Source organism: Pungitius pungitius, chromosome 18, assembly GCF_949316345.1.
Source record: "Pungitius pungitius chromosome 18, fPunPun2.1, whole genome shotgun sequence".
In the NCBI taxonomy this organism is placed as follows: domain Eukaryota; kingdom Metazoa; phylum Chordata; class Actinopteri; order Perciformes; family Gasterosteidae; genus Pungitius; species Pungitius pungitius.
In genome coordinates, this window is record NC_084917.1 from 4,902,285 (window position 1) to 4,972,555 (window position 70,271).

Sequence of the window (70,271 nt, forward strand, 5' to 3'; positions counted from 1 at the left end):
ATTGTTGCAATACTCAATTCTATTGTTTAGGTTAAAGTCAAAATATAAAATTGCAGAGATACTTCAATAGAAGTAAAAGTTCTACCTCAGTAACCATATTCAGCAGAGAAAAATACCACTGTGACGGATGTTCTTTTTTTATGTTAATAGCTTGTAACTACTGCAGCATTTCAATGTTTTAGCTAGTTGAAAATAGTTTTACTTTATTTACAGTTAGGTAATTAAATCCACAGTCCTCAAGCTGCAGGATTGGCCCCTTTAGGATTACCAGATAAATCATAGGTGATAATGGAAAAGGACCATTTTGATACACAACTGTATTCATTTTCAGTTTTTCCTACTTCAATTTCAGATTTTTTTTGCAAAAAAAAGCAATTTGCAATTGATCATGAATTAATGTAACATAACGGCATTTTTTCTTTTTAATAAACTGAATAATAATTATTCTGTGACATCACTACCGGGTAAAATGATTTCATTCACCGCCCATGCTTTTTGGCTTCGTGACTTTATCACTAGCAGGAAACTAAAAACATGGAAGCACACTTTTCTCCTGAGGGGGCGGGCCAACATCTGACGCTCCAATCACAGCCCCCGCGTTGCTGTCACGTGGCGGCCAGGTGTCCAATAGCGAGGCGCAGATTAAAGCCGTTTTGCCGCACCCAAAGCGGAGTGCTGGGCGGAGCGAGAGAGCGCAGAGAGATAAACCCACTCTGAGCTCACCGGGGAAGGGGATAAAGCCAGCGAAACCCACCGTCCCTCCTTCACCGAGCACTCGTTTCATATCCCACCACTCCATCGCTCAAAGGGTAAGAGTTTAAAACCGTCCACCATGTTGGCTTTCTACAGCGGTTTCTGTCCGATAAAACGAGCCATGTGTGTGTTTCGTCGCGTGCGCTTTCGCTTGTTTCTGTGCGAAATGTGTCGCGAGCGGCGGGCTGCACAGACGCAGATGTGCGCGTTTTCCTCCCAGTAAAAAGCACTTCTGCGTTTCAGTGTGATTTGCTTCAAAAGACTTCGCTTGAACTCGAGGTGGTTTCCCGTGTTGAACACTTAACAACAGCGTAGGGCAACACACTTTGTGTGTTTGTGCGCGCGCGCGCGTGTGTGTGTGTGTGTTTGGGTTCGGTTAGCTTGCTGCCCGAGCAGGCCTGTTGTTGCTGTATTCTTTTTGCATTTCTCATGCGCTCCAGTACCCGAAATAATTTGATGCATCTCTGGTTCGTTTCTTCATGCGGTGTGTTTGTGTGCATGTTTTTGTTTGTGTGTGTGTGTGTGTGTGTGTGTTTTTTAAAGCAGGATAGAGGTCTTTATTCAGCGATGATGGCGGAGCTTCCTGTTATTAAGATGGCACCGCGTTCCTGCAGAATAACACTCAAAAATGCACACTCACTTTGACAATCCTATGCACAGTGTGAGGTGAAGCACACACATTAAGGACTTGGTTAGTCGTGATATTTTTACAGGAGGAGATCATGCCACGTATTATTGAAATGCATCGAGCAAAACGTGATAGTTTAATGTCATAGCTAGAGATGTGGGTAAAAGCACAACCATAGTGCTGTGGTAATATGTTCTATATCAAGAAGTTGGTGTATTTTAATGCATCAAGCTATAGCCCTTCATAACATTAATGGAGACTTCATTGCCATTTTTATAACTAGAATAAAAAGTTCCCCTCTAACTTATCTGATTATTTGCTGCTTTTCTTCTGATTTGTTTGCAGTAGCAAACCGGATAATCTTCGAGTGTCTGACTGTTTCTCTGCCAAACGGTGTCACCCCAGGGCTTTAGTAACTTGTGATTTTTTTTTTTTTTAACCAGGTGACATCCCAAAAACATTCAAAAACCATTTGCACCACCAATTGTCCATCTGTCGTAGGATTGTCTGGGCTCATTGAAAGGTGATGATAACCTTGAGAACATAACCAACAACCCTCTGCTGTTGTCTTTCTAAAGTCAACGGAGCAGTCCCACCCCCCACCCCCTCCCCCCCTCGTACTGTATGAGGATTAGCAAACGGCCCACTTAAAGGGTCCGTGGGTGTGTGTTGAGGGACGGTATCTCCCTGGATTTGGTCATTCCGTTAAAATGAGTGAATCTCCCCAAAGAGGGATGTTGGCTCCGTCCGTCTGGCTCCATGTCGTCATAAACTACACTAATACACACATGCATACACACCCTCTGGAGATAGGGTGTTTGTTTTACTCCCACTCCCCACGCCCTCGACTGCAGTGCAGCTGAAAAATGTGTTCCTCATTTCAAGTCCACCGACTCTTATTTCACTCTTTCCTTCCTTCCTTCCTTCCTCCCCATATGTGATCACTTAGCCTTTTATTTCAAGGTAGCGATGAGCACACAGTCCCGCTTCATGCACGCCGCCGCGTCGGCCCGCAATCGCAGCGTACCGTGTGCTGTGCATGCGTTTGGTTTCGAATTTTACTCCAGGCTGGACTGGGCACTATGGAAACTGTACAGGGAGGGGTCTGTTGTTTCAGAGCGCAATCTTTCACCACGCTGTCCGACGTGTCATGTGACGGCCAGATAAAAGTCCCTGTAAACGTTTGGCCTTACCGTGGTAGTGTGCAGTGGATCATATCCCCCCCCCCCCGCAGTCAGTTCCCCCCTGAAATTTCATTTCAAGGGGGGAACTGACTGCTTCGCTAAGTTCACCAGCTGGTCGCTGACTGTGCCCTTTACTGCTATTTTGAACTTGTTACTGTGCTCTGGAGGAGAAACCTGCAGCAAAGATACAACCATGTAATTTGTTGCATACACTGAATGCATTGCTACAAGGCATAGTGGTCAGCCTGCAACACACACACACACACACACGATGTACAGCAGTTGCTAGTGAATTCTTGGTCCTCAGTAATGACAGGCATCCAACGCAGAGATATAAAGAGCCATAACGATGTGTTTTATTCACATGTCTCAACTGCTTCCATGAAACACCACACACACACACACACGCACACACTTGTCAAAAAAAGACCAGCAACATTTCTATTTTTTTTTATTTTAGCATAATTATTCACTGGCGAGGCCTCGAGTGGCATATATTTGGAATAAACTAAATGGATTCTTTTTTTTTATTTTTTCATGGAGCTTGTCCATACTGAAAAGATGTCTCTCTTTGGAAAAATATTATAATCAAATAAATCTGTATAGTTAAAGCATAACCCCCTCCACACACACACACACACACACACACACACACTTGGAGAGCAGCTAGCCTGGTGCTAATCCTCACATGTCATTCCAAGAAAAGAAATCCTATGGTCTCAGATCATGTGGAGCTTCTTGGATTACAAAGTATTTATGCTATTGTTTTGTTTATATTATGACATGCTGTTTCCTTACATTACATTTGTTGCAGTAGCAACTTAATACAGTTAATTGTTCCAATGACTAATCAAAACATCACCCTAGTTTTTCACACAAATGCAGATTGAGCCTATAGTGTACTGTGTGAATGTGATGCCTGATTCGTCATTCCGTTTTCCTGTTGCTTGGAGACGAGAAAAGACCTTGGATGAATCCTGTCCTACGATTTTTACACCTCCACGGTGAAAATGGAGCAGGAGACTCTTTCAATGTGCCACTGTTACATGTTCTGTGTATCAGATGCCATCTGCACACATGCACTTGATACAAGAGCTCAAACGCTGTCATTTTGCTCCAACCTTTGTCAAAGATGGAAGAAGGAACTCGCTGTATCAATAATTAGGCTTCTATTGTTTTTATTAGCAGTTTGTTTAACAATATTAATATATTTCCCTACTTCTGTATAAGCTTGCATTTTTTTTTTACTGATCCTGGCATGCAGCCATAGAGGTAATCAGGGGTCTCTCTCATTTCCTGTCACATGGTCTTCTTGCACATTGCTAAGAAATGGTCTCCCTGAACAGACTCCACTTTGAAACTTCCAAACAGGAACAATTTCTGTAAAGTCTTATTTCTGTCCTTTTTTCTCATTACACAAGTGTAGCTGGTTTATTTGGTTCCTATGAGCTGGTAACCTTGAGAGCGCTGCTTTTTATTAATGTATGTCCCATATGTGGATGTGTCATTATTCTAAAACAAAACGCATGTGGCTTTCACTTGAATACATACGTACTGTGAAGTGAGTAACAGTTTGAAGATGTGCGCCTCTTGACACCGACAGTCTGTGCAGCCTACAGCTCTTTTACATAACCGCGATCTTTAAAGGCTGTCCCTTGTTACCATGGTAATGTATTTTGGTTTCCATAGTGTTCTGCACTCTTAACGGCAGCGGAGGCTTGCCGTTCCCCGGCACCTACATAGCCCGATCCGAGGGGAGCGGGGGCGTCTGGTTGTGAGTTGAACATTGTGCGTGGATCGAGAGCGTCCTGCATCGACAGCCATCGTTATTGCTGCACTGTCCACCAGGAATAAACGGTGGTTTGTGTTTGTTTACACCACAGAGAGGTTGATGCTGGAATGGTGCCTAGTATTTCTTAACCCGGAGTCATTTAGCTGATTTGAAATGCTCCTGGAACAATGAGACCTCGGAACCCTCTTTGACCTTTTTTGTGCTTTGATTAATGTGACAGAGCAGCTATAGAGGTGATTTGTGCATAGCATTCGTGTGTGTCACTGTATTTCCCCCCCCCCCCCGCCGCTGCGCTTAACTGCATCATGCAGCAACGAGACTGTAGAGTCCTTTTAATTTGATCACTTCATCGAGGCGCCCCCCCCCCAGACCGATAGGTTTTTTGTTTCCTATAGATTCCGCTTGCAGCAAAGGCCAACATGAACAACAGACAGCGAACGCAGCACAATTGAGTCACGGCGAGGTTGATGGGATCGGACGAGCAGCCGAGGAGCATTAAGACCCATCTGGGTGTAAACCAGGCTGACGCGGGTCCGTCTTGGAAGGGCTGCAGAGGCTGAAGCATTGTAGCTTTGATTTGCAATACTGACCAACTCCGCCTGTATCTCATCAGTACAAACGGATCTTCTCTTTTTAAAATATATATATTTTTTAATCATTTATATAAGGCTATCATCTTTTTGCCGTTTTTACCTTTATGTGTACTGTGTTGATGCATTAACATCCTGGCCTAACTTGCCAAATTAGCAACAGCTACCATCCAACTGTTTTGAATGCAACAGAGCATCAATGTCTTTTTATGTGAAATGCATCACACTCCTTTGACGGTATTAGTAACTGGTAGCTGTAAAGAAACACCATTTCATTTAATGAGCAGATGAGGTGAGAATGGACAAAACAATAATTGGCCTACCATTAGCCTAACAACACAAAGGCCTTCATTGCAGCAGGTGACCCGAGATGTGAAAAGAAAAAAAAACAAGCGATGAAAGTGTGAGGGAACCGTGCCAGCTGTCAGCGTGATGCTGGAAGCTTCCTCTTCCGTCTGCAGTTGTCATGGTACTTTTTGGCTGAACATTTTCTATTGATGCCGTCTAATGGGCCCCACAGTCACCCATGCACACAGGCCCGTCTGTGTCCTTCACGGGCGGGGTTCGGGTAGCTGTGCCATGACTGACAGGCTGAGGCTGTTTATCCACACGGACGGACAGAAGAGCCGCCCCCTCCATCCTCTCCACGTCGCTTAATCCCTTCCTGTCGTCAGTGGAACTGTCGCGTGATAACGCCGATCTGACGACGGATTATTGGCAAACAGTAACCCGTCCATTGTAGCAATCTCTGATTCTTTTTGTCCCTAATATTCGTCACTCTTGCGGGCTTTGACTCCCCGTCGCCTCGGCGGTGGAGTGGTGCTGGGATTCCAGGAAGCATGTTATGGAAATCAATGAAAGCCCATCTCTGCTGGAGAAGTGGTCACATGGTTGTGACCGGAAGTGGGTAAAGAGTGTGGTCTTTGTGATCATCGTTGTTTTTGGTTCAACGACTGCAATGCTTGCTTCGCCGTTGAAACTGGTTCTCTTACTGTGAAATTTAATAAAATATCATAAATAAAATGTCTAATGCAGGCAGGGTGGTTTGTAGTATTTATCTGTTACAAAGGCTTTCAACTATTGCTATTTTACGCTGCATGACATTTGTGGTGTCGTTCTGCAAAGAAAAATGAGTTTAAGGACAATCCTCCCGCGTACGGAAAAACCCGTATCCAGTCGCTCATCCCTAGTTTCTTTTTTAAATTTGTATTTTATTTACAGGAGGCCAGCCCAGGATGAACGGCGACTCAGGTGCCGGCGTGGTGACCGCCCCCCCGCCCACCACGGCCCCCCACAAGGAGCGGTACTTTGACCGGGTGGATGAGAGCAGCCCGGAGTACCAGAGGGAGAGAAACATGGCGCCCGACCTGCGGCAGGACTTCAACATGATGGAGCAGAGGAAGAGGGTCTCCATGATACTGCAGAGCCCGGTCAGTGGCAACGGGCTCCTCCCTTTTCCTTCTTTTCTTGTGTAACGGCAGCAGCTTTCTCAGCATCACATGATGGATCCAGTATATTCTACTGTGAGCTCCACACAGAACAGCACTGTTTAAAGGCCCATTGTATGTGTGAGTAATGCAGTCTAATAAACAGTCTTGTATTAGCAGAGAGCTGGCCCTGTTATTTAGCTCAAAACTGCATCCTGCGCAATGGATTAAACTGATGAGTCAACCACTCCCTCTGACATTTAGAACAAAAAATGAAGGTGGGATGTATTTTTGGGTCTCCGGTGTAGCCAGTGGACATCCAGCTAAAGACTTCCAATTTAGGATCACAACACCTCTGATATAACAATCTGGTCCCGTAGCCTAAACGGTCTCAACAATAATAGTGTTATTTGTTATGTTACGCAGTGACTAAGAGCTCAGTTTTACTTGCAATTTTTTTCTTTCTCTTCCGTCCTTGTGTCTTCGTCATTGACCGGCAGGCTTTCTGCGACGAGCTGGAGACGATGATCCAGGATCAGCTGAAGAAGGGGAAGACGCCCACCAGCCTGCTGGCTCTGCAGCAGATCGCAGACTTCATGAGCAACAGCATGCCTTCCATGTATCCTGCTGCCCCACAGGGCGGCATGGCCTCGCTCAACATGAGTAAGTCGAGGAGAGAACCAGTGTGTGTGTGTGTGTCTGTGACTTTTTGACCTCGGGCTCGCTATGTCTGTGCTCACAATGAGTAATGCAGCGCATGCCAAAGGTAATTTCTGGACAAATAGTCCTATAATTGAATTAATCGGCTTGTTTGTTTTTTTTGCCGCTAGCGAGGAATCAGGGATGATTATTTAGTATAGAGCTCTTTATTTGAACCGCTTTGTTCCCTCTGTTACGCTGGAGCCTTTTCCCTTTGTGCCGTCCTGTCTGACCGCGTCTCCTCCCCTCAGGTTTGGGTATGGTGACTCCAGTGAACGATCTGCGCGGCTCGGACTCCATTTCCTATGACAAGGGCGAGAAGCAGCATCGCTGCAAGCTGGCCGCCTTTTATCGCCTCGCCGACCTGTTCGGCTGGTCCGAGCTCATATTCAACCACCTCACGGCAAGTTCTTTCTTTGTCCTGCAACCCGAAAGTTCTGATCCGGCTCTTGTGCGTCCAGTGAAGATGTGTCCACATCGGGTCTGACTAACACAAATTGCACAAAACGCATGATTTTAATATGGCTGACTTCTGGTCCTTTTTAGGTAAAGGTGAATTCTGACGAGGACCGCTTCCTTATCATCCCTTTTGGCCTCCTGTACAGCGAAGTCACTGCTTCCAGTCTGGTGAGGATGTTTCCTGATCTCTATTAGTTCTTCTGCTTTTCTGATGTGATGTATCACATATCTGGTACTTCTCCACTTGGATCACTACGCGTTGAAACGAGTGCTGATTCGTAGCTAAAGTCTTTATTGATATTACCGCTGTCCAGGTGAAGGTCAACCTTCAGGGTGAGATCGTGGACCGGGGAAGCACCAACCTCGGGGTCAACCTGGCCGGCTTCAACCTCCACAGCGCCATCTACGCCGCGCGGCCCGACGTCAAGTGCGTCGTGCACATACACACAGCTGCGGGTGCTGCGGTAAGGACCCAGCCCCCCTTCTCGTTTACTCACCCAGACGGGGACACTGATGTCTCATGCGTTGTTCGGTTGCAGGTGTCGGCCATGAAATGCGGCCTGTTGCCCATCTCACCCGAGGCCCTGTCCCTGGGTGAGGTGACCTACCACGACTACCACGGCATATTGGTGGATGAGGACGAAAACGTCATCATCAAGAGGGACATCGGACCTACTAGCAAGGTAACAACGGCGCAGCGTGGAAAGCGGAATAAAGATAAACGTTGCATCTGCACCGCTGTTCGTTGGAGCCGATGGTCATATGGAAACTACCAAATCCTTTATGTATGTTTAATAACTTTTGTCCCTGTCTTTTAAGGTGCTCATCCTCAGAAACCATGGCCTGGTGTCTGTAGGTGCCACCGTGGAGGAAGCTTTCTATTACATGCACAATCTGGTGACCGCCTGTGAGATCCAGGTAGGACGCACACACAGATTTCCTCTTCTGAAAAGTATCATTGACTTACTCTCATTGTGGTGTGATGCATAGAACGGTTTATTTTGTATACATATGGTGGTAAATATATGTCTGTCTGCATTTTTCATATTGCCTCCCCACATTTGTGTATGTGTTCATCTTTTCCTTGTTTGTCCACATTTTCTTTTCTTTCTGTGTTTTCTTTTCTTTCTTTTTGTTATTCCCTCTCGACCCCCTAATTCTTTCAGGTGAGAACACTGGCCAGCGCTGGAGGGCCAGACAATCTGGTGTTGTTGGACCCAAAGAAATACAAGGCCCGCTCGCGGGTCCCAGAGCCCCCGAGCGACGGGTCGTCCACACACCCCAAGTGGCAAGTCGGGGAGCAGGAGTTTGAGGCCTTCATGAGAATGCTCGACAACTTGGTAACCACAGAGAAGAATGGCGTGTGTTATCTCTTTCTTTAAATGGAGCCCAGTTTCATTAACAACTCCTCCCCTCCCCTCCCCTCTTCCTGTATCCCAGGGCTACAGGACTGGCTACCCGTACCGCTGCCCGGCACTGCGCGACAAAGCTAAAAAGTACAGTGACGCAGAGAGCGCTGCCCCCGGCGGCCACTCGTACGGGGAGGACAGCGACTCAGGCGCTCGCTCCCCGCTGAAACAGAGCTTCCAGCGCGGCCAGCGTGACAAGACCCGCTGGGTCAATGCCGGCAGCCGGCCCGACGAGCCCTGCGAGGACGGGCCGGACGGCGCCGGCAGCCCCAAGTCGAAGCCTAAGGTGTGGACGAACATAACACACGATCACGTGAAACCCTTGCTGCAGTCTCTCTCGTCTGGTGTCTGCGTGCCAAGCTGTATAACCAACTGCTTGGTCTGTGCCTACCTTATTGTTCATAGTAAAGATTTGACCGCTACCGTGTTGGTGGAAAGGGGGGCGGGGGGGGTGGTGGTCGGCATCTTGATGTTCAGGGGAGAGAGAGAGAGAGAGAGGAGTCAAAAGCGTAGTGCAGAGCTAAAACTGTTGTTTCTATGTAACTGCTATACGAGGTCCGGTGATGTCACCGTGCGGCCTTTTCGGGGCCTCGCTTTAGGCGTCACGATTTCAAGTGTCCTGTCAACCCAACTATTCTAACCCGCTCTGCTAATTAGCTCGTTGAGTATTTGTCTCCTCCTGCGTCATGATGCCGGGCCTGCCCCCCTCCCCCGTCTCCCCGCCCCATGCATGCCCCACTGCATGTGTATTAGTGAAATGCGTTGTTGGGTGTTGATGTTTTTCCCCAGAGGAGCGAGCGGCAGGCGTGTGGCCCGAGTCAAGTGGGCGGTGCAACGTGCGGTGACCTCGCCGCCGACCACGCTTTAGCTAAACGCCCCCACGGCAGCCCTCTTTGTTTTGTCTTTGCATCTTGAAGTTAGCTTTTGTCTTTTTAGCCACGTTGCTTGAATACAAGCAATTGGAAAGAATGTGCCAAAGTACGGCGAGATTTGATTATAAATTTGTATTTATACATTTTCAGCATATAAAGGAGGGAGGTGGCATGTCTCAAAAAAAATCTTTAATCTTAATATTAATGTCCTAAAAAATATGAAGATTTGATGAGAAAAAGAAATTCCCGCGCAAAAGAGTTAAGCGGCCTGCTTTTTGTTTTGATATTTTCCTCACATGTTCAACTGCACCCAGTTGTGCTTCTGTTGCCGCTACGTTAATTTTCTGGTTTCAGTTTTGTTCTGGAACTCGAGTCCTGCATGAGTGGAATTGTTTTGGAGAAAAAAGAACCAAGATTTAAGGCAATTTGACCTGACTTTTAAATCGATTATCTCCTGTTGGGAAAGTAGGAAATGTTGTGTTGTGAGACTCTCTCTCAGTGAGTATATCACATTTACATGTTCATCCCATACTCAAACAACCCAACCCAGCTACTTCCATCCAGAGCCACCACACCCCCCACCCCCACCTCTCATTGAGTGCCTGGTTTGGCGGCTTACCAGCCAACCTCAAAACTACGCCTGCGCTTTCCCTCTGCGAATTACATGCCTACTTTTAACAAAATGTTAGACTAAAATATTTTGCATGAACGCTGAAGATTTTTTTTGAATGTTTCCACGCTGCTCATTCAGTTTGGTGCAAAAAAGAAAATTAATAGACCTTTTTTTATTTATTTATTTTGCCCACCAATCAAGCTGAGCATTACCAGGTTAAGGGAAACCAGTAGAAAAGTCAATGGGGTATTTCTTTCTATTCATCTGGACAATTAAGAAGGTCCCATCCCCTGCAGGAAAGATCCCCCCCCCCCCCCCCCCCCCCTTCGGGTGTGTTTCTCTGTTGTCGCTCTTGTCCTCGTTGTTGTGTATCGGCCTGGGAAAAGACTTTGGTGATGCCAGCTCACCTCTCACTGCCACTCTCGCTTCGTAAGCCAGCCTCATTCATCCGTCACCCCCCCCACCACACCCCACACTTCTCCCTCCCTCAACCCCCTTTACCCATTTTTTATTTCTGTGGTGTTCTCGCTTGATTCTTCAGTGTGCTCCTTCTGTTTTGGGGTTTCTAATGGTACATCAATGATGATGAAAAAAGGTTTGCACTAGAATAAATCCGCCCTCATCCCCCTCAAAAACGCTGTAGAAACCATTTTAGGGATGTCTCCTATATGCAAACTTGACTGTTCTTTAAGTAGGCTCGACTCCTAATGGATGAACATTTTATTTAACAGAATACCGCAAACAATGACAACACTGTGACAGTATAAATCTATTGCGTATCTACACACGTCTCTGTCATGCTTACGGGGGCATACCTTTAGTTTTCTAGAAAAGTCCTCGCTAAAGATCACACAGAAAGAATTGTATTAATCCTGAATGAGGATGTGGTGCATTGAGACGTTTAGTCCCCATTTGAGCCCCACAGTGACGAGTCAACATGATATCTCTGGTTGATGAGTAGGCCTCAGAGAGGCAGTGACGTAGAACAGTCCCTCACTGAATTTAGTGAAAACTATCATCATTGGTTCACTTCAAACCTTTTTTTTTATTTTTTTTTACAGCCATCCAACTTTGTTGATTTCAGTTCAGCATGATTCTTGTTTTGTGAAGCCTCTCAATTTTTTTCTAAATAAATTTAAGTTCTTGGGTTTTCAATTGATTTCCGTATGTGCCGCTTTAGTAATGTTTTAACACTTAACCTGGTGTTTACAGTGGACAAACGAAGACGGACTGCGCCAGGCTGCCGTAGCCAATCAGTTCATCCCGATGAACACAAACCCAAAAGATGTCCTGGAAATGAGGAATAAGGTATCACATTTCATTTTTTTTTTTTACTGCCTTTATAAGAAAAAAGACTATTTGATGTTTTTGCACCACTGTATTTTTACGTTGTTTTTTTAAATTAGATCCGAGAGCAGAACCTGCAGGACATAAAGACAGCCGGGCCTCAGTCCCAGGTTCTGTGCACCGGCTCCGTAGTGGAACGTAACTTCAACCAGGTCAGTTTGTAAATTCTGCACTTGAAAACCTTGCCGCTGACCTGGAGTTAAACACCAGCCTCTTGTATTTGATTTTAAAATACATTACATTTTAAATCCACCGCACTGCTGGAATGTGTAAAGTTCAGGTCAGGAGTCAGCCCTTAAACCAAAACCCGGAAAGTAACTCTTGTGCTCAAAGTTGTCCGCTCAGCCTCTTGAGGGAGCGATTTTTCCCTGCTAATAATGGAGAGCGAAACATGTTTTCCGAGCACGGAGTGGCTTTGTAACGTCTCATTATCCTTTGACCACAGAGATCAATCTGGCAGGTGAGTAGTGTTTGAGAGAGCTAACCTCGGTCAGCTCTCCAAACCTCCCAACTCGGGTTGTGTCCCATGATCACGCGCGCTTTGTTTTCTCTCCATCTTTCCTTTGGAGTTGGGTGTTTTTTTTGCCTTTTTAGTTTATGGTTGATGACGATATCCGGCTGAGCATTTGCAGACTGGTCCCTCGCAACTATTTAAGATGATCCCCACTCCAGACTTACTTTTATTTCTATGCATGCAGAGGAGAGCGACAGAAAAAATGGCTTGTAATTTTCCTCTTGAGTTCAGTTTGCACGGTGCGCTCTCCGTTTGCTGAGCGGCAGCGTTAGCGCACGACATGGGCAACGCCAAACACAGCTGTTGTATGCTTTCAAGGGCCCGAGCAGTCCTTGACGCGCTTTTATTCTGTTGAGACTGAGAACACCCCCTCCCCCCCCCCCCCCCCCCCCACCCCTGTGTGGACCGTTTGTCTTCACAATGCATGGCCTTGGCTGTTTGTTCCATCACCGCTGCGCTCGCCGCGGCCCCACATCACGCATCCGCCGCTCTCTGCGTGCACGTCCAAAACTTGTGTGCATGTCCCATCTGGTATGTGTGTATGCAGAGGTGGGAAGTAACTAATCAAAACAAAGAGAACTTAATTATTGACACTTCTTTCATCAAGATGTGTCCCAGCTGCTGGTTGCAACTACCTCTTTGAAAGGAGCACACTTGCATATATTTTTATACGTATAACCGAGACAGATGATGCTATGCATTCACTTTCCTAAAAAGGGATCGCTCTCTACTGGGAAATTTCAAAGTGAGGTGTCTCTGTACCGTTTCCTGAAGGTCTGCCTACATTCATGCCTGTCTGACCGACTGCTGATTTGAGCGTGCTGGTGTTTTAAGAGCTTTAAGAGCTGGGTTGTGCCCCCCCCTCCCCCCCTCTTCCTCCTTCCCCCCCCCCCCACTCACTGGGTTTACCATTGCAGGACGCCCCTCTGTCTGACTGTACAGACACTATTGAAGGCCTCGATGTGTCCGAGGGGTCCTATAGTCCTGCTAGATCAATTAGAAAGGTACTGCTCCAGTCACCTTTACTTCACATCTTCCCCCCCCCCCCCCCCCCAATGACATCTCTCTGAGCCTCAGACAGACACCCGATATCCGGGCCTGTGCCGATGGCGTCGATAATCGTGCTAGAACGGTGCCATTTGTGTATTGTGTTGCTTGTGTATCTTTTTGGTCATGGAGCGAACCGTTTCCTGCGTGCCCGGTGATCTGGATCGAGTCGGCTGGAGCTCTTCTGTGCTTTGCTTTTTATGTCTAAGCCGTCTGTTGTATGAAACAAAACCACAAACAATTTCCACCTAATAATAAGGAGAAGTAACGTGTTTTTACTTTTGAAATTGCCCCATTGGCGCTAACTTGTGCTCTGAAGACAACCGTTTACTCGCCTATGGCTGAAACTCTCGCTCATGCTGCTCGACAGTTATGAGTCTCTAATCTGATAATGCCGCTCAAGCAACATCTTTTGCCACCGCTTGACTCTACGGCTCTTATTTCACTTATGGGATCCTTGTGTATTCTCTCTCTCTGCCCTGTGTGTCCTGAAGGGGGAGCTAGTGACCGCGTCCAAAGCCATCATCGAAAAGGAGTACCAGCCGAAGGTCATCGTCAGCAAGCAGGGTCCCAACCCCTTCAACAAACTCACCGACCAGGAGCTGGACGAGTACCGAAAGGAGGTGGAGCAGAAGCAGAAAGGGCCCGAAGGTGAATCTAAATCTAGTGTAGAGAACGATGAATGGGGGAGAAAAAAGAGAAACCTTTTTTCTATCCTGTTGACTTGTTGAAGTGGTGCAGACCCTCCTTCTGTAGTCAGCCCCCCCCCCCCCCCCCCCCCCCCCCCCCAATTAACTCTTGTTAGTCCTCACAGGAAGTAAGGATTGAGTAGAGGTCACCTGAGCTGTAATGTGTTTTCAAGTTATTTGCAGCTATTGTGAACCAATCAAAGGATGCTTTCCATGAAAGAATATTTAAGTTTCCTGCAAAAGCTTGAATGCTCGAACGTCCGGTTGGTGACGTTGCGCACATGCGCGTGACTTCACAGTAGCAGACCGCAGTGAGGCGGGGGCGGCCTCCAGCGTACCCAGTGCCGCGCTGCTGCGGGGGGGCGGGGCCTCCGTCGGCCCGCTTCCACGGCCCGCGACTGACTCGCCCGGTTTAGAGAGGGCCCCGTCCATGACCGCCACGGGCCCCTCGCCCCTCGTCCTCGCCGGCGGGGGGGCGGGGCCGAGCGCAGGCGGCGCAGACTCTGCCGATGATGTTTTTTCCCCGCACAAGGAGTTCCACTGCGCCGTGCTGAGAGCCCTCAGCAAGGAGCCCTCGGCGGCGGGTCAGGCTCCAGGTACGCCCCATGAAGCGGCGCCGCGCCCCTAAAAAGAAATCTGGCCCCGCCGCTTCCCCCCCACCTCTCCCTCCCCGATGCTCAGCCCTGGTCAGTCTCAATCCGCACCCCGCTGCACTGGGAGAGGTTTTGGGATCCCAGCCTGCAGTCATTGTGGTTTTTTTTTTTTTTTTTTTTTTTTGCATCCTCTCAACTTCACAGTTCAGTCCTTGGAAGCCTTTCGCTTGACTACTTCCCTCATCCCCTTCTCTCGGATGCTTTGTGCCAAGGCATCAGAAAACCTTCTGCAATTTGATTGGACGCGGAGCTGAGTAGAGATGATATGTGAGGTGTTTATTTTTCATTTTTATTTGAAGCCATCCCCTCTTTAAGGGCGTTCTCGACTCAAGTCTAAAAAGTGCTTTTAGTGTTCCGCTTACCTTTTTATTGTCTGAGCTCAGCCATCCAATCAGAGCATCCCACGACTCTTCCCGCTCACCTGTCCTGGATACATCTCTGTGGTTGTGTCCCCCCCCCCCTCCCCCCCGTGCCTCTGAATGATCAAACTAATGGTTCTCTTATCGTTGACTTTGCAGTGGGTTTTCTTCCCCTTGTGCTGTCCTGTTGTCTTTCTCTTTGTGATCTGCAAATACTTCTCTTTGGTGACTTGAATGACCTCGAGTACGTCACTAAATGAGCATTTGTTTCTTGCTGTTTTTTTTTCATTTCCGCGGATTTTCATCCAGACGTGGAGCCGCTCGTAGGGGCCGAGGAGGAAGAAGAGCCCCAAAGCCAGAAACCCACCACCACGCCACCCAGCACCCCCGTCAGAGCAGAGGAAGGTAGGCTGGCCTGACGCACTCCACACAACCGGTCCTGCCTGCTTCGGCATGGGTTTTCTCCAGTCCTCCTGCTGGGTTTTGGGGTTTCTCCAGGGTCTCCGGAGGCTCCTGCCCGTCCACCCGCCTCTGTCTTGGGGTGTGTTCATGTTGTGGTCTTTAATAATAATAATAATAATAATAATACTACTACTACTACAGCTGCTATGCTGTGGTTTCTGTAATAACAGGCCAAGAGGTTGTGATTATTTAACCAGGTTGGTCTTATGAGGAAATTGACTGTTATTCAGTCCCCACATAACGTAAAGGCAGGAAGGAAAAGGTTTGGAAAGACAATGACTGGCTTGTCTTTTTTTTTTTTTTTTTTTTCTCCCTCTTGGTCCTTATTACTATTGGATTACACCTATAGCCGAACTGGCTGTGACACTTTGAAGATTACAACTTAAATTTACAAACAATAATTGGCCTTATTCCAGTCAAATGTATTTTATGAGCTACTTTGAGTGAGGGAGGAGGATGAGTAGCTTTAGGAACAGGTGTAATCTAATACCTGAATTGTTGTATAACATATTTCTCGATGTTCAGTATCTCCTCTACCCCTTCACTTCCATTCTCCATCGTTTTGGGGTCTACTAAGAATGGTTTCCCAACCATTCTTTTTAGGATTGGTGTTTTATTTTCTCCTCCTATTTCACATTTTTTAATTTTTTTTTTTTTTAATTTAACACTGTGCCTGTGGTTTGATCTGCATAGACATGTGTTTCTACTTGTGCTTTTTCTTCTTTGTGGCTGCGATTACAATCAGGAGATGGAAATACAAAAGAGTACCTGTTGCCCTAGTAAGTACGTACTGTTCCACCTCCTAATTACCCATCACACACCCATACCAGTGTTTGATCATCTCCCCTCAATCTCCTAGTTTTTTTTTCCTCTGCATGGCTTCACTAGTCGAGCTGTGATCTGAACTGAACTAACCCGTTTGAACTCCTCTGACTCTCTTTCTTGGTGTTGATGGGTGTTATTTCGGAGCGCCTCCTTCTCTTGGAATTAAACTCAATTCACACTTTCACGGTTCTGTCGCAAAGTAAAACCTTGCACAAATTATAGAAAGAAATGTTTCTTTACAACCTCATTACAGGTTGGTAATATTCTAATATCTGTTAAAAGCCTTTTGCCCAAATGATAACGTCCAAAAACAAAGTGGAGGATGTTCTGGAAGTAAACCTCACCAAATCTTTTTTATGTTTGATAACCTCTTTTTGTTCCTGCCAGTTACTCACTGTCCGAATAACCAACCTCTCTTGCACATCTACACATGTTATCAATGTTATATGCACTGTTGTTTTTGTTTTTTTTGTCTTCACGGAGAAAGGAAAAACCAGGTAACGTGTTGAATGTGTTTGTGTTGCAGACGACGAGTGCTTTACCAGGTACATCCGTGCTTTATTTGGGTGTGGCTGACCAACCAGACTTGCTGCTGCGTCTCCCTCTTTAGCTTCAAGGGAGGGTGTGGCCCGGTGCTGTGTGTGTGTGTGTGTGTGTGTGTGTGTGTGTGTGTGTGTGTGTGTGTGTGTGTGTGCGCGTGTGTGTGCGCCCCCGTCTCTGTTCTGACGGGCACAAGAGAAGTGACGTGAAGAGATTTTGGATTTCTTGGCTTGATGGCTTTTCTATCTGAACTCTCTGGTGACGGTTTCAGACAGAACAGAGCTTTGTTTTTGCCTGCAAATTCTTTTGTATTTTAAGTTTTGGCTCCATGAATTGGTTCAGTCTACTTCTGAAAGTCTACAAAACGGTGAATTTTCAGTCCTTAGATACTGCTGTGAAAACAAGACCAGAGGGAACGTCTCTACAGAGGTTTTGTACTCCCATCAACTGATTAACCAAGTCCTAATTTATGTTCTAATTAATACACATTTCTCTGTTTAAATGAAGCGCCCCCCCCCCCCCCCCCCCAGTTGCTTATCCTTAAAGAGGATGATACTGTGGTGTCATGTAAGCGGGAGCGCCCTGGTTTGGTGGCGGTCAGTTTAAATGCCTGGTGGGGTTTATTTTATCCGTGTGGTTGTGGATCTTGTGGGAATGTTGCCTTTTTAAAATTCTACATGCACCTTAAAGACAGTCAGTGCTTTAAATGCGTCAATCGATCCGCTGTTGTTTACTAACGAGGCCGAGTTGTGTGACCAGTGAAAGCGGAGAAAGCCCGTGGATTTAACCGCTCAGCGTGCTCTGAAGTTTGTCAGCGCTGCTCCCATCAGTCTGCCAGCAGAGACCAATAACCCCCCCCACCTCCCCCGTCTCCCCTCTCACCTCCTCCAAACAGAGTCCCTGCCAGAGCAGACCTATAAGGACGAGAGCGACCCCGCCACCCTGAGGCAGACCCTTCCCGACTTGACACCCGACGACCCCTCCGACGCCCCGGCCCTTCCCGCCGAGGAATCCGCCCCCGCCGGCGCCGACGCGGCCGAGGGGGGGGAGGAGCCCGCCGGCGACCAGGAGGGCGAGGAGTCTCCCAGCAAATCCCCCTCCAAAAAGAAAAAGAAGTTCCGCACCCCTTCCTTCCTGAAGAAAAACAAGAAAAAGACTGGCGAGTCGTAGACGGCGGGCGGTCGGATGGGTCCTCGCGGCGGCCTCGGCCTCCTTTTTTCAGTTTTGCTTTTTGTCCCTTCGAGCAAAGCCACCGCACAGTTATGCTTTTATTTCTATTTTTTTTGTTGTTTTTGATATAATTTGTCGTTGGCTTATTAACCCGTTTCCTCGTTAGTGCGTGCCAATTTTGTATACAGTGTAAAAATAATGGATTGCATAAAGGTTTTTAATTATTAGCTTCTTTTTTTTAAGTTGTGAGTGAGCGATGCATTCTGTCTTCTTCACTCTATTTGGCCTTTGATGCATGTCCACACACTAATGTGAGGTTTTAGGCTTTTATGAAAAACTGTTGTAACCACTAGAATGTAATGGATTGTATCAAAAATGTGTCTTTTAAAAAACATTGAATGCTGAAAGATTAAGCTTGTACTCATTTTACAAATTGAATAGAGCTCATTTTACCACTGAAGCTGTGCAGCCATGTAAGACATAACATGAGCTGAGGAGAACTACATTTGGGAAACTTTCAGTTGATGATTTATGGAAATTGCACTCGTACAAACCCATATTAATATTGACTTAATCAAATATTTTGATTAAACCATCATCAATCAAATATTTTGATTAAACCATCATCAATCTAAATCTTTTCAATTCACCTTTTTACGTTAACTCAAAAGCATTTAACAGCCTTAAAGCACTCCACAATATACCTGGAAGTTAAGTCATTCATGTGATGTAGAAGTTGGGTTTAATATCTCACAAACCCAGATGAACTGCTCCGAACCTGATGATGTTTAAACGGATTTTGAGCTCTGATCCCAGCAAAGGGAGATTTATCCCAGGAGACTGGACAAAGCATTGTGCTTTTTTTTAAAATGAGTATTCCAAGGGTTAATAGGACATTTTGTACTGGCGTGGTTCAAAGGAAGTAATGTGAGGAAAAACATTTTTTTTAATTATATATCTTTTTGCCTGGCTTTGTTTGCCACATGCTATCTCACCATCTCCTTGAAAGATGGAAATACTACAAATTATGAAATACTTTTTCTTTTCTTTTTTTTTAAACTTATTTCTCACAAAGTAGCTGAAGCCATGATAGTTTTACTTTGAGAGAGCACTGTAAGCCTCCTTTTTTCTGTTCAATGAGAACTCGTAACACACATGATCTTAAACACAGATGCTGCAGTTACAGAACATGTAAAGTACGTCTGGTCCAAAAGCTGCAACTAACAACGTGTGAAACTGCCCTCTGAGCGAGTAGTCCTTTGAATACCTGTTTGTTGCAGTAAAGACTCAAAGTACACTGGAGAAACTTTATTTAGAAATCATTTTGTCGATAAAGGAGCTGTGCTTAATCCTGCGGGTAATTCCACGAAGGCCGACTCCATGCGACGCTAACTTGTGTTGGTTCATTTTGTTTTAGTAAGCGCTCAGTCATCAGACCATCCAACATGCGGTGACCCAAAAGACGCTTCATCTAATCCGAGACGCTCGATAAGCCTTCGTTCACAGCAGATGGCAAATCTTCATCGATCCGTGCAAGCTGGAGAGATCTAACTCTGAAGGACTGCATGTAGAGTGCTTAGAGCGTGCACTGTCCATTAAACGACTAACTACCCTCTTTATTTGAATTTTTTTTTTTAGCTTCAGTGTGCTTATAATATTTTAGTCCCTTTTATAGTTTTTTCGCAGCTATTATGGAATTGTATTCTGTCTAATCTTCCAATTAATGTGTCTCAGAATTATATCGACTACAGATTTACCACTTCCACCTGTTTTCTCATGGTCCTGCCTCTTTTACAACCATGAATAAAAGGAAAACACTTACCTTGGTGTGTGATTGTAGTTATTTAAGTAATATCTGCAGTGTAAATAGTATAGGAAGAAACTTTAAACACTTGATCAGAGCTGCCTGAGGCACTTTGGTTAATAACAATCATGTTTTGTAAAATATTAACAGACTTTGAGAAGATGAGAACTGCTTAAACCACATTTTTGTATAAATTATCAAACCACATAGACAAGCCGAATCGTTTGTTAGCGTAAATATTGTATGATCATTTTAGTCCAGCTCAGTAACTGTTCAAAGATCTCTTAACATTTGCAATACTAACAATCAGGATTATGATTTTGGCATATGTTCTCTTTTAGGACTTTTGAAATGTCAGGTCAATCAATCTAATCGTGCGATATTTCGTTTGAACCTAAAGTGTGTTCACCAAAGTCAGTGGGACTAATTCTCCGTGCGTGACAGATTAAAATCCAATCCATCGCGACAGGACACCTACAGATACTATTCCAAAAAGTTTGATAAGACATTCAAATTAATAATTCTCAGTGTTTTGTGTGTAAACTACTCTACACACGCGCTCTTATTTTGAAGGAGGAACTTCTTTAGACGATAGGGGCGCTGCAGCGTAAACTCATACCGGAAGTAGCTCCTCTTTTCTTCCTTGTTTTGAACTTTCACCCCAGACTGGTGCACGCTGGAAAACCTAACCAAGTGAAGCAACGTGGATAGTAAAGCAATACTAGTGTTGTTTATTACATTCGGAGTTGGCAAAGCCGCTTTGCCGCATGTTTTCTTGTGCCGCGGTTTAATAAGTCGAGGCCTCCACTCGGCTGAAAGGTAAACTCCGTCTCCGTGGGATAATGTCAGTTTGTTTACGAACTCCAGTGAAGCTAATTTAGCTAACTTGGGCTGTAACGTTTTTGCCACACATTGCTCCTTTTCGTCCCATTTGACGCCTTTGCTCTCATTAGCACATGCGAGGTCAAACACGTAATGATCACGTTACGTCAGTCCGTCCAAAAAATAGAATAAGCGAGCTAACAGTTAGCTAAGTGTTAGCTCCCGTAACTGATGCGTGTTTGACGTCACCGTGATAGCAGCACGTATCCCAAACGCCGTGCTACCCAGTGTTCGTTTAATTGGTGAAGTGTTTGAAATAAATAACTGTATGAATTAAGCTATGTGAGCTCAATCAATCAATCCGTCCTCGCACATCTGTTCCAGATGGGGAAGGTTCCCAAGAAGAGGAGCGTCGCCGACAAGGTCCGCAAAGCCAAGACCTCCGTGGAAATCAAAAACAATCCCTTCGAGGTGAAAGTCAACAGGAAGAAATTCGATATTTTGGGGAGGAAAAGCAAGCACGATGTGGGTCTGCCCGGGGTGTCTCGATCCAAAGCAAACAACAAGGTAAGTGAGAGGAAATCTGATGGCGTTGCTTTTTGCCTCATCCCAATAACTTCTCTCATCACACAGCCAGAACAAATATTCACACGAGCTGCTGTTGAATACATTATCAATGTCTATTAAAGTATTCAATGTAGTTAGTGAATATTGAAACTGTAGCGGCAAATCAAAGTTACAAAAGGTCAAAAGTGTGGGCGATGTCAGCAGAATCAAGAAAAGTAAACCAGACCCTGCTTTAAACATGAAAGATTCTTTCATCTGAGAAATGAATGTACTGTACAGTGACACTGTATTGTACAACCGTGGGTCACAGCTCATCATCTCTAGCACAATCTGTGCTGTGAAGCCTGGTGATCTCAGTATCACGTTGAGAGAGGGATTCTCTGCAGGAGGCCGAGCGCTTTGTGAGGACATCGAGTACAGATGAACAGAACTTAGTGCAACTTCAAATGAGGATGAAATAAGTTTTGGTACACTTACTGCATTAAATATATGATGTTGTTAATTTAATATGTGTTTGTACCTAAATTGATCAGTGCCACGCTGACATAACTCTTGTTCTCAACAAATGAAATTCCCCTTCTTTCTTTTTTTTATCCGTAGAGAAAAGAAACCCTCCTGAAGGAATACAAACAAAAGGGCAGGTCCAGCAAATTCATCGACAAGCGCTTCGGGGAGTACGACACCCAGATGGCACCCGAAGACAAAATCCTGAAGAGGTTCGCGATGGAGAGACAGGTCAGTGCTGCTGTTATGGTTTAGACCAGACACCTTTCAATAGACTCAGTGACTGCCCAAGGACTCAAGACGTCTGGCCTTCTGGACGATGTCGTCTAAACTCCCGGCCAAACTTTGCTTTATTATTCAGCGCGTCCACGATAAGAAGGATCTTTACAACTTGAACGAGGACGAGGAGCTGACTCATTACGGCCAGTCGCTGGCGGAGATGGAGAAATTCAACGACGCTGTGAACAGCGATGATGAGTCTGAAGAGAAAGGTCTTTTATCAGGTGAGTTTTGCTGATGACCGATACACCAAACAGACAAAGTTGAATCGTGAACATATTTATAGATTTAAACATAAATCATAACTGGCTGACAGTTTTTCCCTCCCTGCATTGTCCTTGGTTGATATTGGGATATTTACGATCACTGTCCTTCAGTTAAAGGTTCTCAATTTAATATTCAGACCATGATAATGAGCAAAAATCGTATACGTTTATATTTGTAAACGTATAGTGGAGTGAGTTTAGCTGAGTAGAGAAGGAAGCAAGCTGCGTTACTTATTTATGCTTTTAATGATGATAAAACGCCAAAACGGCTTTAAAAAAAAGGGTTAATTTCCAGCCCATACTAAGATTTTTGACATATAAATGTGATACATAATAGTGACTAAATGTCTTTTTCTATCATCCAGCTGAGCTGACGGCCTCCCACTTTGGAGGAGGAGGGGGTCTCCTGAGAAAGAAAACAGGGGAGCAGCATGACGGGGAAGAAACTTACAGAGCCAAGTCCAGACAGGAGCTCATTGAAGAGCTCATCCAGAAGTCCAAGCAGGAGAAGGTGAGGCAGAAGCACTATGCGAAGATTTGTTTGAGGTCCAGATGAGTTTAACTTAAATATTCTTTCACTTTTTTAGCGGGAGCGACAAGTGCGTAAAGAGGAGTCTCATGAGCTGACTGAGAAGCTGGACCAGGAGTGGAAGAGCATCCAGGCTCTGATGGTGAAAAAGACGCCCAAGGGCGACCGTGCCGAGGAGGAGAAGCCCAAGGTAGGGTCACAACCATCTCCAGAAAATGCTTTTCCTCCACCATTTGCTTTCATTGACCCGTTTCTCTGTTCTCTCTCTCTCCGTGCGTTGCAGCTGGAACAGTATGACATGATGGTCAGAGAGTTGGTCTTTGAGATGAAGGCTCAGCCCTCGGAGAAGTTGAAAACCCCGGAGGAGCTCGCCCGGGAGGAGAGGGAGAAGCTGCAGAAACTAGAGGTTTGTTTGATCGCGACGCCAACAGCTTTTCGTCGCATACTTGGCAGACCCTTTTGATGCTCTGTTTTCCTCCTAGTCCGACCGCCTGAGGAGGATGATGGGGGACGAGGTCGGGGAGAGCTCACAGAGTCAAAGCCACATCTCTGCTGATGACCTCCACGACGGCTTCATCCTGGATAAGGACGACGAGAAGACCCTGTCTTATCAGGTGGGAGACAAGCGGTCCGTGTGTGAAAGAACTGAAGGGTTCTTTGTTAGTGCCGAAGGTGTTTAATTCCCATTTCTTTTGTGAGTCCAGGATGGCAAATGGAACATCGGAGAGGAGGCTGACAAAGATAAGGCTGAAGAGGACGATGAAGAAGAGGGACACAGTGGAGAGGAGGAGGGGGTGGAGGAGGAGGAGGGGGATGGAGATGGGGAGGAGGAGGAGGAGGAGGAAGAAGAAGATGGGGAGGAGGAGGAAGGGGAGCAGGAGGGCAGCGATGATGAAGAAGATGGTCACTCGGACCTGGAGTCCGAGCAGGAAAGCGACGATGAGGAGAGAACAGAGACCAGTGCCCAACCGAGCCTGAGCAAAGAGGAGATGAAGGCCCAGCAGGAAGCCGCCAAAGCAGAGCTCCCGTACACATTTACTGGTGACTACGCTGTACACATGTACCAAAAACTATGCTCAGAACACACAAAGTAGCGTTAGCGTCGTAGCTTTCTTTTGAAGGTTGATCTTTGTTCATCTGAATTTGAGACATTGCTCAGATGAGTATCGTCACCAGTCTCCCGTTTTCTTCTTCTTCTTCTCTTAGCTCCAGAGAGCTACAGTGATCTGAAGGCTCTGCTGCAGGGCCACACCCCTGACAACCAGCGCCTCATTGTGGCCAGGACTCAGAAGAGCAACCACGCCAGTTTGGCTGTGGGCAATAAGCTCAAACTGCAGGTAGTGCCCCTCCCGCCAGGTTTTAGGCCCAGTCCGTCGCCCTCGGGCACTGACAATGTTTTTTTGTCTTTTCTCAGAAAATGTTTGGCTTTTTGTTGGAGTACATCGGAGAACTGGCCACCAGGAGTCCACCTGAACTCGCCACCGTAGATAAGCTCATACCGTGAGTTCAGACAATTTAAGCTCCTCAAAGATTCAAATATTTAGTCCTCTAAACAAACGGCTCTGATCATTCCAGCGTTTTCTCTCTCTCTCTCTCTCTCCTGTAGAGAGTTGTACACTATGTGTCAGATGTTTCCAGAAGCTGCCTGTAAGGCCATGCAGAGCATCTTTGCAGACGCTGGTCATAGCGTGGAGGAGGTGCTTGAGGTCAAAGGGCATGTTCCTTTCCCAGCGCTGGACATGGTATGGATTATTTGCTCGGATGGTCTAAACATCCGTTGTGTCCTCGGCCGAAGGGGCTGTGTCCCCTTGATGAAGGGGTTCTTCTCTCCTCTGTCTACGACCAACTTGCTCCAGTGGGTTTTTGTTCTTGTGTCTTTTAGCTCATCTACCTGAAGGTGACGGGGCTGCTGTTTCCCACCTCAGATTTCAGACACCCCGTCACGACTCCGGCGCTGCTTTACATCAGCCAGGCGCTCACCAAGGTGCGCCAGTTGGTTTCAGCCCTTCTCTTCCCATCTGTCATTTTCATTTTATTGTGAATTTTCTTTGTGTAGGAAAATTCTTTCTATCTACTTCAATTACTCATTGGAAGGCCATCGTCGTACCCGTTTAAATTTTTGAATCCATGCTTTGTACGTCCTTTAGTGTCCGGTGAGATCTTTGCAGGACGTGACGTCGGGTTTGGTGCTGTGCTGTCTCGCGGTGGAGTACGTCACCTTCTCAAAGCGCTTCCTGCCAGAGCTCGTCAACTTCCTGGCTGGGACGCTGCATCTGGCCGTGAAGGACAAGACGTCCCTCGGTAGCCCGCCCCTCACCCTTAACGACGCTTATTTTTTTCCCATGCGTTTCTTCTGTGCGGATGGCGTTTTTTTTTCAACGAGCCGCTGACCTCGTGTTGCAGGCTACACGGTGGTGCCGCCCTTCAGGCCAACGGGGAGGTGCAGCGATCTGCTCGTGTTGGCGGACTCCGAGTCCCGCAAGAGCTGGACGAAGAAGAGCCTTCCGCTGTCTGCGACCCGACACCTGGAACCCCGAAGCGAGCTGGACAGAGACCACCACAGGTAGGAGGGGAGGGGAGGGGAGGGGGGGGGGGGGTGAGGCAACCTTTGCTTATGAGTTGACATTGCGCCTCTCTGAACGCATCAGACGCACTGGAGCTGTATTGTGAACTTGTTCGACATTTTGTTAATTCTGCTTGTTCACTTTCTTAGAGTAGAATGAGATGAACCAGTACCACTAATGTCTGTAAGTTGAGTATGAAGCTAAAGCAAGGAGGTCCATGACTGAGCTTAGTATAGCGTGACTGGAAAAAGGGACACAGCTGGCAAAATAAATCATTAATTGACATGTTTACACGTTTACCTATAAAGCCACAACATTCATTCAGTTATTTTACTGAATAATCTAGGTAGGCACACTCAACATTGAATCAATAATAAATGTATAATAATGTGATGACCATCTGCATATTTCTCTAGAGCCACGATTACTATTAATCAACACTAAGAAAATTCAAGATAGGCCAAAGTGCACAGAGAAGTTTGGGAACACTCCCACTTGATGTGCCACAAGCAACCCAAGTGTCACATTACCCCCGTGTTACAAATGAGAGATTCTGTACCCTGTCTGCGCACAAGAGGAGCGCATCTTTCAATGTAACACGGCGGACAAATCGCCCCATCCAGGCTTATCTGAGATATAAATATTCCTCCATGTGTTCACTTTTCCAAAAACGGATTTCTAAATTATTGTCAAAGCCCTCCCCCGACGTTGCTTTGTTACCCCGTGTGTATAATGCCGCCCCCCCCCCCCGCCCATCCGGGACACAGCATTCCGAGGCAACGGATCTCAGAGTGCCTTAATTGGCCATTCAGATCTTACTGTGTAATAACCGGAGAGCGCAGTGGCCTAGAGACAATTACATGCCCAGCTGAGAGGCAGGGAGCCATTGTAGTGTGAGAAAACGTCTTCTCGCTGCTCCTCGTGTTCCGTTTGCACCGGAAACCAAAGCGCAAACACAACTTTAAACGGTTGTTTTGACGACATGTCATAAATGAAGGCTGGTGTGTGTTGGAGTGCGCGGCGTTCACCTGCACAGGCCGCGCGGCTCGGAGACGATTATTCAGCCGCCCGTGTGTTTCACACAGCAGCTGGTGTGTGGGCACAAAGCAAAGCCGGTAAACAGGCTTTAGCGGCCCATAGCCGAGGAGGAGGAGGGTGTGTGAGAGAATAATCTTTTATTTGTTCTCGACTGAAATGAATACTTGAAACAATCAGTCGACCAAAACTCTTTGTGTAGACGATAAATTCATTTAATTTATATTTGATTGACTATTTGTCAAAGCAATGGAATCTATTGAGGAGATCAATCTAATATTTTATCTAACCTAAAACCATTTTCAAGGATTATAAAATTACGTAAACGATGAAGCATAATTTATCCAATGCTTCCGATTACAAACAGCCGTTGTTCTGAATGAGATTGCTGTGTGTGACTCCTGCTCCTCACACTTCTCACACAGGGCCCAGTCGTATTCTAATTCCTGCCTTCCTTCAGGCCTCCTAGTGACACACACACACACACATACACACACGCAGCAGCTGTGGCGGGGGGGGGGGGGGGGGGTGGTGATGGCCAGATGCTAAAGTGTGGTTAGATAACTAGATGTTAGTGACAGCGTGACCGGCCCCCCACATATGTGCAGATGTGACCCTCTGTCTCCCTGCAGGTTGATGTGTCTGTCCACCTGCCTGGACCTGGTGAAGCGCTGCTGTGTGCTCTACAAAGACCTCGCGTCCTTCACCTGCGTCTTTCGGCCAATCAGGACGCTGCTTTCCGAGCACCTCTCGGCCCAGACGTTACCGGAGCTTTTGCAGGTTGGTGGCAGAGAGAGTTTGGCTTCCCCCTCGCTCTTCCAAAGTGTCGGATCGTCGGGTTTCTCCCAAGAAACGTGAAAATGTTTGTTTCCGCGGCAGGAGCTTCGCGCAGAGATTCTGGAGAGCATCGGCGGCGCCGCTGTGACGCGCTGTCGGCTGGTCTTGGAGAAGAAGAAGCCGATTCCCATGAAGCTGCTCACACCCAAGATTGTTGAAGTGTAAGACACAAAAGTCGTCCGAAAAGGAACTTTCCCCGCGTGGGAACGAAGCGATAAAGAATACACATTTTCCTCCTTTTTTTTTTTTATCTGCCAGGTTGGACTACGGAAAGAAACGTGGCTGCACCAGAGAGGAGCGGGAGAAGGAGCGACTGAAGCACAAGTACAAGAAGGAGTTCAAGGGCGCCCTGAGGGAGATCCGGAAGGACACGCGCTTCCTGGCCAGAGAGAAGCTCACCGAGGTCATGGACAGGTACGGATAAACGACCCGACTGGTCTCTGAATGGAAGGAGGAGCCTCTTAACGTGTCCCCCCCCCCCCCCCCCGTGCCGTGTGTTTGTTGCAGAGATTCGGAGAGGAAGAGGAAAGTGAGGGAGCTGTTTGGCAGCTTGGCCACTCAGGAGGGGGAGTGGAAGGCCCTGAAGAGGATGAAGAGGAAGTGAGGCACGGGCTCTTCGTCGTGTCACTCTCAGTCAGCCGTTCCCTCGTCGCGTCCAGATGTGGAAAACGGGCCCGTTTGAGGTCGACGTCGGTGGAATTAGGAGCCGTTTTGTACTTTGTGTTTTTTAATGGCAGGTTGGGACAAATCCGACTTCTTTGTCACGACACGCCTTTTATGTTTGACAAATACCTGTCAAATATCATGAAGTAGGCGTTTGATGCAAAATGGGATGCTGTTGTTGGAGGTGTCAGTCAATGCAGCAGTTTAATACTCATTTTCAGAACCCGTCACTATAATGTTCTGGAAGAGAAATAAATGAAGCATCTTTCTGTTCTCTGCTTTCCCTCCATGTTTTTACTGTCGAGCTCGGTAAAGTGCACGGCTGTTCCCACTGTAAGAGTAATGTGAACATGTCATGAGAGGATTGGCAATGCAATACATAAAACCTATGGATTGGTCACTGTGGGTATTTTTAATTTTTTTTAATATATCCTATATTTTTCTAGTTTAAAGCAGCAAACACGTAGCTGTAATGCTGATGAGTGTATGTAAGCAATCAAAAGAAGCAACGCAAGGGCACCGAAATATGCAAAAAATACCAAACTGATTTAAAGTCCTTAAAACTGCAAACTGTTGTTGGCTCCTCCGTTGTTTCCACGAATGAACAAAACAAGTGACCCCTTTTTCCTCACTGACTTTATTTCAACACCTTTACATGCTCTTGGTTTCCAAAAGTCCATTCAGAATGCAATATATTTATCACACCGGTGACAAATTAAAAAATACCATATGAATGCACGAATAGCTCAGCACTTTGTAGTTCACCGCAAAATACAGTGACAGCACACACAAAAATAGAGAATATCATTAAGCTTTCATATCAAACATCACGTTAATTCATTAATATCGAGACACTTAGGTGCTTCAAGTTTGACATTTAAATGTTTGAGCAGTTGATAAAGCCACACAGGTGACGACAACATACATAAACACACACACACACACACACACACGTACACACACACTAAAGACACTGAGACGTGTGCTCGCGGTTATTACAGCCGGTCACTTTAAGCACCGATGTGTAAAAGGCAAACACACACACACACATGCACGGCATCTCTTTCTCTATAACATTTACCCACAGACATACGAAACAACACACACACGCGCGCGCACACACAGATGTTGGGCACAGACTCCATAAAGGGCCAAAGGAGGCACAGCGGGACTTGGGCGGAGCCACGTGGAACGTTTCCCGTCTCCGATCAGTTGTCGTCGGTGTCGTCCTGAGGGACGAGACGGACAGGAGTGGTTACGGCCCCCGTGGTGACGAGGTTTACATTTAGTACGCCATTAAATCCTGCGCATCGCACAACATTTCTATATCATTTCATGGTCCCATGGTGTCAGTGGCTTTGTTTTAGCTACGCAGATCACGTGACAAACGGGGCGTCGTGTGGACACGTCCCTCGTGCTGCAGTAGTCTTCCATCCGTTAACGTGTTCAAATGCAGATTTGTACTAGACTGTAGACGTTTGCGTGGACGAGCCTCACCTCCATAGCATCAGCAGGGTCCGTGTCAACCGGTGACTCTGCCATGTCCTGTACAGCTGAGGCCTCGTCACCCTGGGAAAGTACAATCAAGAATGGTTTTAGCGATGCATCACCAGACCACGAGAACAACATCTGTACGCACCTACTACCGTAACGTAACAATTCAAGCGGAATCAGAAAGTTGGATGGTAAACGAATTCCCTTTTGTCCCTTTATTCATAATTTTCACGATGAGCACTTTGGGCCCTTTGGAGTGAGAGGGCGGCTAATGAAGGAGAGAAGCTGAGGGTGTGTGTGTGTGTGACGTCTCTCCTGCCCAGCCGAAGGGACGCCATGACACCGTGGCATTGAACCGACCTTCCTTAACGGGGAGCGGGCACGGGGGCGTCTGACGCGCACGCGCCCCGTGCACGTGTGTGCGGGACGCGCTCGCATGACCTTAAACCGCTCACTGCACCTTCGACCCCTGCCGTCGCATCTAACACCACCCATCACGCCTCCATCTGTTCCCGTATTTACACACACACACACACACACACACACACAGCTACACAGCTGGACTGCCAGTAGACAACAACTTCTGCTTTTTTCCAGGCCAAAAATCCAACTTTTAATATCTTTTAAATCAAGCTAACACCCGCCCCTGCGTTGTGCTTCGTGTCGACGCACAAAGGGCCTCCGAGGGCCTCCGGTTATTGCATGTCGCTGAAAAGATGCAAGCAATACCAGACGTGCTTTCTCTTTTCTCTTTTAACCATTTTTCTTGCCCTCAATCACGCCACCTATAGCGTCTCGTCGTCTCTCTCCTCCCCCCCCCCCTCCCCCGTACCTCTCTGTCTCCTGATATGAGTCACCGGCAGCTGATGAGCTGGAGAAAGGACTCGAGGACGAGATTAATCGGACTGAGCATCCCACCTTCCTCTGTTTGGGGCGTCTAGGTGTGTGTGTGTGTGTGTGCGTGTGTGCGTGTGCGTGTCAGACCCGCAGGGGACCCACGGGGTGCTCTCTCAACCTGGCATACATTTTTTACTCAATATCAATATTAATGACGTTTAATGGCTGTCGATCCGCTGCTGTCTGCATGTCAATCCGTCGGCGGCGTCTCCTTTCTTCACCCTTTTATTAATCCGTGTGTTTTGCTCGTTCGCTCCCGCCACATCTGCACCACATCTGCACCACATCTGCACCACATCTGCACCCGTCACGCACACCGCCAGTGTGTCTGTCCGACCACCTGATCGCCTGCGTCGTCTTTGTCATCCTCTCGCTGCAGCGTTTTACCCCTCGGGGGTTGAATGTTGGCCACGGAGCTGCTTTAATGACCCGAAACCCCGCCCCCCCCCCCCCCGGGGATGAAGGGATTCGACGGGATGTTTGTGCAACAAACCCACGCGCGTCTTTTGATAACAACATCAAAATGCTGCAAAGGTCTGCGATGAAGGGTGGCACCGGTAGAGGGGGGAAAATAATTGGATCGCTTCATTAAAACATCCCCATGTCGGCTATTGCATTGGGAAGGGGGGGAAAAAACATTCTTTGGTATCTTATCTTTATCGTCTGGTACTTTTCACAGATCCCAGACGTGTGTGTGTGTGTGTGTGTGTGTGTGTGTGTGTGTGTCTGTGCTAATTAAGGGGACGTGGCATCACAACAAACATCCCAACACAGGGTCGGCGTGGCCCGGGGACTCGTTTGATTGGTTTATCATTTCCTGCCACTCACAACCGTGTTATAAATGAGACACAAACGTCCTCTCATAATATCGTCCAATTTTAACACCTTAATAATGGCGATACACACCACGGGGTACCGCGGTGGCTCGGAGGAGAACAGCGTTTGGTTGGAGTGTAGGAAAAAAAAAGAAAGAAAGATGCAGAGCATGAGCACGAAGGCCATCTGCTCCTTCGGGGGAGTCGGTTTGTCTGCGATGGTGTCGAGGAAAAGGGAACATGTGGTGAAGACGGGGGTATTGGATCAAAGATGTTTGACGAGCCTCCAAGAATATCTTAGAAATACTAACTTCCCTCTGCGAAGGATCAGAAAAAAAAGTTGCCGATGGGGAAGAGAAGAGGGGCCGAGGATGAGAAAGGACCAAAGGGAAACCACTTTTGACCTGTGAGAACCGCGTGTGGCGTGTGGTGTGGTCAGGTGAGCCCAATTCAGACTGGACATTTTCATTTTTCTTATTCGTTCAGGAAAATAAGATGAAAAAAATGTTTTATTTCTGCCTCCGTGGCTCTTAGATTAGATTAAAGATATATTCTGAAATATTCAATATCCAGAACCCCCCCCCCCCCCCCAAAAAAAATCCTCAGTTAAAGCTTAAATGAACAGTGTCTTTTCTTACGTGCTTGGCCGGATCCTTCTTGACCAACCCAGTGGCAACCACCATGTTGCCGGCTCCTTCCACCGTTTTGTGGGCCACCGCCGTCACCCCGGTAACCATGGCTCCACCCACCTGTGACACTCCAGACACGGCTGAAGGGGGAAGTTAAAAAAAGAAGCAGGGCCGCTTGAGGACGGCGTGTCTGGAATGCATCTCAAAAACACATGAAGCCGTGGGGGTCCAGAGGATTGTCAGATATAGAAGTGACTTCGACTACTACCTTTACGGTGGGTGTTGTACTGAATTAATTAAAACACATTGCATTGTTCGACCCGATGTGCTAAAGAAACAGGATTAAAAGCCAGCGAAGCAACATGTTTTTCCTTTTTTTATGTAACAAAGGCAAATCCAACCATTAGGTGTCAGCATCAGGTGTGCATTGCTCTACCTGGAGTAGGAAGGCCTTACACAGCTGCTTAAGATCGCGTCATTCTGTGACCTGAAAAACCCTCGGTAATTACCCACGAGGGACTTTCCTTTCACAGACTCCACCCAGTTTCAACCCCACCTTTCGCTCTCTGAGCGATGCATTGTTGTGTCGTGTGAAGGGTTCCCGGATCGGGAAACATTTATTGCCATAATATTATTTCAAAGCTGCTGAACTCAGGGTCACTTTGCATGTGCGGAATGTATTGCATTCGCCAGTGGTTCCCAACCTGAGGGTCAGGGCCCAAACAAAGAGTTGCACGGGGGTCACAGGTAAAAATAGCTTTATTTTTGGGGTGCAACAAGCCCAAAAGGGCTGGGAACCAAATGCTCTGTAATGGATCAATGACACCTGAGCTGCACTGTGCTGTAAGGATTCTCATCCTATAGGTGGATCATCAGATCCCAGGTTTAATGTAGGCTGCCCGGTACCTCTGAGATGAAAAGAACTTTGCGGCTCAGAACATTCTGTACAACCACAATCTGAAATGACTCACTTTACGCGCGGATATGTTTCAACAATGCAGCCATTTCCCTGGACGCCTGTATCGGCTCCTGTGCTCGTTATGTATGAGAAATAGCAGGGGCCTGGCCCTGGGGGTGGGGGGGTGGTTAAGCAGGCTATGTGGAGTAAGACGGTGAAATATGACACTTTACACAATACATTGACCACCTGAGGATCCGGTAAGATTACTCATTCTTCTTTTATGTCAAAGATCTATTGTGTCCAACAAGCAGCTCAGTTTACAAAATATGTCAATGAATGGACTGTGGTTCGTTTTTTTTTTTTTTTTTTTTTTTAGACCAACGTCAGAAAAAAGAACTATAATACATCCTCCTACCTGTTGTGACTCCATCCTTTGTTTTGTTACCTGAAAGGATGCAGGTGAATCTCGATTAGTCAAAAAAACATGAAGAAAACTGTACACAGCTGATGGGAAAAATCAAACAAATGCACTCATTCATTAAGGCTTAAAAACACATCCACAAATCAAATGAAAATCCCGGAACACTCACCGACAAACATGACCCCGTCTTTCGTCATCTCAGCTGCTCCGGTCACTCCCTGCTTGGTTTTCTCCGCCACCGCCGCGACCCCATCCCTGGCTTTGGAGAAGCCCTTCTTGAACGCGTCCATCGCCGCTCGCTTCGGCTCCGAATCGACGCGCAACCCTGCTGCGAGGAGAAAACCACACGGGATCAGGCTGAGCACGGCGAGGAGGCTCCTCCGTGGAAATACACGCGCACGATGCCACCGCCCTACTTTCAGTGCCTCTCTCTCTCTCTCTCTCTTTCTCTCCTTCGTGTGAATGCTGCGTCCCACCTGTAGAAAACGCGTTTCAAGCCCTAACTGAGAAATCATGAATGGATTTCTCTATTGATTCCCATTTATTTGTAAAGACCACGTTGCATTTCGATAAATTATGCATTTGAATTTAAAAATATATACATGATTATATTATATATATATAAACACGAACACAATGGAGGAGAACGATGAATACAAGAGCTGCGGTCCACGCACCTGTTCGCTTCAACTTCCTTCAAGGCGAGAACGCGGTGAGGCGGAGATTCAAGTGAAACCAGTTTGTTCTCTCCGAACTACAACCACACGCTCAAACAGTGCGCGTGTGCGTGCGTGCGTGCGCGCGCGCTTGTCTTCTCAACCGAGGGACGCTCCACAGGTTTAACAGACGCCTCGGTGATGGAGAGATAGAGAGCGATGAATGATGCTGATGCGAGAGAAGAGATGCTCTCTCTCTCTCTCTCTCTCTCTCTCTCTCTCTCTCTCACTCACACACACACACGCACGCACAGACGCACACGCACGGATTACGTATAGCTCTTTGTGTACAGCATGGAGGTGCAGCCGGCTCATGAATCGTCAGTTGGCTGAATGCATCTGCGGCCAAACTACTAATTAGTGAGTGACAGTGTAATGATCACGTGGGAGATGATCACTGTGCGGATGCTGACAGAGGCTGGGAAGCAAGTCCTCAATGCCCAAATTAGAAGGTCATGTTGGAATTGGCTCGGAATAATTAGATTGTGACACAATTTTAAGTTACATTATTGTTCTAGTGTTTATGTGATTAAAAACAACTATATATGACACGCTTTCTAATGTTCATTAAAAGGGACTTTTCAAGAAAGGGTTTGTGAGTTGTTGATTTATTACCATAAGCCTTTATGAATACCTTATTACACACATTTTTGATATTATCAAATGATAAATACAACCTCTTCTTATAGATGTCTTAGAATTAGATAATAAAGCATTCAAAGCTGCAGTTATAAAAGATGATAAGTCATTAATAATGGGATTTTGATGAGATGGGAAGTTAAAAGGAGTTTTTCGAAACCTAGCAACAGCTCAGTTAGTAAATTATTTTTTAAGTGTTGCATAACTCGTATAAGCCCTTTATAAAGGGTGCCTTGTGAGAAGCAGTTCATAAACTGAACTGATCCATGTCTTATTTCCACTAATCTGACTTCCTGTGTTTAATGGTTCATGTATATTTGGGGATATTTGATTCTCATTTGCGTCTTTTGTAAATCGAACCATCTGGGCAAACATTTATGGAAATTCAAACACAGTAGTGGTGAACAATGTTTTTGTAGTTTATTCGTAAGGTGATTAACGTTGGAAGTGCTTTTGCATGATGCATTAAAACCATACAAAAGAAAAACACAGTTTGTTTGCAATGTATCACATTTGCATAATACACACACACCGAATAAACCAATAACACATTTTCTTCGCTGCACAATCTGTTCACATGCGATATTGTATTTCCTGGGACATAGAATCCCCCTCCCCATGGAAAATCATGTTTTGGTGACTAATGCAGTAAGGAACTAAAGTAGGGTTGATCGTGTTTGTTAGGTGGATTTTTTTCATGCATGCTAAGTGGCTATGCTAATGCTACGTCCAGCTGATGCATTGTTGTGGAAAACACTAACTTGTGTGGAACCTATTGAAAAGCCCGCGTACTCAAAGTGTCCTGGCCCAACAGGAAATAAAGAATATGAAATAAAAAGGAAATTTTCCCAAATGAGTGCCGAATGGCACCAAAACAAACAACCACATGTCCGAGTGGCTTGGATGAAACGCTGAAAGATAATTCAAATAAAAATTAAGAATTTTTGGAACTCATGGAACATGTTTTGCTTATTAATCTTATTAATGGGCAAAGATATCCCTGTCTTCCTGAATGTTGTCATTTTAAACTGGCATCTGGTTGTGGTCAAACCAGATGGCCAGAACACTTTCCACGGCCACTCGGTATCTCGCTCGTAGCTGTATTCTCTCTACTCAGAGCCCCCGGGTGCCTTCCAAAGTCGGCTGTTTCCTGCCCGTGAATCACCACCCGCCTCATGGCGATGCTTTCTGCACTGCAAATGTCATGCAAATCTAGCCAGCCGGCCTAAATTTACCCACCATCTTTCTTTTATTATTGCCACATCCTGGATGAGGCTTATGCATGACGTGAAATGTCATCATTGCTCTTATCCGCGGCCATTGGACAGTAGGCTGGTGTTTTAAAAGGTGGACGGCCGTACAAGCGGGGCGAGTCGATGATACAAACAAGACGCAGGCTCGTAGTATTTTGATAAAAATAAAAGTAAAGATAAAGTGCACCAGATAACAGTAAGTGACAAGTATATGTACATGTAGAGAGTGAAGAGTCAGTCAGGGGGGGACCCAGGCAGACACGCTGCAGCCTGCCCTTGTCCTTGGCAGTGGCTGCAGCGTACCACACGGTGATGGACCAATCAGTTAAACAGATGACAGAACCACGTGGAAAATGCTGCTCGACTAACCGTGTTTCGACATTTGTCACTGCTGTCTAAGCAATGCGTCTGATTTGTACAAAAACAAAAAAAGCCTGTCATGCGTTCAAGAGCTCACAGTCCCACGGGGGGAGGGGGGGGGCGAGTCCTCACCGTGCTGTCAGTCAACGTGGCCCCCGGGTGTCATTTCTCACCAGCTACACGGGGACAAGCCGGCTCATTACGGCGTGTGAGCCTCGGGGTCGGCAGGACCCGATGGATACCCACGTAATGGCAACGTGGCGCAGGCCGCTCTCCAGACCAATGCACCACGCAGACATCCTGCGACCCCCCCCCCCCCCCCCCCCACTGCCCCCGGGGTCCGGATCAGTGTTCACATCTCACGCAGCACCTGTTATTTTGTGTATTCGTGCAATAATGGTTGCTACTGGTGGAAGCACTCTTGTCATTTCCTCTGGTGTTGATATTGATTCCGTCCTGTAGCCTGGTTGGTATCGATTAAAATCCTGTGAGGCAGCATGGCGTCCAATCTCGAAACAGAAATTATTTTTGAATGTTTGAATGTTTATTGTCTGACGCTATTTAATTTGACTACGTTGTAGGATTGAGGGATTATCTCCCATCTGTGGTGATTCCAACCCGTCAGCATCACCACATGTATGTTAAAAACATGAAGTGATACTAGACGGAATATTATCTGGAAGAGAGTGGATGTTAACACTCAATATTGAGGTTTGCTATTTTCAAACGGCTGTTCATCACTTTATCATTCAGGGATACTTTCAGCTAACCATTTAACCATAACATCTAGCTGCCTACTTCCACTGCCCGTCCATTATTATATTTATCTCTTTTCTCCTTTTGCTTACTTGGTGTCCTAGCGGACTCAATATGTAGCCATTTTTCAAATGTATGTATTACATTAATTTAATCAAATTTACAGAGCTGTTGACTAGAAAAGCGCTACACAAGTACAAGTCCATTTTGCACCATGTTGCACCTTCCCACCTTTATGCTCTCAACCCAAACAACCCAAAGGTCCTGCTTGGGAATCGTTGACCTGCATTATTCAGCTGAGCCAGTAGTGACGAGTTTCTTTCCAATTCGTATCATTTTATTTTAAAAAGTGCTGCATTCTCATATATGCACATGCAATGCAATGATGAGTGGTATTTTCTAACAGATGCTGGTGTATATTTCTGGGTCGTGTAGCGCAGGAATACCAATAAAAAGCAGTGCAATTTGTCTCACTGTCAGCCGGACCACAGATCGTTGAAGGTCGGCTCATTTTCTGCGACATGCAGCGGCCCCATCAATCATTTTGATGATAAAAAATGATTTGTTGGTAACTTTAACAATCATTGAAGAAATGTTCAAAGTAGTAGATGAAAAGCCCTTCGTGTCCACTGCACTGCTCGGAGAGAGGTGCGTCGTCCATCGTTAAGCAGCAATCAATAACAACCTGCTGCTAGTTAGACACAACAAAAAGGTAGAAAGTTCTTAAATGATTGAAAATTCTCCGGCAGTTTTATTCAAAAGGGAAAAAGGGAAGCGCACGGCAGAAGCTGACTCATCTCTCTCTCCCTCAATGACCAGCGACAATGAGTCACCGTCGAGACGGAGAACACAACGTGAGTCATACGGGTTTTAAAGAATGTTCGGCCATCTTTTTGTCCCCCCGTACACTTTGCACATTTTCAGGTTGTGAAACCTTCTGAACTGAGCAGCGGCCCTAGACACATCCGAACCCAGGTGTGACTGTGCACGGCTCTCGCCGGTGGTTCACACAGTAATTGGTGGAGTGTGCATAGAGAGCTGAAAAAAAGCACACAACCTCCCTGCAAAACTTTGACTACTTTCTTACGTCCGGCCTCATTAAAGATGGTCGGCCTGAGATCTAAAGTTGTATCGGAAAATGATTCACATCATAGAGCAAAACAAATAAAACCAATTACATCCAAATGCAATTATTTAGCTATTGTGTCAAATGTCAAATGCTGCTAATCACGCCGATGACGCCATTTTTGGGGCGTGTTGCACCGAACTACGACTATAATGTATTCTATCGTTATTCATGGAAATCGTAGGTGTTAAAAGTGGTTTATTGCGAGTTCATTCTCGGTATCTTAGTGCCACCTGCTGCGTGGTGTGTGCTACAGCCGCCCGAACCCACTGAACTGTGCGAGGGGGGGGGGGAAACCAGAGATATTAAAAGCCATCGATCTCCCAGACGCAGAGAGGCGTAACTCTGACTGCGTTTGAATCCCTTTGAGAAGTCACTCTGTCAGATCCCGGAGTGCACCTCAGACCAGTGAAGATGGTCAAAAGTCCATGAATAACCCCTGCGTGAATCGACACAAACTCGAGGAGACCTGAGATGCCAACAAAGCAACAAATATCAAGCAGAAACCCCCCCCCCCCCCCTTTTTTTTCTCGAGGCCTCCGTGGCGCAAATTCCGAGCCACACAAAAACAACCGTCATGACCTCGGCCGTGTGATCCCTGTTTAGGATGAGGCATTATAAGCTTTTGCCTGTTGTTCCCCCCGTCCATGCAGGTTTAATGGCTCCCGGTCTCCCACGACGCCGGCGCCTGGACGTCATGCACGTGTTTGAGGAGGAGATGACTGTTGGTTAGTCACTCCTCAGCTAATCCTCGGCCGTTGGCGCACGATGGATCCGGAAGTGGGTGCAGCAACGTGTCAGAAGGGGATCGTCTGCGTCGCCCACGTGCTTTTCCACACTCCGAGGCACCATGAGAGGGATGATTAATGGTTTTGTAGCTCTGTTACATTTAAATAGGTCTAGGTGACAATTTTTCTTTTTAAATGTGCTTCCTGGTGCTATTGGTCTTTGTACAGGTTGCTTAATGGCTCCGACCCAGCTTCCCCACTGAGGTCAAACGGAGATCTCTGTGATGTACACATTTATATCCCCGTACGTTGCTGCCCCTGAAACGTTGGTAACGTAAACCGTCCGCCTACACAGAGAAATGGTCTCTAGATGGCGCCACAAGACACCAAAACAAGTACCGCACCACCTATGCAGCCCTTTCCAGCTACATCCCACCCGGGGAAGGCAGCGGAGAAGAAGAAGAAGAAGCCACATGATGATTACTGAAGTGGTGAAATCAGCTTGTTTGCAACTTCCTAACCAGGTTCTCTTCTGACCTTTTGACTGACACAGCACCAGGGCTGGTTTCGTCTCGATTACTCTGCTGAAGGCAGGCATTTGGGAGATTAGAAAATCCTTTTTAGGGTCTATCTGCAGCGTGCTTGTGTTTTTTAACCTTACCACTGATAGGATGGTCGGCCTCACGAGAAAACATCCTCTTCGCGTCCAGGTAACAGCTGGATGAGGAGCGAGAGGGGGGGGGGGGGAGATTTATGATAATGTGCGTTTAGTCCTTCCAGGGTGAGAACTTCCATCGTACATCTGATAAGAGCGCTTCAGGGTTGGAAACAGATGTGTGGCACACATGCTGGTAGAGATTTAGTGCAAGTGCTGAAACCCAAACAGCAGAAACTAGAAGAACCTGCAAAAGGTCCGGGTGACTCATCTGAAGCCCACCTGGAATAACAGCCACCGCCGAAGGTCAGATTTCCCAGACGACTTTCACTCACAGCGTCGGGTCCATCGCAGTCGGATGTGTTTCACCGCTCTGAACACAAAAAGTACTTTAATCCAGACTGAAATGGATGAATATCCACGACATTTCTAACCGCCAGGATGATATTTCATAAGAAAGAAATACTCACAATCTGTAAATACCTAAATTTGTCAGAATTCTGTTTTTTTTGTCTTTCAGTTTAATTTACAAACCCTTCAGCGTGACAAAATCCTTATGTTCAGTTCCCCATAAAGGAATCAATTTTTTTTTTTTTAAACTGAGGATAAAAAGAAGACAACTTTGCCCCAAATAAGCCTTTATCGTTAAGTGTCTTTATTTACCGCTCTGTGCATCAGTTCAAAAGACGAATAATCCATCTATTAAACGTCTGCGGGGCTGATAAGAGGACGCAGCAGACTGTGGTGACCTTCAAATGTTTTTTTTCTTTGTCTCCGTCCGCTACGGCGGGTTCAAAGCGAAGTCGGGGAGTCGGGACCGGCTTGATGGATGGTTGAATGTAGGGTGCATACAGCTGGGATCCCATTTGTCCTGTTTGGTGGAGCCCCGGCTACTCGGATCAAGAAGATAACCTCAAATACTTAATTGGTTAAGGATGTCTTCCTCAGAAACATTTCCATTAAAAACGACAAAGAAAGACAAAAGAAAAAGGGAAGATGGTAGAAGGAGATATCAAGTTCAAGTCACTGTGAGGGGATGAACACTTGAAAAATATTTTGACATTTGTTGAATCTAAAGCATGTGAAGTTTCCATCTGCTTTCAGTGTGTGTGTGTGTGTGTGTGTGTGTGTGTGTGTGTGTGTGTGTGTGTGTGTGTGTGTGTGTGTGTTGGCCAAATGAATTACCCCCACCTGGAGTTTTCCTTTTGGCGGCCAAGCGGCTTCGAGAGGCCCTCTCACAAATTGTAACATGACATTGCGTTCATCAGATGTTCATTATCATTATTTGGATTTCGACAAGGCACTCGGCTCCACTTAGAGGTTTACTAAACCAAACGAAACCGTCTTCAGGCAACGTTTGGGGCTCGCCACCGCGCACACAAAAGCACATGTATGCACGCACGCACGCATCCCTCCCCCCCCGAGGAAGGCCCGCGTGGTCCCGTGCCGCGGATCTGTGGTTTCTAATACAAATCCCTTGCAGGGACGGAGGCATTTTCACTTTGGCTGCACGGCATCACTCACTGTGTCACAACAACACGCTTCACTGGTTCCCTCGACGTCACAGTAACAATGTGCGCGATGTGAAACAGCTTGAGACACCGCAGGAGCTGCGGTTTGGTTCAAACCCCCCCCCCCCCCGAACGATCGCGTTCACGATGTCAATTGTTCGACATCTCTGACGTTTTGAAGATGAAAACTGTCGCCCCAAAAGTCCTCTGAGCCGTCACAAAATGCAGAACATCTGCCCTCGGGCCGCCCAGATGTGTACGTTTACGTCGAAAGATGAGGTGCTACAACCGCCGACACCCAATTCATGATATCATGTAAAGCGTGTGTGTCTGTGTGTGTGTGTGCGTGTGTGTGTGTGTGTGTGTGTGTGTGTGTGTGTGCCTGCTGTGGTGTTGCTGTTGGAGGGGATCCAGGCATGCAGATGGCCCTGGTTTATGTTTGCACTGACCGACTGCAAGCCTCACGCCTCCCTTGTGACCATGACAAACCATGCGCGCGCACACACACACACACACACACACACACACACACACACACACACACACACGGTACCACGAACACAGACTTATTAAAGGGTCAGAAAAGTCTTTCTGTTGTATCGCTCCGCTGCTTCGATGATGCAGATGAACGGTGAACACAGAGTTTAATTTCACATGTTTCACTTTCTAATCACAAACTCCTCAACAATATTCAACACAACCATCATGTGCACGTTGTGGGACTTGGGGAGCCCCCGACGTCTTCCAGGTGTGTACCTGCTCTCACCTGTGCGCACCCGCTGGCTTCCGGCCACTACTATAGCAACAACAACAATAACAACACGCCGGGAAAGTCTTTTTTGGACTTCCCTCTGGTATGCGGCCTCCAGCTCCGGGTGCCAGTGTTTGTCGACTGAGGAATGTTGCCCGGGCAACCGGGAGGCCGCCAACAGGGAAACCCCTTTCATGTGCTGACGTTGTCTTTTTAGCCGTTGTCGCGGTTGAAAAGGCCCTCTCAGGTAAAGAGTAAACACACCTTTTGGAGGCCGGTGTAGATACAGTGTGTGTGTGTGTGTGTGTGTGTGTCACCATGGAGATGGGTGTTTGGGTGGAGGCTACGCTCCACGGGGCATGAATGGTTGCATGTCGGAGAGAGAGAGACGAGGAGGGAGAGAAAAGGGCATCCCTCGGCTTTGTCTCGCAGCCGGTGGATCTACGCCTTCCAGCAGATTCATGAATGAGAGGCTCGTTCGTGGAAGAAGGGGAGTGTTTGTAACGTAATGTCAGAATGAGTGATATAATGGAGACAGATTTCTCTTTTTGTCGTGGTTGTTTTGTTAATCTGATTAGGACTTCCGGTCTTTTTTTTAAAGATGTGTTGGAAAATGTCGATAAATTCATTTCTGTCTTTCTAGTCTAACAATTAATACTCGTCATACAAGGCTCATCTTCACCAAATAGTGGGATGTCATGTTTGTATAAATCTTCCTTAGGATATAAGAAAATAAGAAAATCCCCACTTGTTTTGCATGTTTCTGTATTTAGTTTTTACCCATTTAATCATCTACGCAAATATGTCTAACAATGTCAATAACTTATATTTTACAGCCCACATGCTTTTGAGTAAGATAACACTTTACAGCAAAGGCCTCTGACACCGAGAGCTGTTCTACTGCCAACAGGATGGGACGAGAGACCCGAAAAGCTCCATGGCTGTTTATCAAAACGTGTGAAATGTCTTTATTCACACATGGGCAGCCGATGGCTGCTCCGGTGGCACTTCGGTGAGTCCGGGTCATTGGCGCCGGCGTCCTCGGTCCTGGCTCCACGGATCACAAACTGGAGGGCTTTCTTTTGCTTCTTTTTCCTTTTTTCTTCTTTTGCATCAACAGCAATTCTGTTCAGCTGGTGGGAATTCTCAAACATATGCTCATTCATTTGGCTTAATCTTCTACATCCAAGACATTTCCAAGATGGGGATTTCCAGACAAGGGTGAACCAAGGCAACCTTTTTATTTATTTATTCGAGGACAAAGGGGGCCATAGTAGCATTTGTTGCGCCTCAGACCAGCAACAGATCAGCGTATGCGTTCACATCTAAAGTGACCGAGTGCCCCGATACGTGAATCACCTTTTTCTAGTTGTGTTTTCACCCCCCTCCCCCCCCTCCCCCCCATCATCTCACCTCCTCCTCTGCGCCAAGTGGAGCATTAGAGAGGAAGCGCACACCACCATGTGTTCATTAAAAAAAAAAAAACGCCATCCCTGCCAGGGTTAATAACTCAACCCTCTGTTCTCAAATCGAATCAGATGTTGTATCCAGTGGAGCCACTCGGACGTCGTGAGTGAACCTGCGTCAGTCTCAGAGCGGAAAAGGGCGAGAGCTTTTTGTGTTCATTGTTATTGGCTACAAAATAGTTTGGCCAAAAACGAGCATATTTCTGCCATCGGTGCATCCAAAACGAATTCCTGGTCCGTGCAGCTGGTCTCGTGTCTGCCGTCATGCTGCAGAGCTGTCGCTCGTCCTCCCGGAGACCACACAGGCGCAAAAAGAAAGAGGACCACAACTCAGAACCTCACAATCGTCAATGGAAAGGGGTCAAATGTCGCGACTTGGAAGGTTCACGGGGAAGTGGGGGGGGGGGGGGGACGACTCTTAACGCGCGCAAAGGACGCCAAAAACAACCCCGTCGCTTAGATGCTACCAAAAAAGAAAACGACGTGTAGAAAAGAGAAGTGGAAGCCAGCACTGGCAGGGCCGCGGATTAACACACAGCTGCAGGGGTCACTCGGGGTGAACTCTGACTCACTCAGTTCTCAACTAGGGGATTCTATGGCTCTTCGTTGCTGTTTTCCTTTATTTGCATGAGGCAGTTGTGATGGTTTCACTCGTCTCGCGCCCCCCCCCCCCCCCCCCCCCGCCGATCGTACTCTCGCTGTAAAACACACGCATGCCGGTGTTTTCTTTGTTTCCCCGAAGAGATGCGCACACATTTACTCATGGATCATTAGCGAATGATGGACCCGAGCTAAGCCACCGGATCGATACTACACCGTGTCGTGCTATGGACTCCTCAGGAAGGCACATTAAGTGACCTTTCCTTTGATAAACAACATTTAAGGATGCAAAAGGCACTTAATCAATTTGGATAATGTTAATATATGCGTTGAAATATTGATTAGGGATGATCTACCTCCTATGAGGAGAAGCTCGTTAAAAAACATAATCCCCTGAGCCTCCAGCCGGCAGAAAAAGATCATACGGGGCTGTTTATGCTGAGGATGACCTGCTGAATTAAAGATCAACAAAAAAATAAATAAATCAAATGTATCCTTAAATGAGCATCAATGATTTATCCCTAAGTCCTGAATTCAAAAACATGTATTATATATTATATTATGTATATTTCATTCTTTTAATTGACACTGTTGAGGTGTGTATTGAGCTTCTAAACCCAATGACTTATTTTGCCCCGTGTCTTTCTCATGTTGCTTTTCTCCAACGGATAAAAGCTACTGTGAGGGTTATTTTCTGGTTGGAGAAATGAGAAAATAAGAGACGCAAGAGCGTATAAGTGGAGACATAAAAAACAGACTTTATGCACCGATGATGTGTGCAGATAAAGACGGGTGTTTACACGCAAAAGGGCGACCGGCTCCTTGAAGGCAGCAGTAAACACTAAGCCCCCCCCGTCAGGACATTAATGCCACGAGCATCGTTTTTTTTTGCGTTTGTTTAGTGCCACATGAGCGGCAAACGTGCCCCGATTTACTGAGCCGAGGGACTTCTGTCCGGGGCAGGGTTCAGCTGGTTCCCCAACGGCCCAATTCAGACAACCGAGCCCGTCGATACGAGCGCCGATCCTTCTCGATCCCGGCGTGCACGCCCCTCCGCGCGCACACCCCTCCGCGCGCACACGTCCATTCCTGAAGGGTCAATTGTGGGCATTCAATCCACGAAAGCTTGTTGTGCAGCTTGACATTCCCTCTCTTGTTATTTCGTCTTTGAGAAACATTAAGTGCAACGACGGGACGTGGTCATTGGCCACGTGTTTACACGTCACATGGCGTTGAGCGCTTAGCTGAGCAAAAAGGACGCAAAAGTCCCTTTCTGCGCCAATATTTGATGGCTATGATTCCATCAAAAGTCAATTCATCATTTTTTTATTCATTTTAGGATTGGCTGACTTGTTAAGAGGAGGAATGCTCTCCCTTTCAAGGTCGACGGGGTCAAACTCCTGCTCCACTCGGGTCACAGATGGCGGACAATCACAACCCTCGCCGTGTTTCCTACCGTTTGTCGAGCAGTGTCCCCCCTCCCTCGTGGGCCCTTCCCCCCCCCCCCCCTTCTGGCACGGCTCCCCGGCCGCCTTCTGCCCCCCTCGATCAAAGCCAGGGGGAGATTGAGAGAGGAGGTAAACACACTGTTTTTTATGATTGGACCCCTCCTCACGGCGGCGGCCCGTGTAATCGAAAAGCCCCGGGTGGCTATTTAAAGACACTTTGGCGGGGAAACGTATTCCCATGTGTGCGCGGTGGCAGGGGGGGAGCAGGGGGAGGGGGGGAGTGTATAAACAAGTAGGGCGCGTTCTCTCCAGGATGAACCGGATGTGGAGAAATGTGCCGCCTCACCGCGGCGGGTCAGAGATGCCCGCGTGTTTTCGAGCGGGGTCTTTTTGACTCGAACCATCTGTTCTTCACACTCCTCCACGATCCCCCCGGGGCCGCCAAAACGTCCCGCAAACCCAAATGAATGTGGTTTCGCTGTGAGTAAAAGGGCTTAAACAAACTGAAATATCAGCAGTCAGCGTCTTCCTTCTTCGCCGTAACAGACGCTTTGTTCAGCCGAAGTTGTAAACTCTCCTTTTGGACGTTGTGTACTGCTGCTGCTTTGTGCGTCATTGTGATAAATGCTTGTGGTGTAACTTCTGTACGGGGAGAAACATGTTCTCGTGTGAGTCACAAACTAAGTGCATCACACTAAAAAAGAATACCGATAATTACGGAGAAGACTCCTTCAAACGAAAAAAAAGGCTCAAGACATCCTTTGAGAGAGCGCATTACATTGCCAAATTACCTTTATCAACCAGGTGAAGTGAGGCAGCACCACCGCAGTGCAGTGACAGATTTATGGGCCACAAGAGCTTCTTAACCCGAAGCGCTCTGCAATCATTACGTTGGATAATGAAGGTGTGGAAATCGCATTCTAGGCTCACCGCGAGCTCGCACGGTTCAGACGCATGTTCCCACGTCACCGAAAATAGAACTGACCTAACTGGTCTGCCTTAAACATTTTGAATTAGGCCAAACAGAAAGGACCTGCTGGTAAATGACTAAACGCTACCCAGATTCAATCTAATAACAGACCAAGTGCTCGCACTAGCGGAGCCAAAATGCTAATGTCAGCGTGCTAATATGTTCCCAGTGAAGGCGCTAATGTGCTGATGCTAAGCAGGTGTAATGTGACAAATGTAAGAAAAAAAAGTGAAGCAGAGGCTGATGGGCATTTGGTTTTTTGAGGACTTGGGGAATGTTGTGAGTAGGGTTCATCCTCAGAGGGCCATGAAAAATTGTACCTATAGTTCATTGGAACTATCTAACATTTGACATGTTTCACTCAAAGAAACAATAATGAGTTTATAATGGTACATTTCAAATGGTGAACGCACAGTTTTAAAAAAAAAAGAAAAGAATTCACTCTTTCACATACCACATTAGCAATAGAAATGTATATTCATAATAACAGATAATCTAATAAAGTATTTTAAGTAACATGAATGCACGGTCCTCCAACTCCAACAAATTTTCCACATGAAAGATGTAATTGCCTCTAATTTCATTTGCCATAATAGCCTCACATGCCTCACAAGTCCAAGCTTTAGTCCCAGTCTTCATCATATGCCGTACTGGTAATTCAAAAAATGAGAAAAGAAGAAGAAACACCTAGTGCACAAATAATATATTTCATATTTAAATATTTAGTAACGGTCAATAAATAAATTGCACCGCAGGTCGAAGAATAGTTCTGTTACAGAGCGGCACTGTTTTAATTAAGTCCAAATAATGCACTGTGGCAGAGGATGAAAATAGATTAGCGCAGGTACGAAGTAAGGTCGCAATCAACCTTTTTTCGCCGACTCAGTCCATCCACATCGCCAACGCAACAGCAGTCAAATCCAACCGAGTAACATCAGCGGACACGTGGAGTGGGCCTTTCCAGGAATGTGTCACTCAACTCGGCTTTCACCCGCTAATAACCGCCATGCAGGGGGGGGGGGCGGGGAGGTCTGAGCCTGCGCAGGTTGCATTTCACACAATCTTCACGGACGGATTCCTGCGTGATGTCACACCAGCGTCCAGTGTCCACTCCTCACGCTAGGCTAAACGCTAACGGCCTCCCAGCAGCGGGGCCCTTTTGTGAAATACGGTACCGGTCGAAAGGATTCAACTGGATGAGAACACGTGTCCAAACCTTTGACCTTTGTACTGCGTGTGTCCATCCAACTCTCAGCAAGAAAGGCCACACAATCGTATGTCCCACAATGTCAAGCTATTCCTGTTCCTATCAGTAATCCGATGCAGTCTGCCGACACAATGAACCACATCTGGCACCTCTGCATGGGTGAGCAGTCAGCGCTCAGTGCTTCTCAGAGCTGTATCTCATCAAAGCCATCCAGCGCTTTTAAAATGAACAAAACAGCAGCTCCGAGTGTGCCAAGTGAGAGCCGTGCAAAGGAGCTCCGCAACGAGACGCAGCAAGTGGCTTTCCAGATTTCAAAGTCGCCCACAGCCATTATATGCGATTCCAGAAAAAGACCAAAGGCAGCGGAAGGGAACCCGCACATTGCAGGAAAAGCTCCCCCCCCCCCACCAGAGGTCTACGAAAATAGATGCTTCTTTTACATTTCAACCATTCTCAAAAAAAAAAAAAAAAAACCTCAAAAGCACACACTGGAATGGAGAAGGATCGAGCGCTTGAGATTTTGCCACATTTGTTGGATGCAGGAGCTGACAAACAGAGGTGGAGGAGGACTTGTTTTATGGGTGTCCGCTGTGGCAACAACCAGCGCAATAAAACCCAGTGGTTTGGATTTAGTTGACGGAGATTCTGGAAAACGCACATCGCTCCAAATTTCTAAATATTTCTAAAGATTAGCAATTCATATTCAGTTAAGAAGCAGGAAGTCCCCTTGAGGAATCAAAACAAGGCTGTGCAACACCAGCTGGTCCCAGGTCTGCTGTCACATCGCACCCACGTCTCCATCTGATTCTGTGTAGAACATGGATAATAATATGTATAAACATGCTTAAAAACACATGTTGACAACAGTTCTTATAATAAAAGCAGGTTTGATCAACACAGACAATAAATAAAAGTTATTAACTTTATTAATGGTTTCTGATCATTTCTGATCGCCACTGAGTCCTTTTCTTTTGGTTAATATTAATTCGATACTTGTATTATTTAATTAAAATAGTTATTGTCATGACTACTTTTACATCAAGTAACCAAAGCTTTATCTGAGTTGAGATAAGTTCCCTTTGACCCGTCAGTGAATGAAGTGAATACACCACGTATGTGTATGTATCATACTGTGTGCGATCCATCTCCGTAAACTAAAAATATCCACATAAACAACCCACTAGAACTACAGTTGAAGCGTACACCATGATCCCGAAGTAAACTGGCTCTTCATTATAGTTCATTTAAATAAACAGCCACTTCAATAACTAAAAAGCAATAGTAGGGCGAGCTAATGAAACACTGAGCTGTTTCCAGTGTGCCAGTCTGACCCAGACTTCCCTCACACCCACCAGCATGCTTTCCCCTTACATCAGCAAACAAGAAAACTCTCTTTTATTATTCATAAAACAAGATAATATAAGTTGTCACTGGGGTTGCAGTTGTGGAGTTTTTTTTTTTTTTTTAACTGCACATTACGCTCATAAAATACCCCACTTTTTATTCAACACAGCATGTCTAGACTATATTTTTTATTATCATTATTGCCGGTAGCTAATTAAGCTTTTATTGTGCAGCTCAATTGGGGTTTTTGGTGAGCCTTTTGTTTTTCTAAGTTTTTGTCATTCCTCGTGTCTCTGGGGGAATGCCAGTCGACCCGCTAGTCAGCCTCCCCCTCACATTCAGAGCCGATGGAGGAACCGCAAGGAACTGGAGACCGTCTGCATGTCGCCCCAGAGCATCACGGCGAAATACAAACACACACAGACACACACACACACACACAGAAACACACACAGAGGAAACGGTGCAGCCGGCATGCTTTACCAGCAGATACAATGGGAACAGTGACGCAATCCAAACGTTGTGTGTCTGATCAGTCGTCCTTTGGCCCAGAACAATATAATATATCGTATAACAACTAAGTACACACATTCAGTACCAGTTGGGATCCTCATTTTTCACTTAGCGCCACCATAGGGATTCAAACTGGATTTGATTGGCCACGGAGTGGAGCGACTCTGTGTCTGGAAGATTTAATATACATTTTAGTTTTGTGAAACTTTCCAGACATGCAGAACTTCAAAGAATGAAGTAAATAAATGAATTACAGATGTAACGATCCAAGATAAAATACTTCTTTAACACTAACACAGCATACAAAAAAAAATGTGTTTCTGCTAATTCACACTTAAATTGACCTATAATATTTTTTTTTTAGAGGCAGTGGTTGGTGTCACGTTATGCCCCCCCCCCCCACATAACCCTTTCTCTTCGCTCCCTCCCCCTTTCTGACACCTTTGGCTCTTTATTCACCTCCAATAATGGCAATCATCACGAGCTCCACTGCACAGCTGTTGGTGGATGGTCGGTTTCCCCCCTCCTCCATAGGCTGTTTGTGTTGTCCCGATGGAGGTAAACAACAGGTGTCCCATATGGGATGCCCGGGGTGATAATCTAACAAGGGGGATTAGCTAGAAGAGCATACAGTAGATTGGGTAACACAGCAACAAACTGGAAGCATTGTTCCCGATGGCAGCGATGCCTGGCTGGACACACACACACACACACACACACACACACTCCTGAAGGCCGCTTGTGTGTACTTTTACATCTCTTGTCTGTTAATTTGTTACTTTCCTTTGGGAGGGGTAGTCTTCCTCGTCTTGTACGTGCATGCATGCGTTCGTCTCTTTTTTCTTTTTAGGCTGCAGTGAACTCCACATTTCCACATAACTCATCATCTCATTTGCTCTATTGAGGTAATTACACTGCCATAATAATATGTTTTTCAAATGAGACTCTTTAATTCTTCCAGTCACGCATTACCACCTCGACTAACCAGTCACCTGCAAAACCCTCCATTTCAACCACAAATAAAACAGTTGTGTAGTGTAACAAATTACCTGAATCAAAGACAACTAAATAAACTCAAACACGTGAGACTGCTGATCTCGCACTGCCTCTTGCAGAGTGGTCTTGGAAATGATATCCATACAGTATATTTGTCAGCCTCTCTCTCTCTCTCTCACACACACACACACGCGCGCGCGCGCACACACACGCATGCCGTGTGTAGCCGTGAAGCTGCATGCCAAGCTCTAATCTGACGGCCAAAGCTGTACCCAGATGGTTTGGTTCCTGTTCCCTGCTGTTAGCTGCTGATGTTAAACAGGTGCTTCCCGACCTTCATTCCTCCGACGCTCTGCCCTCCTTCCTTCGGCCCAACGATCCCTGTGCACGCGAATCCCGCTGCGCGACGTCCCTTGCCGCGCCGTGACTCTGTTTTATTGGTGTTAAACAATGAAGTGCTCTAACTACTGCAGGGCCGGTTGACTTTTAGTGGCGCCTTCACATCCTGATTTGAAGCCAATCGCCGAGTTGTATAAACTGGGCCGAGAGAAAGCATTGTGTTGCTTTTGTGTCGCCTGTTATGGACGGCTTCTTTCTTCTCTTCCGCGTTGTAGCTGTTACTGTTAATCACAGCCGTTGGAATTGCTAAATTTAGCTGCATTTGCCGGGCAAAGGCATTTCAAGGCGTGTGCCCACTCTGCCTAATGATCCGTGGTGTGATGATTGTTTGGGATTCTCTCTAAGGGAAACCATTGATTAGGCAAATATTTTCACTGGAAGCTAATCTGATTCAAATTTAAAGACCCCGCAGTTCACGCTTGATTTCCCCCGAAGGTCCGGACTGTTTGGCCTGAGTTCTGTGGTTTTTCTTTGTGCAACACGAATCACGATGTAGCCTTATCCAACCGATAGGATTCCAAAAAAAAAGTCCTCTTTTGATTAATGCTGATACCCTCTATCCATGTTCTGTGATTAATTATCACACAAATGAATGCTCTGAGAAAGTGGATCATTCAGGTTCAAGTTTGTTCCCCAGGCCCGAAAAAAAAAAAAAAAAAAAGACCCATGTGCTCCCCCCACTCAACATGTCCGTGCACGCTGGTTTGTAATAGACCTGATGCTTCCACCACAGGAGATGAGTGAACTGCAAACTAACTTCATAAAGTGTCTTGGAAGAACGTTTCCTGTCGTTTCCCTGTTTAATTCAGAGTGGTCCTAACGAGTCGCTTTGCCGCCGCGGAGCCTCGTGTCCCACCTCGGGGGGCATTTAAACGGCCGTGGCTGTCTCTCTCTCTCTGCTGAGTGGGGAGATGAACAAAGAGAAGAGCGGTAAAGTGGTAACCCGAATAGCGCGCTGACTGTGAGAGGCCTACGTTGCGTCCTGCGGTTCCCGTGGCGACGCGGCGGTGTCCGATGTCACTCGATCCACCGGTTGCTCTGGTTACCTGTGTAACTGGGGGCTTTTTAAAAAAAATTGTTATTTAAATTGTTGTAAAATAACATGTACATTAAGGATATCCTGCATGAAATGTGCATGGTATCAATGTTTGACAAAAAGCTTTGTGTAGATTTGTGAAATCTATTTTTGCAAGCAACTGGCGACGTTATTAAGTTTCCTAATAAAATACGTCTTAATATACATTTTTATTACGAATTCATTGCTAATTTGGGGCACTGGACAATTACCCGGCCTGTCATCCTACCCCTCTCTCTGGATAAGGTGTCCAGAGAGGATGTGCTGGGATAAAGTGACACAAAGCAGCAGGTGTGGGAAGAAATGGCTCAGTTTGCGCTGCCCAAGCACTGGCTTTTCCCAAGGTAACCCTCAATAGCTTGGATTTCCAACCGTCTACTTGACCCGCGTGTGCATTGACATTGTATGTGTGAGCGAGAGAGAGAGAGAGAGCAGAAAATGGGTAAAGTTTGCAGAAGTGGTTACACAGAAAGCAAGAAACCGCTTGTGTAAAAATAAAATAGGTGCTCGGTTGTAGGCGTCGCGCTAAGCTACGCTAACCGTCTCCCGGCTGTACCGACTGTAGCAAACAGACGCATCAGTGCGCTTCTGGAAAATAACAGAGGAAAAAAAAAAAAGTAGGAAATTGTATGTCGTTTAAAGAAAAGCCTTTCTCGTGTTCACTTCTTCTGTAGTGAGACAACGCAGATACAACATGGACGCGTTGAAGCCTGCAGCCCCGTAACACGCTAACGTTTCACTTAAGCTCTCTTTACAGTATATTATCAGCTTGTGGTATGTGGATGCGTACATTCACCAGGCTTTGAAGAGCAGAAGCATTTATTTCCTCTGATGTGTGTGTGTGTGTGTGTGTGTGTGAGAGAGGCCTTTTGGTTCAGCTTGTACCCCTTTTGGCCTGTAATTACTCAAAATCTGGCAGAATCCTCTCTCCAAAACATCGGGTCGTGGATTTCTCTCCGGCCTCCCGCCCAATGGAGCGCACCTCGTACCCCCGTGCGTGAGACGCAATAAGCCGGCGGCGACGTGACCAGCCTGACGGCTGACGGATGACTTGTCGTGCGCGCGGGGGGTTTTAAGCGCAACAGCTCTCGTCTCATGGGCGCCGAAGACGCTCCGCAGAGAGAGAAGCGAGGCGTGCGCACTGAGTTCCCCCTGGATTCCCCTCTGAAGTGTTTTCCCTGCCGTCCGCTGCCAAAAGAACAGCATGATTTTGTCATTATTGCTTATCCGTGTTCCCCCCCCCCGACTTTATGGCATGCCGAAAGGCCCTGGCTGCTGTGATATAGTGCTTTTGTTTATGCGTCACCCGATCTCGCCAAAGTAGATACATCATGGCTACGTGTTTGGTGGAGCTAATGGGAAAGCCTTGTAAACGTTCCCCCGAAGGTGCACGGACATCGGAGAGAGGGGGAAGTACGTATACGGCACAAGGAGAAGTCCAGTGAGGCAAGAGCGAGTGAGAGAGAGAGAGAGAGAGAGAGTTTGGATGCAAAATGTCACAAACATCTGCTCGGCGATGATGCAATTGCACTGTTTTTTCTTTTTTTCATGCAGCTGGATGTATCAGCGGATTCACGGCTTGGCGGATAGGACCGAACCGCTTCGCTTTGACGTTGCTCGTGGAGGTCAAGTCCGGACTTGTCGTATTTGATCCTGAATGAGGCATTTTTTTCTTTCTCTCTAACAACAGTAAACAAAGCACGCCGCTTCCACGCACGCTTTTTCCTTGCGCAGCGAAGGAACGCCATTGGAGGCGGTCGTGTTCGACCGCGGACGTGTTTACAAAAGAAGCGTGACTCCGACGTCACGTGGCGCGGCGCCCAGTCATTCCAGATCCGCCATTCCAGCTGCCCGGATGCCAAAAGAAGGCTCCCCCACGCCTTGATCCTGCCCGAGTCTGCAGAGCGGGGAGGGTGGGAAGAGAAGACATGGAGCAGTGTGTGTGTGTGTGTGTGTGTGTGTGTGTGTGTGCGCGTGTGCTCTCAAACCCATAGCTGAGCTATAGCTTAGGCCCCTTTTTTTTATGACACATTACCGTGTGGGAAGGGTCTCAAACGGCGTTAAAGAGGGAATGACGTCACCGTTAGGGAGCCGTCGCACTGCAATACAAAAGAGGTTTGAACACGAGCCTTCTGCATTGTTAAAGAATCGGATGATCCGCTCTTTGAATTTCGTCTCCATAACTTCAGTTTCACAGATAGTTCTGGGAGACGAAAGAGGTTTTCGTGTATCGTCGAATCACCAGAAATGAATGGAGCTGAATTTGATTAATGACTCAACCCAGTCTCCAAAAAAAGCGTGAAATGGCTACGTTGGTCCACCGTGATAAACGTAGTCATGTTACGTTTTCCCCCAAAATAACGTTACTATGTTACGTTTCTTTTGGCCCATTCATTTACATTGCTTTGCAAATAGGTCACGTGACTATCAAGTTTCCCGGTAGCGAAAAGAAAAACATGGCGGACGGTCAGCATAATCTCCGTGAAAAACACAATATTTTAAGAAAGCATCAGCATTTGTATGCATTTCGATGGCATTTCTAGCGAGAAGTATGCGTTATTCTTTCATAATCTTCTATCAGAGACTGTAGAAGACCTTCCGTTTATTCGTTTCTGCGAAGATTTGAGTGTCCCTTTGGCAAAGCGTGGCTACGCAACGCCTTTAACGGCGCATTATTAAAAAAACACTTCCAGTGGGGGCGTTACCGTAAAGAGGCGTTCAGCCTTAAAGCCACTAATCGCCAAACAAAACAAACTCAAAGCACTCGAATCACATTATGACTTTTTAAACATAAATTCCGTTATTTTTATGAGTTTTCAATGAAAGAATGCATCATTTCCGGGGGTAGGCATGCCCGGGACATCCCGAATTATGGGCAATTTTGATTTGTCCAGCTTTTTGACAGCTCCAGTCCCGACTTCCAATCACAGCCTCCTAAATCAATGACGCGCCTAAAACTCTCGGATCGAACATTACGTCTTGTTTACATGGGAAAGGGGGGCGGGGCTTCGCCCTCAGAGCGGAGCGTCATTTCTCGCTCCACACGTCTCCTCTTTTTACTGGCCAGGAAAACGGGCGATCTATCCCACGTGGGTCTGGCTCCATTCCATTGGCTCTGACGAATCCATAGAGAGGCGGGACTTATAATTTGCCCGGCAAACGGAGAGATTTGAGCTGCATTGCTTCCACTGTGCGTGAAGTGGCCGTGAGGCCTCCACTAAAGTCTCTCTCTATTTGTTCTGCTTTACTCAATAAAAGTAAAACCTTTACAGATATACTGTCCACACACTAGGCTAACATAATGGAGACTTCCAGGCTTCGTCCTTTATGTTTTATGGGGATAAAGCCCCTGTAAGTAGTTTTTTCCCAAGCAAATCTGAGTTTCTTCTTTTTTTGTGTGTCCCATACAAATATCAAAATATATATACTGATTTTCACATCCAAACACACTCACTTATGTTCCCTTTTATCATGACAACAAGAAATTTCAAGATATACCTTTTGCTTTCATAAATCATACAGTTTTAGTGTGTAAATGCCCAGCAGTGTACGGTCCGAGGGCCCCTATCGGGCCACTTGTTAGATGGGTTTGATGGGTTACCGACTAAAATATATGCCCCCACCCCCTAACTTGATTTAGGTCTGTTGCCTCAGGGTAACTTGTAAATATAATAAGTCAAACAAGCAATGTAAGCATTAAGAAAGTAGTGCATTTTGAGCACATTAACCACAAATGGATTCAAACATAAATTCAAAAATATTAAACAAAGAAATGAAATGACCAACACTGTATGTACAAAATCCACATACAAAACATGTAAACTTAAAGGGCTTGTTTGTGTCAAATTTTATGGCATACACATTCAACTGGCCTACAATAACCTGAAGAATGTCTTAAAATACTGAAGGGGGGGACATGATATCATTAGAAATGTTATGCCAGAGGGAGCACAGAATGTATTGTGGGGTGTTCAACAAGGAGGATTTTCAACCTCTACTATGTCTCCATCCTCATCTTGATCGACAGACTCACTGTCACTATCATCAGACATGCGTTATCCTAGTTTTAGTGTGTAAATGCAATTTCCAGCATGAGACCTAAAAAACGCCTACAGGAATAAAAGGGTTAAACCAGATACAACTTGCTTGTTTGACTTATTTGACTTATTATATTTACAAGTTTCCCTGAGGCAGTTAGGGGGTGGGGGCATAAATTTTAGTCAGTAACCCATCCAACCCATCTTAAAACTCAGTCGAAGGAGTCTAACGCCGGAGTCACAGGGTGCAACAAAACTCTGTAGTGAAAAAAGTGAAGGCCGAGGCATGCTGGGTGAGGTGCGATCCCGGCCCTTTTGGGACAGTGTTGTGCCTGAACGCGTTCATAAACTTGTTGATATTTTGGGCGAACGTGAACTCAACGTACTGTATTAATGCCCGATGAACGTCACTGTTCTCGTTCATTCTGGTGTCTATGAACGGCGCGTTCGTTCAGCTTAATGTTCAATGGGGTACCAGATTTCTATAGAAAACACACCATAAACGCGCATTAATAAGTGTAGCAAAGAGGCGGCGTATAATAATTTTAAAGAGTTTATGAAGTTACTGACAAGGTCGGTGAGGATGGGAGGAATCTGACCTTTCTTTGCAAACATTTGCACCTTAATGATTACTGTCCTGTTTTTCTTTTAATAATTCCTTATTTAAAAAAGACCATTTAAGCAGCATGTGTTTGAGAATGTAGTGTAGGGGTAAACTCTGCAACTGCTGCTAGTGTGGAGTGAATAGACAGCAACATAGCATCAAAGAATCATTAGGGAAATGCTGTCCCCTCAATGCTAATGTAAACCCTGGTTGGATAAGGATTCAAATTGGATAAGAAGATTAAATCTGATGCATAGCTTCAGTGTTAAAACTGATAAAATAATTGCTGTCTGTGGTTCTGGGCTGTGGCAATAATTTAAAAAAAAAATAGCTCGCAGCAACGTATGGAAAAAAAGAACTGAACTAGTTCATTTTTTGGAACCGTGAACTTAGTTCAAATATTTTGAATTATGAACTGAACTAGTTCCTTTTTAAAATTTGTAAACTAAACTTTGAACTAGTTAATGTAGAAAGTAAACTTTCCCAACACTGGCTATAGGACCCCGGAAGATGATGAACTATGCCTGGGAAGGGCGAAGCCATGCCGGTACGAGCATGATGTGCAAATTAGTCGTCAGATCAAAGTATAGTAGTGATAGACTAATCGAACCATCTAACAAGTGGCCCGATAGGGGCCCCCGGACCGTACACTGCTGGGCATTTACACACTGTATGATTTATGAAAGCAAAAGGTATATCTTGAAATTTCTTGTTGTCATGATAAAAGGGAACATAAGTGAGTGTGTTTGGATGTGAAAATCAGTATATATATTTTGATATTTGTATGGGACACACAAAAAAAGAAGAAACTCAGATTTGCTTGGGAAAAAACTACTTACAGGGGCTTTATCCCCATAAAACATAAAGGACGAAGCCTGGAAGTCTCCATTATGTTAGCCTAGTGTGTGGACAGTATATCTGTAAAGGTTTTACTTTTATTGAGTAAAGCAGAACAAATAGAGAGAGACTTTAGTGGAGGCCTCACGGCCACTTCACGCACAGTGGAAGCAATGCAGCTCAAATCTCTCCGTTTGCCGGGCAAATTATAAGTCCCGCCTCTCTATGGATTCGTCAGAGCCAATGGAATGGAGCCAGACCCACGTGGGATAGATCGCCCGTTTTCCTGGCCAGTAAAAAGAGGAGACGTGTGGAGCGAGAAATGACGCTCCGCTCTGAGGGCGAAGCCCCGCCCCCCTTTCCCATGTAAACAAGACGTAATGTTCGATCCGAGAGTTTTAGGCGCGTCATTGATTTAGGAGGCTGTGATTGGAAGTCGGGACTGGAGCTGTCAAAAAGCTGGACAAATCAAAATTGCCCATAATTCGGGATGTCCCGGGCATGCCTACCCCCGGAAATGATGCATTCTTTCATTGAAAACTCATAAAAATAACGGAATTTATGTTTAAAAAGTCATAATGTGATTCGAGTGCTTTGAGTTTGTTTTGTTTGGCGATTAGTGGCTTTAAGGCTGAACGCCTCTTTACGGTAACGCCCCCACTGGAAGTGTTTTTTTAATAATGCGCCGTTAAAGGCGTTGCGTAGCCACGCTTTGCCAAAGGGACACTCAAATCTTCGCAGAAACGAATAAACGGAAGGTCTTCTACAGTCTCTGATAGAAGATTATGAAAGAATAACGCATACTTCTCGCTAGAAATGCCATCGAAATGCATACAAATGCTGATGCTTTCTTAAAATATTGTGTTTTTCACGGAGATTATGCTGACCGTCCGCCATGTTTTTCTTTTCGCTACCGGGAAACTTGATAGTCACGTGACCTATTTGCAAAGCAATGTAAATGAATGGGCCAAAAGAAACGTAACATAGTAACGTTATTTTGGGGGAAAACGTAACATGACTACGTTTATCACGGTGGACCAACGTAGCCATTTCACGCTTTTTTTGGAGACTGGGTTGAATGACTCTTGTTTTAAATCCGACACCCAAATAGAAATCTAACCTAGACCCCGTCTCTGACATAAGTGCTTGGATCATTCTTCTCTTCTCCCCCATTGTGTTTTTTAGAGGGCCAATCTATTACCCGGATCCCTTTTTAAAACAGCTGTTCAGCCTCTAACGCGGGTCTGGTGTATTTCACCTGACGTCTCAAAGCATCATTTGGAGATGTGATATTTTATGTCCGTCATATTTTGGATCAGAGGATGGAAAACTGGCTTCCCCGGGAGTCTTACTGGGTTCGTGGCTAATTTTATGGACATATTGGCTGCACAACCTTTGGGCTGCTCTACGCGTTTATTGACAGATATCTGGAAACCGCCGAGTCGATCAGCAGCGAGACATAAATAGCTGATTCACGACTGCTTGTTTTACAGTGTGTGATAATCCCGAATACAGGAATGAGGAATATAAGGACACAAAAGCCTCGTTCAAGAAACGTCTCATGAACTTGTCGTCAACCTGTTGTAAGTCACGCCAATTGTAAGCATTCGTTCAATGGAAATTAAATAAAACCGCCTATTAAAAATGGTCAATAAAGGAAAAGAGATATTTCAAAATGCAGGAAATTCTACTCACTTTCTCACAGAGACTAGCGACGGATAGGCCAGGTAGGGGTTAGCTTAGCCCGGCTCACAGACTGGCTGCCTTTGTCCAACAGTAACAGCATTTGCCTTCCAACAGCTATAAAGCAAACTAATAAACAGCTACACAATTACCACTTGTTTTTTTTTTTGTTCGGATTGGTGGTTTTATGGGAGGCCGTGCACCGTGTAAGTATTTCTTGGCCGGGCGTCAGAGGGACTTCTCTTTGCTGGTGGCTTTGCCAGACTCCAGAGATTCACTCCGGCCAACCCGAGAGAGCGCTTGTATCAATCTTCCTGCCCCGAAAACGGCATTACATGTGTGTCATAAGCCATCTAATGAATGCTTGAACGAAGGCTTATAATTCTTCATTTTGGGGCTTGAAGTGATCCCAACACAAACCTTCAGAATGGCTATGATCGCAATTTGCAAAACAGTCGGTTGAAATTGGAATTTTTTTTTTTCTCACGGCGGCCCCCGGATGAGCTTGGATTTGTAGAAACGTTCCTTTCCCCCAGCATGATGTTTCAGTTATCTGCCCTGACCTTATGTAAACAACATAGCCCTTGAACCCGAGATGTTTTTTAAGGTCGTCTCGAAGAGCGCCATATTCTTTTTTTCAATAAACACCACTCTACACGGAAGAGCCATTTTAATTACCTGGAAATGTTTGTGACGCGGTGGAGTCGGGCCAATTAGGGCTGACCTGAGTGGTTTTGGGCTTTTTTTTTACGTTCCTCCTCTGTGACGTATTTCAACTGTCTGAGGTCAGAGCGGAGAAAGAGAGCCCATCGTGAGCGAGAGGGAAGAGAGAAGCAGATGCTCCCTCAGGAGGAGGCTTGAGCTGCCCTGCCTCCTCTCTCTCTCTCTCTCTCCTCCCTCCGTCCCCCTCTTTTTTATTCCAACGGCATATGGACACTAAAGAAAGGCCCCTTGGGACGGGGACACACGCTGCATGGGACAAACAGAGAGAAGGCAGAGGGGGGGGGGGGGGCGGGGGGGGGAAGGAGAAGGAAGGGGGACAACAAGTGGTAAATGAAAGAGAATGTTTTAAAATAAATGTGTCTTTTTTAGTGGAATTAGCGGCGTTCTGAGGCCCCCGAAGCGATGGAAGGCCTCGCACCGGAGGCAGGGCGCGGCGAGGATATCCTCGACTTAGTGTGCACCCTTCTCTGGCACGAATCTAATCAGCGTGGAACCGTAGGAAGTCTCTGAGGCTTATCAGTTCAACACAACCATGTGCGACTGGACGTAAGCTGCACAACCAGCAAGTTGCTGCCCCCCCCCCGAGGTGGTTTAAAAGTCAAGTTTGAATTTGTGAACAAACGTTCTCAAAGGCAATATCCTCAACCTATCAAATAGCTTATCAAATAGTTATTTCCTCCAGAAATGGAGTATTTATTGAGAATGACGGCTTATCTGAAGGGGATGTCACATGACGTAGAGGGATGGACTGCAGGTCAGAGGAGCTGGGTGGTTTCATAAGTATTTCCAAAAACTGCCTCTGAAGCCACATAAACCAATAAGATGTATGTAACAAGAGGACATGTGATATAAAAGGTCATCTTCTGACATCGCATTTTGCCCCCTTTAGTCACCTTTAGTTTGCTTACCAAAGTGCAACTTACGGTTTACTTATTTTTTTACCACAATAATTAATTATTATAATTTTATTAATTAGAGGCCGTGAAATAAACAACGTTAATTTAATTTAGTACCGGGTTGTAATGAGAAGCACCTTACAGCTTAAAAACGAATGCTTGTTAAAAAAGAAAAAAAGGATTGTTTCCACATTATCTCGCTATCCTCTTTCCTTATATACATACATTGGAACACACAAACACACACACAGCAGTGATTGTTGCAAACGTTGCAAGAACTTTCAGCCCCCGAATTGGACGTGGGTGTCGAAAAACAAAGTCGACCCCTGAAAATCGTGTTTTTTTTTTTTTTTTTTACATATTTAATCGTGAATGTGGAATGTTGCTCTTAAAAGTGGAAGGACTTTCTCAATCAGCAGTTGTTCTCCAGACGCATAGCCTCACGCGGGGGGGCCGGTGAGCTCATCCAGTCGAGCGACAGATCGAGCTGCTTCCCCCCCCCCCCCCCCCCCCCTGGCGGTATCTGGGATCGCCTTGGGTCAGTCGCGAGTATTATTCCTCAGCCGAGACTCTTTGACCTCTGACCTTGGCGCGAAATACCCCAAGGGGAGCGTGCGCTCTTCTCATCTCAGAGGTACGGCTCCTCCGAGGTGACGCGGCGGGCCGGGAATGTGCTGATTGGGGTGGGGGGGGCTGATTTGAAAAGCGCGTGATGAGTCCGATCAACATTTGGATGACTCCTCTGACGATTGGGCCCGTCGCCGCTTACAGCTTTTTTTAATCTCGCTTTTGGATTGAACCACTGCGCGTGACGCCGAACAGCAATTTCGCGTCGAGCGCGGTATGTGGAGTATCCCGGGATTCGCTTCGCTGTCGATCCAACAGCGGCTCCCAAAAAAATCCAGTACGACAAATACTCCGAATCGTTCACCCTCGTGGGGCCCAAACACGTTGGAACCGCTGTAAACACAAACAACGCTCCGCTTGTGAAACAGAGACTTTGTGTTGGCTTCCAACTATATTTGTGCTGTCCGAAGTTCGCTATGTAACCAGGATTGATGAGCAGGGGTTTGTCAGATTCCTGTGGTTAAAGCCCCCCCAGGGTAAAAAAAAGAGAAAAAAATCATTGTTTGCAAATGCTAATTCATTAAGGAAGTAAAAGACATTACTGCAGTGTAACTGGTTGAGATGGAGCGGATTGCTCGGAAATGATTGCAGCTTATTAGGAATTAGTACCCTTCGAAAGGCAATACGTCATTTTCACGATCTTATTGGAGAGTTTTTTTTAACATTTTTTTTATAAAAGTCGTAATGAATCTTTGTTATATCAACATTGTTGCAGGGTTACAAAGGATTCCTGGGGGAACGGTCCGACTGGCCGCCATCAATCTTTCTGTGTCGAGCGGGGGTGTGGGGGGGGAATTGGAGGTGCTTTGCACATTATATCATTATAGTAATCATAACTTCACTTGGAGTGTCTGTGGGTAAACTCTGTGAGCCTATTAAAGTGTTTTCAATAGCCATCCTAAACAAAACGTGAGATAATGCCGCTGACTGTGTTGCTCAATCCATCTAATATCATTAATTCCACATAATAACTGTTTTTTTTTATCTGGAAGTACATATTACCCAATAGAGCAGTTCACCCAGGTAAATGTTGTATCAATGCCATCTCTAATAATATCTTGTTTTTTGCACGTTTCTGCATGTTTTTTCGCAGGTGAGTGTGTGTGTGTCTGTGTGTGTGTGTGTGTGTGTGTGTGTGTGTGTGTGTGTGTGCGTGTGTGGGACTAATGGAACGGTTTGATCTCATCGTGAGCCGCAACATGTTTACTCAAGCAATGAGCCGCTTTTCTTCCATCTGATCATCTTTAACTTAGTGCCGTTCTGTGTTGGTGGCGCTGGCTTTTCATGATAGATGGCAACTAAACATTGTCCCGGAAAAGCAGACATTTGGTAATGCATTGAATTACTGGCCAAAAATATGAGCCGATGATGCGGCACCAAAACAACTCGTCTCGCGGGAGACATGAATGTGTTCATGATGAGATGTGTGTGACTTGTGGCTCGAGACCTTTTGGTATTTTGTGTCTTCCGCAGAGATACCACAATCGATTTGGATTCAAAATGATTCATTCATTGTTCTCAGACGTCTTACATAACACAGGAAATAAATTTAAAAAACAACTCTTCTAGCTGTGTTGTCGTCACCGGTTTGTAATGGATGACACACATTTTGAACAAACATTTAGTGGACTCGCCTGCTCGCTGAATCCTCACTAAAGTAATTATGTGCAAACGATCCAACAAAGTTGGATGGACGTTTAAATTAAGATTGCATGTTGGACACATGAATCAAAAAATCTGGCATAGTTCTGTGCTAAAGAAAAGGATTACAGTTTTGGAATAGTAAAACAATTTGTTTCAGATTACGGTTGAAATTGACAAACCTGGCCCACGGTTTGGATAAAACTTGAGAAAAGAACTTCCTAAAAAAAGGGGACCTTTCAGTGTGGGTGTGAGCCGGGGATCAACCCGGGGTCACCAGAGTTTAAGACCGAGTTTAAGACCGAGTTTAAGACCGTACCCCAAACCAACCTCTGACCCTTTTACCCCCCCCCCCCACCACACACACATTGGCTCCATGTCAAACCTAATCCTAATACTTGTCTCTTTTCACAAAACATTATTTGCATTGTTAAAGCTCCTCATGAGCACTTGGGATAATTGATGGAGGCGTTGGGGGTCTCATCAAGCGGCATGAAGAACACTTTAAGAAGAAGAAAAAGTTGACTGCACGCTCTCTCTCTCCTTGCAACACGGACCTTTGGGTTCCAAACTTTTCTTTTGTTTCTCGCTTTTTTCCAGGCGGCGCTGACAGCTTATATCTGGTTCCTAATTAGAGCCAGATATGAGCTGCCAGATTCTCCTCAATGGTTAACGGAGCGCTGATGTCAGAGCCGCAGCGGAGGTGAAAGTTGAGGCCGGTGATTCAGTTCTTTTGCTTGTTGGACTTTCGAAAAAAGCTAATAGGATAATATGGCTTTAACTCTTGTCTGTCGACAGTCTGCTGTTCTTTAAAGTTGAGTTTAAAAAGTCACCAGGAATCTACGTTGCTCATTTAGATGAATTGTTTTTGCCTTTTATTCTCACCTGGTTTACATCGTGGATCGAGACGAGATTAGTTCAACTCGCACGACGTCTTCCATCCATTTAAAATACAGTCTTTTAGCGGCGGCCGTTCCTTCAGCGCCGACTGAGCTTGGAGCTTCTATGAGCCTGATGACCTCGAGGCGGTTCGAGATAAAAGTCAGCCAGGCGGCTTTTTTATGCACCTTCCAAAGAGAGAGAAAGCTCATCAGAGCCCCATTAGTGCCGTCTTTTGGCCACACGTGGTTTAGATTTTTGGAGAAGGTGAAGGGAGAGGGGGTGAGGGTGGGGGGGGGTCATCATTTATCAACCAATAATAAGTCCCGTCATGAACTCTAACCTCAATCATCTTTAGTCCATTGCTCTAGACACTTTCTCATTAAAGTGTCCGCTCTCCTCCGGCTCTGTTTTCTTTACTGGACTCTTCCCCAATTGCACCCCCATCCCCGTCCTCGCGCGTCGTCCCCCCGGCAAGCACCTTCATCAAAGTGTCATGCCCAACGGAGTCCTTTGCCCCGGCTCTCTGTGAGAATCAAGCGGGTGCCAAAAAAGTAGATGCTCAACCGTAAAAAAAACCCACACACACACACAAGTGCGCGCCGTGGTGCGACACTAGCGAGAGCGAGAGAGACCGAGCGAACATGACACCCTCAGGAGAGATAAGGAGGGCCAACCCCCCCCCCCCCCCCCCCCTGAGCTGCTTGTGTGTTCGGCAAATGTGATTAGGGGGTCAATTAGGGGCGAGGGACATTTTGACACATGTCTTGTGTTTGGAGTCGGCAGCGCGGCTGATATTTAACACGCTGCCCGTGTCAGAGAGGCCGGATGGCACTGGGCGGTGACTCTGAGCCTCGCTCTCCAACTCAAACAGGGACTTTGGGTGCAAATTACGACGCTCGAATAAAAAAAAAAACGTGTTGCAAGTCAACTAACAAAGTTGTGTCAGCAATTATGCCTTTGAGCTTTTGCAGGACCAGGCTGTAATTCCCTTTTTTGGGTGGGGGGGGGGTTTCCGGCACCGTAGCACACGTTCTGGTGAGAAAGGCGCGCTTACGAGGCCGACATGACCTCACACTTCTACGTGCGCACATAAAGTCGGTCATATGTCGAGCTTTCCCCGCGTCACTGCTGCAGCTCAGTGAAGCTGGAGGTTTTGTTTGGGTAAACATTTCTCTAGAAACCACCCCCGATCAGAATGTGGCTCGGCGGCTGCAGCCAGAATTAAAGTGCGGTTTATGACACGGTTTGGCAAGCCGGCCGAGCGCCATTGATCCAGTGTGGATTCTTCCACTGTGCTTTATTATCCTGTAATCTAAAACATGCATCACTCATGATTACTGCTCTCCGGGCCTCGCTGAAGTCCGCTCGGGTGTAAGTGTCGTCCCTTCGGCAGCCACACAGTTCTCTTGCAGAAAGACTGTCTATTTTAAATCAACCAAATTAGAATCAGATTTACCTCCTTTTTTTCACCCCTCTACACTAAGCTGGTTGAAGCCCAGTGCTGCAGCTAAAAAAAAGTGAGACGTGCAGCATCTTCACAAGTGAAAAGACTGTTGGATTTCTGTTATCTGCAAAGAGCAGGGTGGAGGGAGCGTGTCCCTGAAAGCAGCGCGGTGGGCCGCTCCGCCCGAGGCACTAATCCAGCTGCAGCTCGGCCTGCGTCTCGCACGCGCCGTCTCCCTGTCCTTGCGATGGGCTCCAGGTGTGTTGTTGTTGTTGTAACAGTGCGGCCGTCTCTCCGCGGTACACACTCGACGCGCGCAGGCGCCAGAGTGCTGCGGCCTGCTTGCGCAACATCCCGCGAGCAGTTGTGTTGGATCGAGCCGCCTCCAGGGGCAGCGAGTCCGAGTAACACGAGCTCAGCCAACCTGTCATTAAGGCATTTTTTTGGAGTTGAGCTTGTTGACTCGTGCCAGCTGATCAGGCTCATCAAGTCGGTCAGGTTGCTCAGCGCAGCCGTGGGAAATAGCCAGTGAACTTCTCTTTATGTCCTTTCTTTTCTGTTCTCTGAATGACAGTTGCACGATTTGATTAAGTTCAGTCGAGAGGAAGCTCATGCCTTTGTGCTGCGCTGTTGTTAAAACACGAGCCCCACATCCTCCTTCCACACTATGTCCATATGTAACAAAAACAGATTACCAGTGAATGCCCTATTCACTGCTGTTTCAATTACATATTTGGAACCAGTCCTGAAGGATTCACTCCTCAGCAGAAACGAATGGACTCGGGTCTGAGAGCACACGTCGTTTGAAGGGATTCTCATTTGTCTTTTCTCTCTCTTCTTCTCTTTTTGCAGTTCAACCCTGTTTTGTAATTGTACTGAAGCGCTGCTTTCAGTAGTGAACAATCCCCACGGATCACATATTTATTTAAAAAAATAAATGCAGTCTTCCTCAAATCCAATATTTTTACATCTTATTTTACCTTTTCTCTCCTTTCGCCTATCCCTTCACCTCTTTTTTTTGCACCAGTCATCATATCTCTGCACCAGTTTTCCTGTCTCATCCCACCATGTGACGCCTTCCCTCACCTCGCCCGTTCCCTGTCCTGTCCCATCCCATCCTGCCCTGGCACGCCTTGCCGCCCCATCCGGTCCGTGCCAGCTTCTTCCTTTCCTTGGACGCTCACCTTTCCTCCGAACACTGCCTCTCTGGTGCCTCAAATTCCTCTCTCCTTTTTGTTTTTCTTCTTTAATAAGTTCCATCACTTTAATATTTACCCTGCAGTTAAAATATTGACCAACACAATGTGAATCTGCACAGAAAGCCCTTTATCAGCAGCACGGAGCAGAGCCAAAAAAAAGCCAAGCTGCGTCTGGCCCAGATTGTTTGAATTAGAGGCGTTGCGTCTTTTAGCCTCCCCTCTGCTCTCTCTCAACACACAAACACACACACACACACACAAACACACTGACATGTGCAAAGGGCGAAGGAATTGCTACAATCCAGCTGCCTCCCTTTCGAGGCTCGTCCACCACTGCCAAGGGATGATGATGATGCTGATGATGAAGTTACACTGGACAGAATGCCAGCATCGGTCCCATGATGACATCACTGGCTGATGTCATTCAGGCGGGTGTGGTGATTGGAGAGGGAGCTGAGAGGGGTTATATGTGTGTGTGTGTGTGTGTGTGTGTGTGTGTGTGTGTGTGTGTGCTTGTTAGGGCAGGGTGAAAATATGCAGCATCCTTTGGGGCTCTCTGTACTCATTCAGAGTTCTGGACAGTAACTCACAATTGTGTTTCTACTGAAGGAGGAAAATATGGAGCTGAGGGAGGAGGAGGTGGAAGAGCAGGAAGGAAAAGGATAAAATTAGTGAAATGAAAAGGGAGGGTGCTAACATGCTGATGTTCAGCAGGTCGGTGTCATTTTTTTGCATGCTACCATTTGCTAAATAGCTTTAAACACAGAGCACAGCTGAGGCGGATGGCAATGTCATTAGTTTTGCGAGAATTTGGCAATAACAAGTTAAAAGGTGGCGCTATAAGGAAAGTAAAGTAAAATTGCATGTCAATCAAGTAGGTCAAAAATAAAGATAAATACAGTTAATAGCTCTCAATCCTCTGGCGACCGTGAAGGTTTTTAGCTTAATTTTCCTGGTAATCCGAAAGACAAATCAATCAAATGACCGACCAACATTAACCATGATGTTTGCATGGCTGAAAATGAAAAGAAAACAAATTGTAATACCAAAGAGAGCCCTTTGTAACAATTAGCTAAGTGCAGAGTGATTGTACGGCAAGAGAAACCTCTGTCTGAGGTATGCAGGTCGCTGCAAAGTGAGCTTTTCCGGCTGCTCAGAGTTACCGGTGTCATATCTTGGACTTTGGTTGGCTTCTTTGTGGCAGTAAATTGCACCACAAACCTCCCACGCAGTCGACAAAAGCGATAAGAGCGTATCAGCGGTTGTTCATAATTTAACCTTGTCACAACAGGGAATGATACACGCAGTTAAACCTTACCGATCGCATGAGAAGTAAGATCTTATTTGAGGAATGGAGCAACAGTAGCCATTAACCAGGTAGACAAACTTGTTTTTTCTCAAAAGAGAGGAAAGGACAATGAGCCTTTATCAGATAGCAGGTCGATGATGAGTCATGTGGGGGTGAAAGTAGGCCAACTTCAGATGAGACACACAGGTATTTAGGAATGAGATGTAACCATGGAGATATGCCACACACCACAACCAGTGTATTTGATCATTTATACATATATTTTTAAGTATCCTTCCTGTGTGCATGATCAATTACATTTGGTAATATTTGCCATATTTTCACTGGAAGAGCTAAAAAACTTGATTTCATGATTTCATCTGTACTTGAAAAAGGTTGAAGTATCAGGACTATGTTGCTTATTGGGGAGCACCGACACAAATAGACACAAATAGGCGAACACACACACATGCACACATTCGTATCCGAGCATGTCTTTTGACGTACGTCTAGTAAAGTACTCTTAGGGAAATGTTGGATGTGTGATATTTGGCTATGCAAATAAAACATGCAACGTTTGAAGAATGAGATTAGATTGCACGAGAAATTTAGGGTTTCAGCTTTGAATATAACGTTTACCAATTTGTCCTAATTCAGATGTAAAGTGTCGTCAATCACAGAAACTGATGCGTCACGGTTTACATACAACAACATACTGTACAACAACCCTATAATGTTCTCATTTGATTGGTATGATGACCTACTCTTGCAGACTTCTGTGTGAAGTGTGAGAACATGATGGTCTGCTGGGAGGAGCTACTGACAGAAAGGGGAGAGCTGAGGGGGTTTGGGTTATATTTTCAAAGTCAAAGTTTTTTATTTGTTGGCCTTTTCCAGAAAAGCCGCCACGCTTTACCACACAAAGCCGTTGAGCTGAGAGAACCGCGGTGGTGCGTTACATAATTTAGCTTTTTTTTTTTTTTTGCTGCCATGACGCAACTTCAAATACGGGCCCAACAAACGTTCGTTTATAGACATGTAATTTACTTTTATAAGCCCGGCTTTAGTAGATGGGAGTCGAAGATGAAGCAAAAAAAAAAAATAACTGCCAAATTTTTTGCACGGCACACTGAAGAATGAGAAAAGAGCTCTTCTGTGTGTGTCCCTGCAGCTTGGGGACTTTATTACTCATTACGTGCAGTGTCGGCTGACACGGAAGCTGACACGTTACGGTAAACACACCGATTCACTGATACAGTTGTTAGTGATATGCCTTTCATTATTGTGGCTCTAGTCCAGCATTTTGGATATGAAGGCAAACAATGACCGAGGTTGAAGTGCAGAGGTTCAGTTTCAAGTGTATTCATGTTCACGTTCGTACTCGGGTCATTTCTACATTTTATCTAATTTGATTTTCAACGCTGAGAGTCAAAAGTTATTTATTGACAATATAAATACTTGGACTGACTGTGAATACACAAACCAACGCGATTTAATATCGTAACACCTACCGGAGCATTTAGATGCCTTTTTACTTACATCTGTGGACATTAAATATTGCAACATGTAGGTCAACTGATACTAGAATGCTATCACCCTACTTAACAATTATCACGTACTTCAAAAGATTGCCTTTTGGGGTTATGCACTATTGCCCTATTACCACCCAAGACAACTTTTCCTCTCTTATGCTCGCGGGGGCGAGGCCGACAGGTACTGGAGGTTGGCGGTGGTTGATCCGTGGCCGGAAGGGTGTGGCGTTCACCTCCTCCGCCAACACCGTGCTGTCAAAACCTCGGCACGAGGCTGAGCGGTGCAGAGATTCGGTTGCTGTGTGGAGACGAAGTGCCCCGTCATCACGGATGAATGGAGGAGGGAACGAGAGACGTGGAGTGGGCATGGTCGTCCCCAAAGCATCAATCAGAAATGCGTGGCCAGGCCCTTGTTGTGCCTTTCCCTTCAGCTGACGGGAGCTTCCTATTGGAGGGATTGACTTTTTAAACGCTTTAGAATCACCTGCTGGTAGAAGTCGAAATCGGCAGCACGCCCCTCAAGATGTGCCATAGTGTAGCTTATTACTTCATGCGATATCTGTGAGCCCTTCATTGTTACTGGACACAATAGAAACAAGATAAAACCCTGCAAGGCTTTGTGTGTGTGTGTGTGTGTGTATTAACTCCACCTATGTGGCATTCATTACACAGGCCTCGCTAAAGGATCAAATAAAGCAATGGCAGCGCTCTTATCCGACGCTCCCCTCCCTTCTCCTTTCCTTCCTGAGAAATCAGATCTGAGCCCCCGGTCCATCTCCCCCCCCCCCGACTCCCCCAGCCTCCCAGGAGGGAGGCCGTCCGTCTGTCCTCGGCGCTTCCTCTCCAGCCGCATCAATCCGGGTGGCGCTGGCGTCTGTTGCATAAGCACAGGGCCGAAGGCACGGTGTTATGAGGTCATCGCCCTGTGACCGACATTACGCCTCCAGCCGGCTCCCCCCTTCCTGAGTGCATCCTGTGATGTAGTGAAAGTAGGTCTGAGTCTGAGGACAAGTCATGCACCGGGCCACAGGGGGGGGGGGGGAACAATTGGATCTGGGCCGCTCTTGTGTCCTAATCCAGCACGACTAATACAACGTAAAGTTGACCCTTGGACAAAGAACGATAAGCGTCCCAGATTTTCGCTTTTATTGCAGCGCTCTTAAAATCGATGTTGCATTAGATCCCTGACATGTTGCATGTAGGTTAGCCGTAGGGTCATGTTTCAAACAAAGGGTTTGTTTGATCCTCTGACGGCGTCCGACACACCTCCCGCCACACCTCGGGGGTTAGGGTTAGGGTTAGGGGG

At 46.2% G+C, this 70,271-nt stretch overlaps 3 protein-coding genes across 14 annotated transcripts; 2 read left to right on the plus strand and 1 right to left on the minus strand.

The window, feature by feature from the left end:
• Window positions 1-668: 668 nt before the first annotated feature.
• add1 (adducin 1 (alpha)) lies at window positions 669-19,853 on the plus strand. Of its 10 annotated transcripts, none has more exons than XM_037484245.2 (18): window positions 669-809; window positions 6,169-6,377; window positions 6,875-7,037; window positions 7,325-7,476; window positions 7,620-7,700; window positions 7,847-7,996; window positions 8,072-8,215; window positions 8,352-8,450; window positions 8,699-8,872; window positions 8,973-9,320; window positions 11,639-11,734; window positions 11,833-11,925; window positions 12,219-12,233; window positions 13,205-13,291; window positions 13,829-13,985; window positions 15,345-15,440; window positions 16,849-16,867; window positions 17,758-17,921. In XM_037484245.2, the coding sequence occupies exons 2-18, from the start codon at window positions 6,183-6,185 to the stop codon at window positions 17,780-17,782; spliced, it is 2,094 nt and encodes a 697-aa protein (XP_037340142.1). In that variant the 5' UTR covers window positions 669-809; window positions 6,169-6,182; the 3' UTR covers window positions 17,783-17,921. The 10 variants fall into 10 exon arrangements, with proteins under 10 accessions (XP_037340142.1, XP_037340144.1, XP_037340143.1 ...); XM_037484247.2 differs by lacking the exon at window positions 16,849-16,867 and adding an exon at window positions 16,243-16,276 and having other exon boundaries at window positions 17,758-17,899; XM_037484246.2 differs by lacking the exon at window positions 16,849-16,867 and adding an exon at window positions 16,243-16,280 and having other exon boundaries at window positions 17,758-17,898.
• Window positions 19,854-20,473: 620 nt separating this feature from the next.
• On the plus strand, window positions 20,474-28,176 carry nop14 (NOP14 nucleolar protein homolog (yeast)). The gene is made up of 19 exons (XM_037485000.2): window positions 20,474-20,655; window positions 21,043-21,225; window positions 21,826-21,960; window positions 22,091-22,232; window positions 22,640-22,785; window positions 22,862-22,993; window positions 23,087-23,209; window positions 23,286-23,417; window positions 23,508-23,844; window positions 24,010-24,140; window positions 24,218-24,303; window positions 24,410-24,545; window positions 24,686-24,787; window positions 24,951-25,104; window positions 25,207-25,366; window positions 27,035-27,182; window positions 27,282-27,400; window positions 27,498-27,653; window positions 27,747-28,176. The coding sequence occupies exons 2-19, from the start codon at window positions 21,043-21,045 to the stop codon at window positions 27,841-27,843; spliced, it is 2,619 nt and encodes an 872-aa protein (XP_037340897.2). The 5' UTR covers window positions 20,474-20,655; the 3' UTR covers window positions 27,844-28,176.
• Window positions 28,177-28,520: 344 nt separating this feature from the next.
• Window positions 28,521-33,977, minus strand: LOC119226748 (alpha-synuclein-like). 3 transcript variants are annotated; one of them, XM_037485001.2, is made up of 6 exons: window positions 33,737-33,977; window positions 33,229-33,387; window positions 33,054-33,083; window positions 31,747-31,877; window positions 29,400-29,471; window positions 28,521-29,131 (listed from the first exon to the last, which is right to left on the minus strand). In XM_037485001.2, exons 2-6 carry the CDS (start codon window positions 33,347-33,349, stop codon window positions 29,111-29,113), a joined length of 375 nt encoding a protein of 124 aa, XP_037340898.1. In that variant the 5' UTR covers window positions 33,350-33,387; window positions 33,737-33,977; the 3' UTR covers window positions 28,521-29,110. The 3 variants fall into 3 exon arrangements, with proteins under 3 accessions (XP_037340898.1, XP_037340899.1, XP_062414786.1); XM_037485002.2 differs by having other exon boundaries at window positions 33,229-33,384; window positions 33,737-33,976; XM_062558802.1 differs by lacking the exon at window positions 33,737-33,977 and having other exon boundaries at window positions 33,229-33,496.
• Between the last annotated feature and the right edge of the window lie 36,294 nt (window positions 33,978-70,271).

Coding starts and splice junctions, on each gene's coding strand:
- add1 (XM_037484240.2), top strand. CDS start 6,183: ATGAACGGCGACTCAGGTGCCGGCGTGGTGACCGCCCCCCCGCCCACC. Junction 8,451..8,698: donor TGACCGCCTGTGAGATCCAG/GTAGGACGCACA, acceptor TAATTCTTTCAG/GTGAGAACACTGGCCAGCGC. Junction 11,735..11,832: donor TCCTGGAAATGAGGAATAAG/GTATCACATTTC, acceptor TTTTTAAATTAG/ATCCGAGAGCAGAACCTGCA.
- nop14 (XM_037485000.2), top strand. CDS start 21,043: ATGGGGAAGGTTCCCAAGAAGAGGAGCGTCGCCGACAAGGTCCGCAAA. Junction 22,786..22,861: donor AGAAGTCCAAGCAGGAGAAG/GTGAGGCAGAAG, acceptor TCACTTTTTTAG/CGGGAGCGACAAGTGCGTAA. Junction 24,546..24,685: donor CTTTCCCAGCGCTGGACATG/GTATGGATTATT, acceptor TGTGTCTTTTAG/CTCATCTACCTGAAGGTGAC.
- LOC119226748 (XM_037485001.2), bottom strand. CDS start 33,349: ATGGACGCGTTCAAGAAGGGCTTCTCCAAAGCCAGGGATGGGGTCGCG. Junction 29,472..31,746: donor AGAAGGATCCGGCCAAGCAC/GTAAGAAAAGAC, acceptor GTACTTTCCCAG/GGTGACGAGGCCTCAGCTGT. Junction 29,132..29,399: donor ACCCTGCTGATGCTATGGAG/GTGAGGCTCGTC, acceptor CTCGTCCCTCAG/GACGACACCGACGACAACTG.